The sequence below is a fragment of the Nycticebus coucang genome, chromosome X (genome assembly GCF_027406575.1).
Source record: "Nycticebus coucang isolate mNycCou1 chromosome X, mNycCou1.pri, whole genome shotgun sequence".
Taxonomy (NCBI): Eukaryota; Metazoa; Chordata; class Mammalia; order Primates; family Lorisidae; genus Nycticebus; species Nycticebus coucang.
Window position 1 is genome coordinate 183,608,995 of NC_069804.1, and position 54,529 is coordinate 183,663,523.

General features: G+C 40.8%; 1 protein-coding gene across 1 annotated transcript; it reads left to right on the top strand.

Annotated features, from left to right (window-relative positions):
* Nucleotides 1–19,427: 19,427 nt before the first annotated feature.
* On the top strand, nucleotides 19,428–20,432 carry LOC128577109 (melanoma-associated antigen 8-like). Its single transcript, XM_053579124.1, has one exon. The coding sequence runs from the start codon at nucleotides 19,428–19,430 to the stop codon at nucleotides 20,430–20,432; it is 1,005 nt and encodes a 334-aa protein (XP_053435099.1).
* Nucleotides 20,433–54,529: the final 34,097 nt, after the last annotated feature.

Sequence of the window (54,529 nt, forward strand, 5' to 3'; positions counted from 1 at the left end):
ATTAATATCTATGCACCCAACCAGAATGCACCTCAATTTATAAGAGAAACTCTAACAGACATGAGCAACTTGATTTCCTCCAGCTCCATAATAGTCGGAGATTTCAACACTCCTTTGACAGTGTTGGATCGATCCTCCAACAAGAAGCTGAGCAAAGAAATCTTAGATTTAAACCTAACCATCCAACATTTGAATTTAGCAGACATCTACAGAACATTTCATCCCAACAAAACTGAATACACATACTTCTCATCAGCCCATGGAATTTACTCCAAAATCGATCACATCTAGGTCACAAGTCTAACCTCAGTAAATTTAAAGGAATAGAAATTATTTCATGCATCTTCTTGGACCACCATGGAATAAAACTTGAGCTGAGTAACAACAGGAATCTGCATACTCATACAAAAACATGGAAGTTAAATAACCTTATGCTGAATGATAGCTGGGTCAGAGATGAGATAAAGAAAGAAATCGCCAATTTTTTGGAACTAAACAACAATGAAGACACGAACTATCAGAACCTCTGGGACACCACAAAGGCAGTTCTAAGAGGGAAATTTATAGCACTGCAAGCCTTCTTCAAGAGAACAGAAAGAGAGGAAGTTAACAACTTAATGGGACATCTCAAGCAACTGGAAAAGGAAGAACATTCCAACCCCAAACCCAGTAGAAGAAAAGAAATAACCAAAATTAGAGCAGAATTAAATGAAATTGAAAACAAAAGAATAATACAACAGAACAATAAATCAAAAAGCTGGTTTTTCGAAAAGGTCAATAAAATAGATAAGCCTTTGGCCAACCTAATCAGGAAAAAAAGAGTAAAATCTCTAATCTCATCAATCAGAAACAACAAAGATGAAATAACTACAGACTCCTCAGAAATCCAAAAAATCCTTAATGAATATTACAAGAAACTTTATTCTCAGAAATATGAAAATCTGAAGGAAATTGACCAATACTTGGAAGCACATCACCTTCCAAGACTTAGCCAGAATCAAGAGGAAATGTTGAACAGACCCATATCAAGTTCAGAAATAGCATCAAACATACAAAACCTCCCTAAAAAGAAAAGCCCGGGACCAGATGGTTTCACGTCAGAATTCTACCAAACTTTTAAAGAGGAATTAGTACCTATATTACTCAACCTGTTCCAAAAGGTAGAAAAAGAAGGAAGACTACCTAACATGTTCTATGAAGCAAACATCACCCTGATCCCCAAACCAGGAAAAGACCCAACAAGAAAAGAAAATTATAGACCGATATCACTAATGAATACAGATGCTAAAATATTCAACAAGATCCTAACAAACAGAATCCAGCAACACATCAAACAAATTACACATCATGACCAAGTCGGTTTTATCCCAGGGTCTCAAGGCTGGTTCAATATACGTAAATCTATAAATGTAATCCAGCACATAAACAAATTAAAAAACAAAGACCAAATGATTCTCTCAATCGATGCAGAAAAAGCTTTTTATACTATCAGCATCCCTTCATGATCAGAACACTTAAGAAAATTGGTATAGAAGGAACATTTCTTAAAATGATAGAGACCATCTACAGCAAACACACAGCCAATATCATATTGAATGGAGTTAAATTGGAATCATTTCCACTCAGATCAGGAACCAGACAAGGCTGCCCATTGTCTCCATTGCTCTTTAATATTGTAATGGAAGTTTTAGCTGCTGCAATGAGGGAAGAAAAGACGATCAAGGGTAACCATATAGGGTCAGAAGAGATCAAACTTTCACTCTTTGCAGATGATATGATAGTATATCTGGAAAACACTAGGGACTCTACTACAAAACTCTTAGAAGTGATCAAGGAATACAGCAGCATCTCAGGTCACAAAATCAACATTCATAAATCAGTAGCCTTTATATATACCAACAATAGTCAAGTTGAAAAAACAGTTAAGGACTCTATCCCATTCACAGTAGTGCCAAAGAAGATGAAACATTTGGGGATTTATCTAACAAAGGAAGTGAAAGATCTCTATAAAGAGAACTATGAAACTCTAAGAAAAGAAATAGCTGAAAATATTAACAAATGGAAAAACATACCATGCTCATGGCTGGGAAGAATCAACATTGTTAAAATGTCCATACTACCCAAAGCAATATATAATTTCAGTGCAATCCCTATTAAAGCTCCACTGTCATACTTTAAAGATCTTGAAAAAACAATACTTCATTTTATATGGAATCAGAAAAAACCTTGAATAGCCAAGACATTACTCAGAAATAAAAACAAAGCAGGAGGAATTACGCTACCAGACTTCAGACTATACTACAAATCGATAATGATCAAAACAGCATGGTATTGGCACAAAAACAGAGAAGTAGATATCTGGAACAGAATAGAGAACCAAGATATGAACCCAGCTACTTACCGTTATTTAATCTTTGACAAGCCAATTAAAAACATTCAGTGGGGAAAAGATTGCATATTTAAAAAATGCTGCTCGGTGAACTGGCTGTCAACCTGTAGAAGACTGAAACTGGACCCACACCTTTCACCATTAACTAAGATAGACTCTCACTGGATCAAAGATTTAAACTTAAGACATGAAACTATAAAAATACTAGAGGAGAGTGCAGGGAAAACCCTTGAAGAAATCACTCTGGGCGAGTATTTTATGAGGAGAACCCCCCGGGCAATTGAAGCAGCTTCAAAAATACACTACTGGGACTTGATCAAACTAAAAAGCTTCTGCACAGCCAAGAACACAGTAAGTAAAGCAAGCAAACAGCCCTCAGAACGGGAGAAGATATTTGCAGGTTATGTCTCTGACAAAGGGTTAATAACCAGAATCCACAGAGAACTCTAACGCAATAGCAAGAATAGAACAAGGGATCCCATTGCAGGCTGGGCAAGGGATTTGAAGAGAAACTTCTCTGAAGAAGACAGGCACGCTGCCTTCAGACATATGAAAAAATGCTCATCATCTTTAATCATCAGAGAAATGCAAATCAAAACTACTTTGAGATATCATCTAACTCCAGTGAGACTAGCCTATATCACAAAATCCCAAGACCAGAGATGTTGGCGTGGATGTGCAGAAAAGGGAACACTTTTGCACTGCTGGTGGGAATGCAAATTAATACATTCCTTTTGGAAAGAGATATGGAGAACACTTAGAGATCTAAAAATAGATCTGCCATTCAATCCTGTAATCCCCCTACTGGGCATATACCCAGAAGACCAAAAATCACACCATAACAAAGATATTTGTATCAGAGTATTTATTGCAGCCCTATTCATAATTGCTAAGTCTTGGAAAAAGCCCAAGTGCCCATCGATCCACGAATGGATCAATAAATTGTGGTATATGTACACCATGGAATATTATGCAGCCTTAAAGAAAGATGGAGACTTTACCTCTTTCATGTTTACATGGATGGAGCTGGAACATATTCTTCTTAGTAAAGTGTCTCAAGAATGGAAGAAAAAGTACCTAATGTACTCACCCTTATTATGAAACTAATGTAGGACCTTCACATGAAAGCTATATCCCAGTTATAACCTAAGAATAGGGAGAAAGGGGAAAGGGAGGGGAGGGAGGCGGAAGGTGGGTAGAGGGAAGGGGATTGGTGGGATTACACCAGCGGTGCATCTTACAAGGGTATATGTGAAACTTGGTAAAAGGTCTGTGAAGCTAGTGAATGATGCCCCATGATTATATCAATGTACACAGCTATGATTTAATAAAAATAAATAAATAAAAAATAAAAAAAATAAAATGTGGTATATGTGAACTATGGAGTACTCCTCAGCCATGAAGAAAGATAAATTAATAACTTCCACAAAAATTTGCAGAACTGGAGACCATTATCCTAAGTATCTACAGAATGGTACCTGCTATTAAGTTGGAACTAATTGATAAGCACACATGTACACAGAGGAAAGCAAAACTCAACGGAAATCAAGCAGGGAGGAGAGGGGAGGAAAGGAGGATCTACTCGGTACAACGAACACTATCTGGGTGATGGGCACACTTTAGAGCCATGACTCAAGCATTCCAAAAGTGATCCATGTAACTAAAAACATTTGTACTCCTTTAATGTTTTCAAAATTCATTTTCAAAAACAATTCATTTTTTTAACCCTAAAAATTCAAGAACCTGAGTGAATCCAGAGAGGATAAATTCAAAGAAATTTAAGTCAAGACACATCATAGGCAAACTTCCCAAAATTAAAGACAAAGAAAAAAAATCTTGAAACCAGCAAGGGAGAAATGATGAAGGAAAACAATTGGAATAACAGTGGATTTTTTTTTTTTTCAGCAGAAACCATGGAAGCTGGAAGGGAGTGGCACAATAACTTTCAAGTGCAGAAAGAAAAGAACAGTTAACATAAAACCCTACAAATAGCAAAAATATTTTTAAGAAATGAAGATGAAATCAAGATAGTCTCAGATTCTAGAACCCTAATAGAATTTGTCACCAGATCTACCCTAAAATAATGGCTAGAGGAATTTCCCTAAATAGAAAATGATAAAAGAGGTATAGGGAATTGGAAATCAGGAAGAAAGAGAAATAGTAGTAAACAAAAATGTGGATAAATGCAACAGACTTTCTTGGTCCTCTTGAATTTTCTAATTTATGTTTGAAAATTGAAGCTAAAATTATAATAGCTATCTGATAAGCTTTAAAGGTTTGTATAAGAAAGATTTAAGACAATCATATCACAAATGAGCAGAGGCAAAGGAAGGTAGGTGAGGTTTCTACATTTCTTTCTTTCTTTTTTTTGAGACAGAGTCTCACTGTGTTGCCCTCGGTAGGGTGCCGTGGTGTCACAGCTCACAGCAACCTCCAACTCTTGGGCTTAAGCGATTCTCTTGCCTGAGCCTCCCAAGTAGCTTGGGACCACAGGTGCCCACCACAACACCTGGCTATTTTATTGTTGTTGTTGCTGTTTCAGTTGTCATTGTTGTTTAGCTGGCCTGGGCCAGGTTCCAGCCCAACACCCTCAGTGTATGTGGCTGTGCTACAGGCGCTGAGCCAGGTTTCTATATTTCAAATGAAGTAACAAAATGTTAATGTATACATGAAAAAAATAAATAAATGAAGTAACAAAATGTTAACAGTAGACTCTGACAAATTGGGTATATATAGTAAGTAACCACTAAAAAGCTACACAGTTGTAAGTTGAGGCTCCCATCCTTACAAGAAGAAAATATTTGACAAACTGAAAAATCAATGATTTTTCTTTTACACATCAGAGAACTGAGGTTACAGGGCAAACCACTAACCCAAAATGTGGGAATATGGGTGCACACAAAAAAACACTGATGATATCTGCTTACCTGGAGCAGACGCTGATAGAGCCATAAACTGGGAAAAGCACTGAAGTGGTGATTTTGGTAAATTTCTGAAGTGTGGGGTAATGTGAATGATAAACTACCTGGGGCTGCAGTCTTAAAGGGCAAATTTTGTGGGCTTTACCTCCATGAATGCCACCATATTTTCACAGTGAAGATCTGAGAATTATGTCCTTGTGGATCAGCATGACATCCTCATTCCTACAGGGCCCCCTTAGCCTGTCACCCTGTGGCTCCATTTTGGGTGATCCCCACTCTCATTCAGAGACTGACTGCCAACCTGAAACCTTTCCAACTAACTCCAAATCCCATTTTGATGGTAAAAAGGTCCTCATTAAGACACTTCCCCAACACACCTCTCCAGACAGGTGGTAGTTCATGTGCTTGTGGGACAGGCCCTCCCACTGGCATCCCTGAATGCCCCTGGGTCACTTGGAATTAGCTCAAGGTCAATTCCTTGTTTCCTTTCTTCTCCGATTCAGAGTACCCCTGACCTCAGCAAGGAGACACTTGCTCTGCGCCTCTCAGAAAGTTTTATCAAAATGAATCATAGACCTAAATGTAAAGCACAAAACTACAGTAGAACCTTGACCACCCAAGGGACTGTAACAAACTGGTCAACATACAGAGATGGGAACTAGGTCTACTGTGCTGATATATTAAAGAGGTATGAGGAGGTGTGGTCAGCTATGGAGGTTCTACTATATAAAGTTTCTAAAAGGTAACATAGAAGAAAATCAAGGTGTACTACAGTATGGCAACAACTTCTTAGATACAACACCAAAAGCATGACTCATGAAAGAAAGAAATGATAAGTTAGACATTAGATTAATCTACATTAATAAAATCAAAAACTTATAAGGTGAATATTAGACCTCTTCGAATTATCCCAGAGCTCTCTGAGAGAATGCTCCATTTTTGTTCTCCACTTTTTTTTCCTCTGTGAGTGTTTGGGAGCATTCAAAAGCTTTGTCTTCAATATCGGAGATCCTTTCTTCTGCCTGCTCCATTCTGTTACTGAGGTATTCTACTGTATTTTTTAGATCTTTGAGAGCTGCAAATTCTTGCTTTAATGTGTCAAAATCTTTGGTCATTTTGTCTTTAAATTTGTTAAATTCTTGAGACATCTTTTGAATTTCTGCTTTAAATTTTAATTTCATCATTTCCTCCATTTTGTTGATCCTATTTGCTATCCAAATTCTGAACTCGACTTCTGTCATCTCAGCCATTTGTTTGGTAATAGGATCTTGTGCTGTATCTGCTTTATCGTTTCTTGGGGAAGTTGATCTACTCTGATTATTCATGTTGCCAGAGTTTTTCCACTGATTCTGCCTCATGATTGTTTTTCACTGTTGGCTAGGTGGTCTGGTAAGGTGAGATTGATTGGGGTTTCCTGGGGTTGTGGTTAACCAGCCCTTTGTTAAGGATCTGGGACTGATGACTGCAGCTTTTTCCCCTTTAGCTTTGCAAAGGACCTGTACAGTATTAAAGTTTGAGGCTGGGGAAACCTGCTTGGTGTGGTGGGGTTAGGTGGCTCGATCTTGTATTAAAGACTATACCTAAAGCAATTTACAGATTTAACACAATCCCTATTAAAGCACCTCTCTCATATTTTAAAGACTTGGAAAAAATAGTACTTCATTTTATATGGAAACAGAAAAACCTCAAATAGCCAAGACATTACTGACAAATAAAAACAAATCGGGAGGAATCACGCTTCCAGACTTCAGACTTTATTATAAATCGATAGTGATCAAAACAGCATGGTACTGGCACAAAAACAGAGAGGTAGATGTATGGAACAGAATTGAAGACCAAGAGGTGAACCCAGACACTTATCATCATTTGATTTTCAATAAGCCTATTAAAAATATAAACTGGGAGAAAGATTCCCTATTCAATAAATGATGCTGGATGAACTGGCTGGCAACTTGTAGAAGACTGAAACTGGACCCACACCTTTCTCCTCTAACAAAAATTGACTCTCACTGGTTAAAGGACTTAGACTTAAGACATGAAACTATAAATATTCTTAGAGAGAGTGCAGGGGAAACACTTGAGAAAATCGGCCTGGGAGAATACTTCATGAGGAAGATACCCCGGGCAATTGAAACAACATCAAAAATACATTACTGGGATCTGATCAAATTAAAAAGTTTCTGCACTGCCAAGAACACACTAAGTAAAGCAAATAGACAGCACTCAGAATGGGAGAGGATTTTTGCAAGTTATGTTACCGCCAAAGGTCTAATAACCAGAATCCACAGAGAACTCAAACTTATTACTAAGCAAAAAACAAGCGATCCCATTTCATTGTGGGCAAAAGACATGAACAGAAGCTTCTCTGAAGAAGACAGGCACATGGTCTACAGGCACATGAAAAAATGCTCATCATCTTTAATCATCAGAGAAATGCAAACCAAAACTACTCTGAGATACCATCTAACTCCAGTAAGAGTAGCCCACATTATAAAATCCCAAAACAACAGATGTTGGCGTGGATGTGGAGAAAAGGGAACACTTCTGAACTGCTGGTGGGAATGCAAGCTAGTACGTTCCTTCTGGAAGGAAGTTTGGAGAACACTCAGGGATCTAAATGTAGACCTGCTGTTTGATCCTGCAATTCCTCTACTAGGTGTATACCCAAAGGACCAAAAATCATTTGGCAATAAAGATATTTGCACCAGATTGTTCATTGCAGCTCAATTCATGGAAGAAGCTCAAGTGCCCTTCAACACATGAATGGATTAATAAATTGTGGTATATGTATATCATGGAATATTATGCAGCAGTAAAAAAAACGGAAACTTTACCTCCTTTATGTTTACATGGATAGAGCTGGAAAATATTCTTCTTAGCAAAGTATCTCAGGAATGGGAAAAAAAGTATCCAATGTACTCAGTACTACTTTGAAACCAATTTATAAAAACTCACACTTGCATATGAAAAATGAAGCACAACTTTAGTCTATGATGAAGGAGGGAAGGGGAGGGGAGGGGAAGTGGTGGGAGGGATAGTAGGGGATAGTAGGGGGACCACAACTATGGAGCACATTGCAAGTACAAGTTGGTTCTATCACATGTAGAACACAATGTCCTAATGCTATAATTGGGTAAATGAGATGAAAGCTATGCTGATTAGTATTATGTAAGCACTCAAATTTGTACAAATAATCAACACACTGAAATGGGCATAAGAGTGGCACCTGTGGCTCAAGGAGTAGGGTGCCGGCCCCATATACCAAAGGTGGCAGGTTCAAACCCGGCTTGAAATGGGCATAAATGTATTCATGATCTATGTACAAAAGACTTAATAAAAAAATAAAATAAAAATAAAATAAAATCAAAAACTTCTGCTCTGGGTGGTGCCTGTGGCTCAAAGGAGTAGGGCACCAGCCCCATATACTGGACGTGGTGGGTTCAAACCCAGCCCCAGCCAAAAAACTACAAAAGAAAAAAAAAACTTCTGCTCTGTGAAAGACACTGTTAGGAGAATCCTCCCCAGACTAGTAGTAGTTCCTGTCCTGGTGGGGCAGGCCCTCCCACTGATGTCTCTAGAGGACCACTTGGAATGAGTTCAGTGTCATCCCATGATACTTGTCCTCTCCACATTTAGAGTACCTCTGACCTCAGAAAAGACAGATACCCCTCCTTTGCTTCATCAAGTACTCCGAATCCCATTAGCAAGAGTCTACAGACAGGGATTTATTTATGAGAAAGAGCAATATCTGCCGGACATCTTGAAATGAGCCAAACAAATAGAGTGGCCAGAGCCACTGCGTCAGACAGAAAGGGCAGAAGGAGCTGCCATTTCCTGTCTCTTCCTTATTCCTGTCATCTCTATCCCTTCTGGTACTGACTGATGTCCCCAGCCTCTTCCAGGCCTTCCCCTCCAGCACTATCAAAGCCCTATTCGACCCATACTGCTAGACTAATTTCACTATTCGATATAATTTTATGTATTTTGAAATTTTTTATCAAAAAAATTCTAAAGTAGATCTTTAATCCCTCTACAATTGGTTATTGTACAGCTGCAGAAGAATTCTAGTTACATTTGGTTTTCTACATAGAGATCCAATTGTTTCACTGTCATTTATTCATAATTCTGTTCTTTCCCTGCTGCTCTGCAGTTACACCTTCTTCATAAATCAAGGGTCTGTATATAAGCATGTCTGTTTCAAGAGTACTCTATTTAGTTTTATTGGTTTACTTCTCAACCACTGCAGGCATACCACAAACTTAATTACTATCACATTTTAACAATTCTTACTCATCTGGTAGGGTAACTACTTTTATCTTCTATTACTTCAAGACTGTCTTGGCTATGCTTGGCCTATTGCATGTCAATTTAAACATTAGAATCATTGGGTCACATTTCACACAGACATGCACATAAATACACACATTCACCCACAAAGCCTTTGGGACATTTTATTCAGATTGCAATCAATCTGTGGGTTAAGGAGAACTGATGTGTTTACTTACACAACTGAATCTTCATATCTATGATCATATTATCCTTTACTTTTATTAAGATGTTCATTAATTTATCTAAATAGTCATTTTATATTTTTCCATAAGGTTCTTAAAATGTTCTTTGGCTAGATTTACTCTTAAATATTTGCTATTTTGGTATGATAAGTTACAAGCTACATTTTGATTACTTTCATTTTCATTTTACACTGTTTGTTGCTGCAGAAACAAAATGCACTTGTTGTATATTGATTTTATGCCCAGCAAACTTTATATTCACTTTTATTGATTACACAGCTTCACTTTAGTATTTCTGTATTTTCTTTGCACATAGTCTAATCATCTATTAATCATGGACGCTTACTTCATTTCTTATTTTAGGATTCCTATCTATTTTACTTCTGTTTTTCATTACTGCACTAAACAGTATTACTGTCAAAATATTGAATAGGAACAGTGATAGGAGGAATCCTTGTCTTATTCACAACTTCAAAGCACAAGTTTTCCATTTTTCTTCCTATACTGTGTATATGATGTTTGCTTAAGTTTTCTGTTCATATCCTTTATCTAGTGGGCTAAATTTTCTTTTTTCAATTTTTAACAAGACTTTTGTTTTAGAATAATGGCATATTTACAGAAAAATTGCAAAGATAGTAGAGAGAGTTCTCACAAGGTCCACACTCAGTTTCCTCTATAATTAACATCTCTTAATATGGTACATTTGTCACAACTAATGAACCAATAATGATAAAATGTTATTAACAAAAGTCCACACTTTTTTTAGATTTCCTTACATGATATTTAATGTTATTTTTTCTTTTCCAGGATCCCATCCAGGATTCTACACAATATTTAGCCATTAAGCCTTCTTAGACTCCTCTTAGCTGTGACAGTTTCTCAGGCATTCCTTCCTTTTGCTGACCTTGAACGTTTTGAGGAGTAGTAGTCAAGCATATTGTAGGATGCTCCTCTCTTGGAATTTTGATGATGACTTTGTCATGATCATATTGGGATTATGGGTTTGGGGAGGGGAAGACCACAGAGGTAAATTGCTATTCTCATGACATCATACCAAAGATATGTGACTTATCACTGTTGATGTTAATCTTGATTGCCTGGCAGAGTAGCGTTTTTCAGGTTTCCCTACTGTAAAGTTACTCAATTCCCCCTTTGTTACTGTACTTTGTTTGGAAGGAAGTCACTATGCCCAGCAAACAGTTAAAAAAATATAAAGTATCTACGTACATGATTTCTAAGTCTTCTGCAGAGGAGATTGGTCTCTTCTTCCTCTCTTATTTATTCAGTAATTTATTTATCAGCATGGACTCATGAATATAAATTTTATACTTTGATCATACTACTTCTTTTTATTAGGAATGTATCTCAATTTTTATTAAATACAATTTTGTATAAATTTATTGTAATGAGGAAAATGCAAATTAAACCCACAATGAGATACCATATTATTCTGATTAAAATGACCATTATTTTTTGTGTATGTGAGACAAAGTCTCACTCTGTTGTCCAAGCTACAGTGCCATGCCACAGCTTAGCTCACAGCAACCTCAAACTCCTGGGTTCAAGTGATACTCCTGCCTCAGCTTCTCACATAGCTGGGACTATAGGTGCTTGCCAACAATGACTAGGTAGTTTTTCTATTTTTAGTATAGATAGGGCCTTGCTCTTGCTCAGGCTGGTCTGGAACTCCCTAAGCTCACGTGATTCAGGCCCACCTTGACCTCCCAGAGTGCTAGGATTATAGGTATGAACAAACTACCCAGCATAGAGTAGCCATTATTAAAAGGTAAAGAAAAAAAAAATAGATGTTAGTGTGGATGTGGTGAAAAGGAAACACTTACACACTGTTAGTGGGAATGCAAATTAGCATAGCCTCTACAGAGATCAGCATGGAGATGTCTCAAAGAACAAAAAAATAGATCTGCCATTTGATCCTGCAATCCCAGTACTGGGTATCTACACAGAGGAAAAGAAATCATTATATCAAAAAAAAAAAATCTGTGGAGACTTTACATCTTTTGTATTAACCTGAATAGAGTTGGAGAACATTCTACTTAGTAAAGTATCACAAGAATGTAAAAGCAACCATCCAATGCACACAACATTAATATGAAACCAGTAGTTGAGCAAATACATGCCCACACAAGAAAAAAACAGAATTAACTCAAGTGGGGAGGATGCAGTAAATGGGGAGAAAAGGAGAGAGGGATTGGTGTGCGCTCACCTAACAGGTACATTGTAGGGGATTATGGCACACCTCCTGGGGGAGGGGTACAACTACAACTTGGACTTTACCTAACAAATGCAAACAATGAAACCTAATCATCTGTACCCTCATACTAAACTGAAACTTTTAAAAAAGATATATGTACTTGTACGTTTGTCACAACACAATTCACAATCATAAAAATATAGAATCAACCTAAGTATCCATCAACTGATGAGAGGATTAAGAAAATGTGGTATATATACAGAGGGTGCCAATAAAATGTATACACATTTTAAGAAAGGAAAAAAACTATTAAAATTGTAATACTCAACATATGTCAATAACAAAAGATGATGAATACAAGTCATATTGAACACCTCTTGTAATTGCAGACGTCAAATGTGACTTGAGTATTATTGTGGAACTATTTGCTCCCAGATCAATCTTTCATTTTCTCCTGCTCTGCTACAGTTTGACTCCTGCAGGCTACAACTCCTAGGGTCACCAACATTTTGGTTCAGGAAGATAGAGCAATTAGAGGTTTTTCTCCTTCTGCATCAGGTGGCTTCACCTTCAATGCGTACATTGTCCATGGCTGCAGCCACCATAAGATAGTCCCACTATGATTCCAGGTCCTGTTGAACCCAATAAGTAAGCTCCATTAACACGAATCTCCTCTCTCTATCCTTCCCACCTAGAGGTGAGACTGACTTCCTCATGTGGCTAATTATTGGGTTCTCCAGCTCTCCCTTGTTTGGCTTCTCCATCACTTGTGTAATCAGTACCTTTCATTTAATTCCCTCTGTATTAGATATTTACAGAGTTTCTATTTTCCTAGACAATCCTTAACCGTTACACATGGCTGGTTATATTGATTGGAACTTCTAGTATTAAACTTCTTTGCATTCCTGCAATAAACCCAACTCTCTTAACATCATTTAAATATGTTTAAGTCTCTTTTATAACTAGTAACAAAAATAAAACATAATGCTTTTGGAACCTGAAGCCTCCTCATAGTGACATACTATTTCTATCATTTTTTTAGTCTTCTCAAAAATAATTTTATACCCCCTTGATTGGAGATATACAGGGTGTCCATAATGTTCATGTGCAATTTAAAATAGAGAACTAATAGTCATACACATAACACTACTTGCATGTAGAGCCTAAGTCATTCTATATTAGAAATTTTTAAAAAAATTAAAACATCTGCATAGTTCAAGAAACTATGGAATAAATACCATATCAAACTTAACTTAGTAGAAGATAAAAAATAATACAAATAAATGCAGAAACAATGAAATAGATAACCATAGAGATAACTAACAAAATGCAATTTTTTGAAAATATTTATAAAATAGACATTTTTCCAAGAATGATAGATTACTGAAGAAAAAAAGCTTAAACAATGGAAGTTAAATAAAATTGTACAAAACATAGATACAGAAGAGATTTGAAAAAAAGGACATTACAGGGGCGGCGCCTGTGGCTCAGTGAGTAGGGCACCGGCCCCATATGCCGAGGGTGGGGAGTTCAAACCCAGCCCCGGCCAAACTGCAACAAAAAAATAGCCAGGCGTTGTGGCGGGCGCCTGGAGTCCCAGGTACTCGGGAGGCTGAGGCAAGAGAGAATCACGTAAGCCCAAGAGTTAGAGGTTGCTGTGAGCCGTGTGAAGTCATGGCACTCTACCCGAGGGCGGTACAGTAAGACTCTGTCTCTACAAAAAAAAAAAAAAAAGGACATTACATATATCATTACTCACCATTGGTCACGGATGCTAACATGTAGCCTGGGAGTTGGCATAATTTTTTAAAAGGGTTGCAGCTAGACAAATGCTCAGAGGTGGAAGGAAGAGAACATCTTTCAAGGAGCATTTCGTTAAGGAGCCAGGAGCCAAGGTGAGGGCTGTCATGAGTGAGGACTGAGGGATCCATTCGCCCCAGAGCATGAGAAACCTAAAGAATCCATCTCTGGCCTGGTGTCAACCCTGGAAGATCAAAGGCAGAGTTGCAAAGCTGACCACTATACCTGGTGGGACCCAGAGGGCAGGGCCCAAAGGCAGGACTGAGAGGCTCTGCTATATCCCCGAATGGGGCCCACAGTGCATGCTTGTCCGCTATCCTTTGCACCTTCCCAACCCCAACTTCTTAGTCAAGGGATTGTGGGTGTCAGACCCTGGTGAGAATGGTAGTGACAAAAGGCCAAAGAGGGTGAGTCCTTAAGGGAGGAGTGAGAGGCCCCTGCTACATCCCCATAGCTGACCCACAGTCCAGCCTTATTCTTGAACCCTCGCCCCCACCCCGTATCCTGTTCCCCCAACCCCGTCAGTCCTGGGAAGCCCCGTATGCGTGGGGAACTGGGGCCCGATGTGACATGTACAGACTTCCGCATAGGGGGCTGACAGAGGCGAGGGCCTTGTTCTGAGGTCCAGGCTTCAGATCTGCAGAGGGGAGAAGACCCGGTTCTGTCAGGAGCGAAGGTGAAACCCTGAGGGAGGACTAAGGAGAACCCCACTCAAGTAGAGGGACCCCAAAAATCCATGTCTGAAGCCGGGCCCCTCTCCCAAGTTTTCCTCAGGGGACTGTGGGAGTCAGAGCCTGCTGAGACCCGGAGCCATAGAGGGCCAGCTCTTAAGGGAGGACTGAGAGGTCCCACAACATCCCCATAGCTGCCCCAGAGTCCATCCTGGTCTTTGACCCTTCCCCCATTCTCCCCATCCTTTTCCCCCCTCCGTCAGCCCTGGGAAGCCCCGTATGTGGGAGCCGGTGCCGGATGTGACGTCTACCGACTTCCGCATGGAGGTCTGACAGAGGGGAGGGCCTTGTTCAGAGCTCCGCGTTTCACATCACGGAGGGGAGAGGGCCCAGCTCTGTCGCGAGTAAAGGTGGGGTGCTGAGGAAGGACTGAGGAGGCCACGCCCCAGGTAGAGGGACCCCAATAATCCCATACTTCCTTGCTGTGGGCCCCGAGCCACCCCAGGACCCACTTGAGAAACTGAGCCCCATCCCCCAAGCTTTTCCTTGGGGGACTGTGGTAGTCAGAGCCTGTTGAGACCTGGGGTGACTCGGGGTCATAGAGGGCAGGCCCTAAGGAGGAGAGAGAGAGGCCCCCCTAATCCCCATAGCATCCCCACACTCCAGCCTTATTCTTGAACCCTCGCCCTCACCCCCATCTTGTTTCTCCCACCCCATCATCCTGGGAAGCCCCGTGTATTTGTGGGGCGGGGGCCCGATGTGACATCTATAGACTTCCTGCAGGGAGCTGACGGAGGCGAAGACCTTGTTCTGAGGTCCAGGCTTCAGATCTGCAGAGGGGAGAGGACCGGGTTCTGTCAGGAGTGAAGGTGAGACCCTGAGAGAGGACTAAGGAGAAGGCCACTCAAGTAGAGGGACCCCAATAATCTATGTCTGAGGCTGGGCCCCTCCCCCAAGTTTTCCTCAGGGGACTGTGGGAGTCAGAACCTGGTGAGACCCAGGGCCACTCAGGGCCAGTTCCTAAGGGAGGACTGAGAGGCCCCACAGTCCATTCTTGTCTCTGATCCTTACGCCATTACCCCCTCCCCTCTCCCCCCATGCTGTTCCCCCACTGTCAGCCCTGGGAAGCCCCGTCAGTAGGGGGTTAGGACCGGATGTGACATCTACAGACTTCCGGTTTGGGGGCTGACAGAGGGGAGGGCCTTTTTCTGAGTTCTGGGTTTCACATAGCTGACTGGAGAGGGCCCAGCTCTGTCCTGAGTGAAGGTGGGGCGCTACAGGAGAACTGAGGAGGCTCCACTCCAGGTAGAAGGACCCCAGTAATCCAGTTCTCACCCTACTGTGGGCCCTGGGCCACCCCAGGCCCCAAGTGTGAGGCTGAGCCCCTCCCCCAAGTTTTCCTCAGGGGACTGTGGGAGTCTGAACCTGGTGAGACCCGGGGCCACTCAGGGCCATAGAGGGCCAGTTCCCAAGGGAGGAGTGAGAGGCCCCATAGTCCATTCTTGCCTCTGATCCTTCCCCCATTACCCCTCCCCTATCATGTTCCCCCACTCTGTCAGCCCTGGGAAGCCCCATAGTGGTGGGGTTAGGACCGGATATGACCTCCACAGATTTCCGCGTCGGGGGCTGACAGAGGGGAGGGACTTGTTCTGATTTCCGAGTTTCACATCTGCGGAGGGGAGAGGGCTCAGCTCTGTCACGAGTGAAGGTGGGGTGCTGAGGAAAGAATGAGGAGGCCACACCCCAGGTAGAGGGACCCCAATAATCCAGTACTCACCATGCTGTGGGCCCTGGGCTACCCTGGGACCCACGTATGAGACCGAGCCCTTCCCCCAAGCTTTTCCTTAGGGGTCTGTGGGAGTCAGTCTTTTGAGCCCTGGGGTGACTCAGGGCCAAAGAGGTTGGGCCCTAAGGGAGAAGAGCGAGAACCCTCTACGTCCCCATAGCAGCCCCACAGTTTATTCTTGTCCCGTCACCCATCCCATTCCACCCCTCTGTCAACCCTGGAAAGCCCCGTATGTGGGGGGGATTGGGCTGGATGTGACTTCCACCAACTTCTGCCTGGGGGGCTAAGAAAAGTGAGGGTCTTCTTCTGAGTTCCAGGCTTGAAATCCAGGTGTGTAAAGGGCCCAGCTCTGTCAGAAGTGAAAGTGAGACACTGAGGGAGGATGGAGGACCCCATCCCAGGTAGAGGAACCCCAATAATCCAGCTCTGGCCAGCCTGGGACACACATGTAAGGCTGAGTGCCTCCCCCAAGCTGTTCCTCAGGGGCATGAGAGTCAGAGCCTGGTGTGACCTGGGGACACTCCAGGCCATGGAGGGCAGAGCCCTAAGGGAGCAGTAAGAGGCCTAACAGTCCAGCCTTGTCTCCTACCCCTTTCCCCCTCCCCTCCCCTTCCTTCACCCACTCTTCACTCCCCTCCCTTTCTCCTCCCCTCTCCCTCCCCTACTTCCATCTCCTCCCCCACCCCTCCTCTCTCCCTCCCCTCACCTTCCCCTGCCTTCCCCCTCCTCCCCTCCCTCTCCTTCCTACTTCCCCTCACCCCTCCCCTACCTCTCCCTCACTCCACCTCCAACCCACCCCTTCCTTCCCCTCCCTTTCCTTCCCCCACCCTCCCCTCTCCCTCCCTCTCTTTCCCCTCCTCTTCCTCCCCTCCCTCCCCCATCTCCCTCCCTTCCCCCTCCCCTCTCTACTTTCCCCCTCTCCTCCCTTCACCCCTCCCTTTTCCCTCCCCTCCTCCTCCCCTCATCTTCCTCTCTCCCTTCCTTGTCTCCTCCCTTCCCCTCCCTCCTCCTCCCTTTCCCTTTCCTTTCCTCCTCCCCTACCTCCCCTCAACCTCACCCCTCCTTCTCCCCCTCACCCTTCCCACCTCCCTCCCTCTTCCCCCAACTTCTTCCTCACTGGACTCTGGCAGCCAAAGCCTATCATGACTCAGGAAGACTCAGAGCCCTAGATGGTGGGTTCAGGCTCTGCAGGATCCAATATGGGGCCCCACCATCCATCCTTTCCCTGCTGGCAACCCCAGGAAGCTCCAGGTGTGGGAGGTGAAAGTGATGTCTACTGACTTCTGCCTCACGTGTAAGAGAAGTGAGAACCTTGGTGTGTAATCACAGAGGACACTGGCTGTGCCAGGCACCAACATGAGGACACACAGATAAGGAGGGAAAGGAACCTTAGACTCCAAGATGGGCACAAACTCCACAGATTCCTGCCCCTGTCCTCAACCTTGGGATACCTTGTGCAAGGTGGCCAGGCACATGGGCCCTGACAGCCACCTACAGGTCTAAGAGAGAGTAGGAGCTTTGTACAATGAACACATCCTTGAGTGAACAGAGTGAGCTACCCAGGCCCTGCTAGTAGTCAAGAGGAGGACAGAGACCCAGGATCCTAGGACAGAGGGGCCAAATCTTGCCCCTGCTTTCAGCCCTGGAAGACCCTGGACAGGGTGGCCAAATGTGGTGCATCCACACTTCTGCTTCTGGGGCATGAGACCAACACTTTGGTCTGAGGGGAGACTGAGTGTACTCCAGTCCAGAACAGTGCAGGCCCCATAGAAACCCACCCTGTCCCCACTGTCAGCCCTGGAAGCTCCATGCAGGGTGACCAGAGGTGATGCTTTCCCACCACTGTCTTAAGGGTGTGAGGCTGGTTAGAACCTTAGACTGAGGGTTGCAGCCCCAGATCGGCATTTGAGAGACTCCCAGGCCTGCCAGGCATTAAGATGAAGACAGGGATAACTGAGGGGGCCTCCTACCCCTGATAGAGCTGGCCCACCTTGTGACCTTGTTGGCCCTGGGAGGACCCAATCACGGAGACCAGATATGCTGGCCCTAGACTTCTACCTGGGGAGGGTGTCAGGAAGGAGAGGACCTTGTTTTGAGTTGCACAGTCTCACATAAGTTGAGAGAGAAGTCCCAGGTATTTTCAGAAGTCAAGCTAAGCACCCTTAGTGAGGACTGAAAGTATTTACCCACCCCAGAAAAGAAAGGACCCCACAGAGTCTGGCTTTTCTGTAACTAGCTCCCCCCCACCCCACCCCCGTAACTAGCAGGTTGAAGCAACAGCTTATGGCAAACTCTCATTCGCACCATCCTGGAGTAAGGGGAATCCTCAGGAGTTAGAGCTTGGCCTGAGCTCAGGGATGATGTCAAGTCAGCAGGGGGTTGGTCCTGGCACTGACACAATTAAAGGTAAATAAATACCCATAGCGTGGGCTGAGGGAACTCTCACCCTGGATCAGTCTGGATCCAGGCTCTGCAGTCATCCCTGGGAGATGTGTGGCCCACACACTGCCGTCTGCTGCACATCAGGTTTGAGCCCTTGCTCTGAGAGTTTCTCAGGCCAGCAGAGGGATGGAGTGTAGGGCCCACAGGAGATAGGTGAGAGTCCTGAGTGAGCACGGAGGGGACCATCCACCCCAGGACAGTGGGGACCCCCCAGAGCCCTGCCCATCCTCCTGACCGTGCTGGGGGTCCCAGGACTCTGGGTGGATCTGCCCCCTGAGGGCCCCTCACTTCCTCTTACATGGGCTCCAGGAGCACACAGTGAGACGTTGGTCTGAGGCAGTGTCCTCGGGTCACAGAGAGGAGGCGGCCCAAGCAGTGCCCAGAGTCAAGATCAGGTGCCCTCCCTGAATGTGTGCCAAGGGCCCTGCCCTCCCCAGGACAGAGGGGACCCCACAGTGCCTGGCCCCACCCCCTCACTGTCAGCCCTGGAGCCTCACTCTCTGCTGGGTGGCTGCCCTTGAAGAGCCATCCCACTTGGTCTTGCAGGTGCTCAGGGGACAGGCCGAGTAGGAGGATGGGAGCCCCCTGAGCACCATCTAAAATCATTGACACACTCCCTCTCTCCCCAGCCTTGTGTGTCTGCATCACCTAGCTCCTGCTCATAGTCCTGCTTGCTGTCCCTGACCAGTGCTATCATGTCTCACCGCTGTCAGAGGAAACAGCGTCGCACACTTGAGGAAGTCCTGCAAGACCTGGTGGCTGCACAGGGTCGAAGGGCTCAGGAGGAGGCAGCGGCTGCCGCCGCCTCTGCTGTGATCCCGAGCATCCTGGAGGAGGTGCCATCTGCTGCAGCACCGAGTCCTCCCCAGAGTCCTCAGGGAGCTGCCTCCTTGCCCACTGGCCTGGCTTCCACTCCAGGGAGCCAGTGTGATGAGAGCTCCAGCAAGCAAGAGGGGGAGCCAAGCACTTTGCAGGAGCCGGCATACCTGCAGCCCTTGCTGCAACACGCCTTGGAAGAGAAGATATCTAATTTGGTTCATTTCCTGCTCCTCAAGTATCAAATCAAGGAGCCAATCACCAAGGATGAAATGCTGAATATTGTTATCCAAGAATATGGAGATCACTTCCCTGAGATCTTCAAGGAAGCCTCTGATTGCATGCAGCTGGTCTTTGGTGTCGACGTGAAGGAAGTGGATCCTGTCAACCACTGCTATGTCCTTGTCACTGCCCTGGGCCTTAGTTATGATGAGATGCTGAATGATTTCCATGGCCTGCCCAAGGTTGGCCTTCTGATAATCATCCTGGGCTTGATCTTCTTGGAGGGCAATCGTGCCCCAGAGGAGGTCATCTGGCAAGCGCTGAGTATGATGGGGGTGCATGATGGGTGGGAACACTTCATCTATGGGGAGCCCCGGAAGCTCATCACCCATGACTGGGTGCGGGAAGGTTACCTGGTGTACCGGCAGGTGCCCCAGAGTGATCCTGTGCACTGTGAGTTCCTGTGGGGTCCCCGGGCCCATGCTGAAACCAGCAAGATGAAAGTCTTAGAGTATGTTGCCAGGATCAATGGGAACGATCCCAGGTCCTTCCCACACCTGTATGAAGAGGCTTTAAGAGATGAGGAAAGGAGAGCATGGGCAAGAGTTGCAGCCATGGTAGCTGCGGGGGCAGGGCCAGTGTATGACCAAGGCCCTTTCTAGTAGCTTCTCCCAACCATGTGAAATTAGTCGTTTCTTTACCCTGTGTTTGAAGAGAGTGGGGGGGGGCTGAGTATGTTGGGGAAATCACCAGTGCATAACCTTCTTGTGTTTCTGTTACATTTGGGTGACTTAGAAATTGATCTTCAGAAAAAAAAAATGATCTTAATTTTCCTTCTGGAATTTTTCAAATTTTGTTTTGAGTTGGTGAATGATGTTGATCACAATGTAATTTTGCTCATCAAAAGTATGAACTTGCTCTTTTATAAAACAAATTTGGAAGGGTTTCATTTTGTGTTGTTGCTTGGAAAAGATTAGAATTGGAATTTTATTGGAACAGGAATTTTCTTGGAAATGTGAAAACTTTGCATTCAAATATATGGAGTTCTGAAATAGAGGAATAAAGTTTAAAGACAGTTATTTCTTGGCATCTTATCCCTTTTTACCTGCTTTGCAATAAAACTAACACATACTTGTTCATGTATAGTGAATTTGCTTGACTTCTTTGAGAATGTAGGAGTTTTTCTTTCTTTCTTTTTTTTTTTTTTTTTTTGAGACAGAGTCTGAACTTCGTAGAGTGCCATGGCATTGTCATAGCTCACAGCAAACTCTAACTGCAGGGCTCAAGCCATCCTCATGCCTCAGCCTCCCAAGTATCTAGGACTACAGGTGCCCACCCCAATGCCTGGCTATTTTTAGAGATGGGGTCTTGGCTTTGAACTCCTGTGATCAAGCAATCTACCTCCCAGAGTGCTGGCATTACAAGTGTAAGCTACCACAGCTGACCAATATAGGAGAAATTTAAGCTCAATAAATTTAAGACCCCCTGCTTGTTTGTTCCCCAAATATTCATCGAGCATCTGCTCTTTGGAACGCCCTGGGTTAATGGAAACACCAGGATAAGTCATGCCCACCCTCAGCCATAGAAATAGGGAGTGTAGGAGCTGCAGTCACATAACAAGGGTGGTGAGCTGTCCCCTATGTCCTAAAGGACAAGTAGGTGAAAGGCTGAGGGTGTGGGGCTTCTATTGAGAGCAATGGGGAGTGAATGCCCTGAGCCCGGGTGGTGTGGGGACTTTGGAAAACCACAGTTCCTTCTGTGGGAATTGGTTGTAAGGAGCTGGGTGGTACTGGGGCCATACTCTTGGATGATGTGACTCATGACTTAAGGCTGAGAGCAAAGTGGGGAATAGAAAACTACCCTGAGCAGTCCCATGTCGATGGTGGCTAAAGCAGAGGAATGTCCACCTGGGGCAGGTGTGGACGTCCTGAACTCTTGCCCCACTTAAGAACCAAGTGACTGATTCCCATCATCTGCAGGGATTTCCTGAGAAATAAGGATTTCTTATAAATAAGCCTGTAAACCAATGCCCGGAAGTCAGATGATTCCAATAGAGAAATGTTTCAATTAGGTTACCTTTATGTGCTTTGGACACTTCCAAGCAAGGGCTAGAGGTTTGATGGGGGTACATTGCAAGAATTGGGTGATTGATGCCCATCGTTGGCAGGGATTTCCTGAGAGATAAGGGTAAATCGCCCACCCAAGTAAGGCCCAAAGGCAAGGACAGGTGCTCATCTGCCTGGCTGGGAGAGCCAGAACTATTAAAATGACATTTTAATTAGGTTATCTCAAGTGCAGTTTGGCCATTTTTAGGGGCTTAGATTTGGTGTGGTGATGAAATGAATGAAAATACTGGTTTGGATGGAAAAGCAGCTGGGATGAAGGGAAGGCGTTGGTCCTTGACCCGAATTCCAGGAAGTCTGAGCTGTATCCAGCTGGGGAGGACTCTGCAGAGCCAAATTAAAAAATAAACCATCTAGGAGGGATGTTTTACTCAGTTTTATCAATGAAGCAACAATTGTGGCTGAATTGGTATTCCTTGTACTATTGTGGTGCATACTCGGATGTCTCCTATATAATAACATCACTAGCAACAACAAAATCCTCAGAGAAACGTATAGTAGTATCTGACGTCCAAATAGTAATACAAATAACCGCCAATCATTAAAGATCTAATATATTCCAGACACCATGTCAGGTGCTTTAAGTACATGGCACACATTCCAACAGTCCTACAAGACAGACCTTATCAAACCCATTGTGCAGATGAAGAACCTGAGGCTCACAGGGCTTGGTGATTTTTCCATAACCACATGGCTAGTAAGCAACAGGGTTAGGACTAGATCCCTGATATTATGGACAGGCTTGTGTCTGCTCTTAAAATTCATATGTTGAAGTCTTAGTCCACAGTATCTCAGACTGACTATATTTGGAGATAGGGTCTTTAAAGAGATAAGGTAAAATGAAGTCATTAGGTACTAAAAGCAGGCATCAGAATGTGTGTGCACATAAAATACACTTCTGTTGTGCTAAGCCAATTTCAGGTTTCATTTGTTGCATCAGTTAGCAGTAATTTTAGCATCTATTCGAACTATTTCTGTTGCTGGGTATATATAAGTATTTTAATTAAAAAGGTACTATTGTGCATATTCTTACTACAAAAAGTTCTAAAAGTACACATAATTCAGTTTTCCCCTTTATATAATTGCTTCATGGTTCGACTTCCTCACGAGACGTTGTCACAAGTAACAATCGGGTGAGTCTTATTTTAATGCTGACTCTAGAATTTTCATTGACAGATACACTATATAAATACATTGTTTTCATTTAATATACATGAATAGTGATGTACATGCTTATCTGCCAGTAGCCTATGTCACTTCATAAAGTGGACACAGCATCTTTCCATGACAGTGTGTATAGATCTTCCTCACTTTTGAAAGTATTTTCTGTAACTCCACAGTAGGTACATATGCACCATAATTAAAGTATTTCTTCCTAGGACACATACGTTGTTTCTCATTAGCTGTATGGTCAATCAAGTGAATCAACATCTTTAAATATAAACTCTTGGGCAAACATGAATGTTTTCTTTTTCTTTTCTTCTTCTTCTTTTTTTTTTTTTTATTTTTTAGAGACGGAGTCTCACTTTGTTGCCCTCCGTAGAGTGCTGTGGCGTGACAGCTCACAGCAACCTCCAGCTCTTGGTCTTAGGCAATTCTCTTGCCTCAGCCTCCCGAGTAGCTGGAACTACAGGCACCTGCCACAACACCTGGCTATTTTTTTGTTGCAGTTTGGCTGGGTACAGGTTCAAACCCACCACCCTCAGTATATGGGGCTGGCGCCCTACTCACTGAGCCACAGGCGCCGCCCAACATGAATGTTTCTTATAAGAACGACACTAATGTGAACATTGGGTTAAAATGAAAAGGGTGTAAATAGTTTAACGTTTTATAAATATAAATATTTCTAAAACTTTATTCCAAAAATGCTATACCAATTCACATTCTCATAAAGTCATAAATGATTAAAACCTCTGAAATGTCAACATACCTTTCCCTTTTGAGAAGGAAAGAGTTCATCAGACTGAGCAGAAGCAGGGAAGGAGAGCAGACAGGACACCTCAGTGAGTGAGGGGTGCTGGGGGGATCCAGGGGAGAGCAGTGTCCAGAGTCCGTGAGAGAGACCATGTACAAAGCCACGGCCACAGAGCCCCAGGCAGGCTGGCACTCAGAGCTCTGCCTCCAGGGATCAGCCCAGTGGGGAGGACCCGAGGGAGAGAAGGAGGGAGGAGGGAGGACAGGAGGAGGCACATGAATAGGCTTGGGAAATCTGAGGACCATCGTCCCCACCTGGAAGCTGCAGTGCCATCTGAGGGGGCGGGACTGTTGGGTGGATGCAGACACTGCAGCCCCCTTAGGACCCCCAGCTCTGTCGGGAGGAGCATAGCTGCTCCCTGCATCATTCTGGGTGAGTCCCCTGAAGTCCCTTGACCCCTCCATGGGTCCAGTGCATCCTTGCCAGGGACCCAGGCTGGAAACTGTCTTGATGCCTGGGGGAGGCACGGTTTCATCCCCTGTGTATCCTGAGGCCCCTCAAGCCCCACTGTGAGTGGGTGGGTAGGTGACTGATAGTGACGGAAGACAGCAGTGTGGCTGCATGGAGGGGAGATGGGGGGAAGGATGCTCTGGGGCTGATTGCCCCAGACTCTGCGGATGGGGGGCTGGGTGTGGATGTCTTGAAAAGTGACCCACATGGTGGGTCAGTCTGCCCCAGACTGCCTCCTGTCTGTGGTTTCTGAGTTCTTGGCACCCAAGGGAGCAGGTGTCCTGCGGCTATGACAGCCAGCCTATGTTGGCACCAGTTACTGTCGGGGCTAGAGGGTTAGCCTGAGGTGTGGACATCTGCAGGGTGGGTGGAAACCCCAGACAGGTGGCTCCCTTCCTTTTCAAACCATTGGGGATGTGGGGACCCCATCAGGCACCCCCTATCATAAGCTCCCACACTTTCCAGATGGTGTTTGGGCCTGGGGAGGACATGTCCACAATGACACTCTCAGGGACAGTTTCCACGGACAGTTTCTGTGAAGTCAGTTGAGCAGTTGTGGCACATTGGGTTTCTTCCTTGAAGGCAGAAGGCCCAGGTGGGGGGCAGGCTTCCCACTTTGAACAGCCAGTGGGTCCCTCTAGCACTTTGATCCTTTCATTTATTCATTCATTCATTCATTCATTCCAGCAAACACTTGTTGAACATCTAATGAGGAAAACAACCAAGCTGACAAAACACAAGAAATGACAAGTTAGTCAATTCAGTCTGACGGGGAAGGATGGTGAGGTGGAGACACAGGTGAGAGTTTTAGGAAGTTGGGGTCTGTGAAATCATGGGGGGAAATCTTTAATGATCTGACTTCTGTGATTGCTGTAGATAGAAGCTGCTCCGCACAGCTGAGAGTAGGGGCAGGAGGACGACTTGGTGGTGACTGGACGAGGAAGAGTGTGGAAGATGAGGTCAGTGCGGACGATGCAGAGCGGGAGGTGCTGTGGCCCGTCCAGGTGGAGGTGTCCAGGGAGTGGTAGGGAAATGGGCCTGTCTATCTGGATGGGGGCCTGGCTGGACCTGAGTTTTGGCTGCATCAATAGGGGTTATGAGAGGCTGCAGGTTTAGTTAAACTGAGTGTTGCATACATACTGGACTATGTGCTTGTATTAGTCTAAGTTGTCCATGGAAATAGAAGCAGTATGTTACAGATTACAATAGATAACCTCAATAAGAGGAGGGAGGAGGAAGCTGCTGGTGTAAGTTCTGGAGTCTGAAGGTCCAAGAACCAGGAGTTCAATGGCCTGAGAACAGGTGAAGATGTATATCCCAGCTCAGAAATTGAGAGAATTCACCTTACACTTTTTTGTTCTATTCAAGCTCTCAGTGGCTGCCCACATGGGTGAGGGCAATCTTCTTCACTCAGTCTACTGATTGAAATGCTAATCTCTTTCAAAAACACCCTCACTGGCTTCCCTTGTGGTCTAGTTGTCTGGATTCAAAAACACCTTCACAGACACATTCAGAAGTAATGTTTGACCAGGTATCTGAGCCCAGTCAAGTTGACACATAAAATTAACCATCACAACTTCAAACCCTTGTCAACTTGGCACCCATAGGCAGCTCCTTAGACCATACCCAATCTCTAAGACAATTACAAGATCATAATTCTGCCTAATACAACTATCCTGCACACAAGCAAAAACATACTAATCATTTCCCTGGAAGAGATAAAGTTCTTAAATGATGTTTTTCTTCTGCTGATATCCCATAACTTAGAAAGTATTATGTAAAACTAACAATACTTAAATGCTGATATGAAGTCAACACATCTTATGTTACATTGTAACAGAATAAAAGAGGAAAGAAAATAAAGATATTTGATATATATATACACAAACACACACGTAGTACTTATAGCACTAGCTAGGTGACACTACTTTGCAGAGCTGGAGCAAGATTCTCCAGAAAGCTATATATATTCTGAATCAGCATCACAGACAGGATCCAAAGTTCTAGGAATCAAGGGGTCAAAATGAGAGTGGCACTGCTCACCTTACCCTTACTGACCTACTAGCAAAAGTTTTACTTCCTGTTCCAACAACAACATTACACTCTGCTGGCCTAGAAAAGTCTTAGTTCCAGAGGGAGGAATGCTTCCACCAGGAGATGCAAACATGATTCCACTGGACTGGAAGTTAAGACTGCCACCTGGCTACTGGGGGGTCTTCATGCCTCTTACTCAACAGGCTAAGAATTACAGGGTTGCCTGGGATGACTGATCTGGACTATCAAGGGGAAACTGGACTACCATTCCACCATGGAACCAAAGAAGAGTATGTCTGGAATAGAGGTGATCCCTTAGGGAGTCCCTTAGTATTACCATCTCCTGTGATTAAGTTCAGTGGGAAATTACAACAACTCAATCCAGGCAGGACTATGAATGGTCTAGATCAGACAGGAGTGTCTAACCCCATTTATCCTCTGGCACACATTGGAAGAAGAGTTGTCTTGGGCCGTACTTTAAAGAAACACAAATGAAAGCTGATTAGTCAAAAAAAGAGAAAGGTCTCTGCATACTTTTCATGATACTTGACACCACAGATAAGCAAAAATGTCCTCAAATAATCAGCATGTGGCCTACGGGCTGCAAGTTGGACACCCCTGGTTGACCTTGCAAGAATGAAGTTTGGGTCACCCCACCAAGTAAAGAACCACAACCAGCTGAGGTGCTGAAGGTAAAGGGAACACAGAATGGGCAGTAGAAAGTAGTTATAAATACCAACTACCATTATGTGACCTGTTACATAACAAGAACCATAATTGTCATGAGTATTTCCTTCTTATTTTGTTATGGATACATTTATCAGCAAAATGCCTGTAAGCATGATCCAGGCTGTTGTGTATATCAACATCTTCCTTTTTACTGTGTGGATGCACTAAAGTTATCCTTCACCCATGGAAGGATAGGTGGGTTGTTTGCAGATTTGGGCAAATATAAATAGAGTTGCTATAAACATTCAGGTGTAGGTTTTTGTGTGAACATACATTTTTATTTCTTCCAGGAGTGGCATCACTGAGTCATATGGTGAATAGGTGTCCATAAGAAATTGCCCAAACATTTTCCACAGTGGCTGTAACATTTTGCATTCTCAAAATTTGTTCTTCAAACAAATTCTCAATTTGTTCTTCATTCTCATTAGCACTGGCAGTATTTTTTATTTTAATCATTTTCAGATGTGTGTAATGTTATCTCATTTTGCTTTTAATTTGCATTTCTTTACTGGCTAATGATGAGAAACAATTTTTATGTGCCTATTTGCTATTATATGCCCACTTTAGTGAAGCACTTATTGAGGTACTTTGGTCATTATTAAAGCTGACTCATGTGTTTTTCAATTTTCAAGTTTTGAGAGCCCTTTGTGTAGTCTAGATACAAATTCTTCATTGGATGTATGAGCTACAAATATTTCCTTCCAGTCCTTAGCTTGACTTTTTTTCTTTTCTTTTTTTTTTTTTTTTGAGACAGAGTCTCACTATGTCACCCTTGGTAGAGTGCTGTGGCGTCACAGCTCACAGCAACATCAAACTCCTTGACTCAAACAATTCTCTTGCCTCACCCTCTCAAGTAGCTAGGACTAGAGGCACCCACCACAATACCAGGCTATTTTTTTGTTGTTGTTGAAGTTGTCATTGTTGTTTGGCAGGCCTGGGCTGGGCTCAAACCCACCAGCTCTGGTGCATGTGGCTGGCACCCCAGCCGCTGAGCTACAGGTGCCAAGCCTTTAGCTTGACTTTTTTACTTTCATTCCACGTTTCTCAGAGTAAAAGTTTTTAATTTTGAGGAAGCCTAATTTAATTTCTTCCTTTATGAATTGTGCTTTTGGTGTTATGTTCAAGATCTCTTTGCCTGACCTCCCATTTGATCCTGCAATCCCATTTACTAGGCATCTATCCAGAAGAAAAAAATCATTTTATCATAAGGACATTTGCACTAGACTGTTAACTGCAGCTCAATTTACAGTCACCAAAATGTGGAAGCAACTCAAATGCCCACCAACCCAGGAATGAATTAACAAGCTGTGGTATATGTATACCAAGGAATACTACTAAGCCATTAAAAAGATGGAGACTTGACATCCTTTGTATTAACCTGCATGGAGATGGAACACATTGTTCTTAGTAAAGCATCACGAGAATGGAGAAGCATGAATCTAATGTGCTCAATTCCAATATGAAGGCAGTAGATGATTTAATACAAGGTGGGGAGTAGGGGAATGAGGGATTGGGGAGAAGAGAGAAGTGGAGGAATAGGAGGTCATGGTGTATGGCATACACCTTAGGGATGGGACACAATTCTAAGAGGGACTTTACCTAACAAATGCAATCAGTGTAACCTAATTCTTTGTACCCTCAATGAATCCCAAACAATTTTAAAAAATAAATAAAATATATTGTGGAAAAAAAGAAAAAGATCTCTTTGCCTATGCCAGGTCATGAGATTTTATCCTCTGCTTTCTTTATGAGTGTTACTGTTTTTCATTTAACATTTAAGTCTACAATGTATATTTTACAAGTGGGTATCTAATTGTTATAATACTATTTATTGAAAAGAAAAATATTTCTCAATTTACTTGTCTTAGGTCTTTGTAAACTCTATAGGCCATACTTCTGTAGGTCTATTTCTGGATTCTCTAATGAATTTCATTGATCTATGTGTCTATCCCTTAGCATTTGTCACAGTGTCTTGATTACCATTGCCTTATCTTCAAATCAGATTGTGTAATTGCACGTGTACCTCATGCATAGATACACATAAAAATAAACTGGAAAAAAGATTTTTAAAAGATCAGGTAGGATAATTTTTATAATTTTATTCTACTTTAAAAATTTTTTTCTTGATAAATAAAAATTGTATATATTTAAAGAATACAACCTGATATTTTAATATGTGAAGTGATTACCATAATTAACATATTCATCAACTCATATAGTTACTATATTGTATGTGAAGCAAGAACACTTAAGATTTACTCTCTTAAAAAATTTCAAGTATACTTTCAGACCAATCTCACTCATGAATATAGACACAAAAATTCTCAACAAAATCCTAGCCAATAGATTACAGCTTATCATCAAAAAAGTCATTCATCATGATCAAGTAGGCTTCATCCCAGGGATGCACGGCTGGTTTAACATACGCAAGTCTATAAACGCTATCCACCATATTAACAGAGGCAAAAATAAAGATCACATGATCCTCTCAATAGATGCAGAAAAAGCATTTGATAAAATCCAGCATCCTTTTCTAATTAGAACACTGAAGAGTATAGGCATAGGTGGCACATTTCTAAAACTGATTAAAGCGATCTATGACAAACCCACAGCCAATATTTTACTGAATGGAGTAAAACTGAAAGCTTTTCCTCTTAGAACTGGAACCAGACAAGGTTGTCCTCTGTCACCTTTACTATTCAACGTAGTGCTGGAAGTTCTAGCCAATACAATTAGGCAAGACAAGGAAATAAAGGGAATCCCAATGGGAGCAGAGGAGGTCAAACTCTCCCTCTTTGCTGACGACATGATCTTATACTTAGAGAACCCTAAAGACTCAACCACAAGACTCCTAGAAGTCATCAAAAAATACAGTAATGTTTCAGGATATAAAATCAATGTCCACAAGTCAGTAGCCTTTGTGTACACCAATAACAGTCAAGATGAGAACCTAATTAAGGACACAACTCCCTTCACCATAGTTTCAAAGAAAATGAAATGCCTAGGAGTATAACTAACGAAGGAGGTGAAGGACCTCTATAAAGAAAACTATGAACTCCTCAGAAAGGAAATAGCAGAGGATATTAACAAATGGAAGAACATACCATGCTCATGGATGGGAAGAATCAACATTGTTAAAATGTCTATACTTCCCAAAGCAATCTACCTGTTCAATGCCATTCCTATCAAAATACCAACATCATACTTTCAAGATTTGGAAAAAATGATTCTGCGTTTTGTATGGAACCAGAAAAAACCCCGTATAGCTAAGGCAGTTCTCTGTAACAAAAATAAAGCTGGGGGCATCAGCATACCAGATTTTAGTCTGTACTACAAAGCCATAGTGCTCAAGAAAGCATGGTACTGGCACAAAAACAGAGACATAGACACTTGGAATCGAATTGAACACCAAGAAATGAAACTAACATCTTACAACCACCTAATCTTTGATGAACCAAACAAGAACATACCTTGGGGGAAAGACTCCCTATTCAATAAATGGTGTTGGGAGAACTGGATGTCTACATGTAAAAGACTGAAACTGGACCCACACCTTTCCCCACTCACAAAAATTGATTCAAGATGGATAAAGGACTTAAATTTAAGGCATGAAACAATAAAAATCCTCCAAGAAAGCATAGGAAAAACACTGGAAGATATTGGCCTGGGGAAAGACTGCATGAAAAAGACTGCCATGGCAATTGCAACAACAACAAAAATAAACAAATGGGACTTCATTAAACTGAAAAGCTTCTGTACAGCTAAGGAGACAATAACCAAAGCAAAGAGACAACCTACACAATGGGAAAGTATATTTGCATATTTTCAATCAGACAAAAGCTTGATAACTAGGATCTATAGAGAACTCAAATTAATCCACATGAAAAAGGCCAACAATCCCTTATATCAATGGGCAAGAGACATGAATAGAACTTTCTCTAAAGACGACAGATGAATGGCTAACAAACACATGAAAAAATGTTCATCATCTCTATATATTAGAGAAATGCAAATCAAAACAACCCTGAGATATCATCTAACCCCAGTGAGAACGGCCCACATCACAAAATCTCAAGACTGCAGATGCTGGCGTGGATGTGGAGAGAAGGGAACACTTTTACACTGCTGGTGGGACTGCAAACTAGTACAACCTTTCTGGAAGGAAGTATGGAGAAACCTCAAAGCACTCAAGCTAGACCTCCCATTTGATCCTGCAATCCCATTACTGGGCATCTACCCAGAAGGAAAGAAATCCTTTTATCATAAGGACACTTGTACTAGACTGTTTATTGCAGCTCAATTTACAATCACCAAAATGTGGAAACAGCCTAAATGCCCACCAACCCAGGAATGGATTAACAAGGTGTGGTATATGTATACCATGGAATACTATTCAGCCATTAAAAAAAATGGAGACTTTACATCCTTCGTATTAACCTGGATGGACATGGAAGACATTATTCTTAGTAAAGCATCACAAGAATGGAGAAGCATGAATCCTATGTACTCAATTTTGATATGAGGACAATTAATGACAATTATGGTTATGGGGGGGAAACAGACAGAGGGAAGGAGGGAGGTGGGTGGGGCCTTAGTGTGTGTCACACTTTATGGGGGCAAGACATGATTGCAAGAGGGACTTTACCTAACAATTGCAATCAGTGTAACCTGGCTTATTGTACCCTCAATGAATCCCCAACAATAAAAAAAAAAAAAAATTTCAAGTATACAACACATTACCATTAACTATAGTCATGATGTTGTACATTAGATCTCCAGGATTTCTTCATCTTGTAGCTGAAATTTATTGACCAAAATTCCCCCATTTCTCCTAACCCCAGACCCAGGCAACCAACTTTCTACTCTCTTTCTATGAATTTGACTTCTTTCAACTCCAAATATAAATAAGATCATACAGTATTTATATTTCTGTGCCTGGCTTATTTCACTTAGCATAATGTCCTCCAGGTTCATCTATGTTGAGTATAAGCCTCCTGTGAGATATATGGCTTGCAAGTATCTTCTCCCATTCTGTAGGCTGCCCTTCCATTTCATTGGTTTTTCTTTTGCTGTACAGAACCTTTAGTTTGACATAACTCCACTTAACTTGTTTTTGCTTTTGTTGCCTGTGCTTTTTGGAGCCATAGTCATAAAGTCATTGCAAAGACTAAATGTCAAGGAGTATTTCCCCTATGTTTTTTTTTCTTTTTTCTTTTTTGTTGGACAATTTCAATTCATTTCTTTTTTCTACTTTTATTAAGTCATACACATAGATCATGAATACATTTATGCATTTGTGGGGTACAATGTGTTGTTTTTTATACAATTTGGAATGCTTACATCAAACTAATTAATATGGCTTTCACCTCATTTACTTGTGTTAAGACATTTATGTTCTATAGTTGATAGATTTGACTTGTACCCTTGCAATATGCTTCATATGTTTTTTCTTTCTTCTAGGATTTTTAAAATTTCAGGCCTTACATTGAAATTTTAATTCATTTTGAGTTTTTTTGTGTAACTTAAGGTAAGTGTCCAATTTCATTCTTTTGCATGTGGATATCCAGTTTTTCCAACACCATTTATTGAAGAGAGTATCCTTTCCTCATTGTGTATTCCTGGCACTTTTGTCAAATATGAGTCAAATATGTGTGGGTTTACTTCTGGGTTCTATTGGCCTATGTGTCTGTTTTTATGTCAGTATCATTCTGTTTTCATTACAACAACTTTATAACAGACTTTGAAGTCACGTACTGTGATACCTCCATTTTTGCTTTTTATGTGCAAGATTTCTTTGGCTACGCAGGGTCTTTTTTTGGTTTCATATGAATTTTAGGATTATTTTTTCTATTTCTGTGAAAAATGTTATTAGAATTTTGAAAGAAATTGCATTGAATTTGTAGATTGTTTTGAGTAGTATGAAGATTTTAACAATATTAATTCTTCCAATCCATGAACATTCAATATCTTTCCATTTATTTGTTTCTTCTTCAGTTTCATTCATTAATGCTTTGTAATTTTCAATGTATACATCTTTCACCTCCTTGATTAAAATTGTTCCTAAATATTTTCTTTCTTTTGATGTTATGGTAAATGGGATTTTTAGAAATATGTTTTCAGATAATTTGTTGTTAGTGTATACAAATACAACTAAATTTTGCATATTGATATTGTGTCCTGCAGCCTTAATGAATTTTTTTATTAGTTGTAACAGGGTTTTCTTGCTGGAAACTTTTAGGACTTTCTATATACAACATCATCTGTGAACAGACACGATTTTACTTCTTCCTTTCCAATTTGGATGCATTTTTCTTTTAATTTTCTTGACTAATTTATCTGCCTAGGACTTCCAGTACAATATGGAATAGAAATAGTAAGAGAGAGCATCCTTGTCTTGTTCCTGATCTTATAACTTTCAGATTTTCATTGTTGTGTATGAAAGGCCGTCTCATATATGGCCTTTATTATGTTGAAGCACATTTCTTGTGCACTGAATTTTTGAAGAGTGTAGAGGAATGGACACCATGCTTGCAAAGGACAGTTACTGATTCTTTTAACATTAAAAGGAAACACGGAGAACAGGACAGTCTCCTGGCAAGCCTAGAGACGTTTTGTGACTTGAGGACAATCCCCCAAGTAACTCAGTGTTCCCGAATGAGATACAATTGGTCACTCACTAGTAAGCATGTGTTAAACATTAATGCTTAGTAGTTCTTCTTAGTAGTTGTGGGGAAAGAACATGTGGCAATCCTTACATATACAGCCTTCATAAGTAATGACCTTAACTCTCCACACCTGTTGTGTATAACCTTAATAAATAGCCATTGTGGAGGGGGCTCGGGGCTACCCTGCAACTAAGGTTAGCCCGCCTCTCGCAAGCTTGTACTTCTAATCCATGTCACGACTGCCTGGTTCCTTCCTGCGGCAACTGCGCCATAGGGGTCACGACAGAAGAGCTTTTCTAATAAGAGTGTCAAATTTTGTCAAATTCTTTTTCTGCATGTACTGAGATGATCGTGTGATTTTTGTCCTTCATTCTGTTAATGAAGTGTATCACATTTATTGATTTGCCAATATTTAACCATTCTTTCATTCCAGGAATGACCATAGTATATTATTTTTTAATAAATATACTATATTTATTACTATACTATATTCTACTTGATCATAGTGTATTATTTTTAAAATATGATGTTGAATTCAGTTTTCTAGTATTGTTTTGAGGTTGTATGAATCTATAAAAGTGATTCATACAACCAAAAATATGTGTACCCCTGTAATACTTTGAAAAAAAAAAACAAAACTATTTAGCTTATTTCATTTTAGTCTTATTTCACTTCTTTCATCATCATTTTGTTTTAGGCCTACAGACCCTATGAACGTTTTATTGGATTTATACCTAAGTATAACATTTTGGAGTTATTTCTAATTTTTTTTAAATTTTTTAGTGCTATAATTACATCACATAGGATAAGTTGTGAACATTTCTCAAATAGAAAAGTCACATGGGCGGCGCCTGTGGCTCAAGGAGTAGGGCACCGGTCCCATATGCGGGAGGTGGCGGGTTCCAACCTAGCCCTGGACAAAAACCACAAAAAAAAAAAAAAAGAAAAGAAAAGAAAAGTCACAGTGAGTTAGAAAATTCCTCTCAAATTTGAATATATACAGCCATGAACTGGAGATCTTGTTAAAATATGGCTTCTGATTCATAAGGTCGAGCATGGGGCCTTAGTTTCTATGTTCCTAGAAAACTTGCCATGGATACCAATGCTTCAGGTCTGAGCAGAATATTTTGCCAAACATCCAGTAGGTGGGAAAGCCTGTGTTAATCCAACTTTACCTGACCAGTAAACAAAATCAATAACCTTCATTTTACAAAGCAAGCTATAAGAAAACAGAATCTAACAAGAAAAAAGGAGCTTCCAGATTAAATGTTATAGTTTATGTATATCAGTTGGTAAATCTCTCCAAGTTGCTCATTAATAATAAAAAGAAAAGTAATTAACTCTACAGTGGAAAAATCTGTCAAAGAACACATTAAGTAAGTGAATGAAATGAATATCAACCATAATAGAAAATTTGTATGTCAAGTGCTGGTGCACCCAGGTAGACACAACATCACTGCTATGGTAGTATTGGCCAACAAAAAAGTAAATTATAATCTGAATTTAAGCAGGAACATTAGTTCTATGGAAAATTCAAACACAGATATCTCCCAGGTTCTGTAATCTCTAATAGTGTATTTGAATAGTCTTTCTTTTGATTCACTTTTTAAAAAAAACATTTTTTATTTTGAAATATTTAGGGGGTACAACTATTTTTTGTTACATGGATAAATTATACAGTGTTGAAATCAGGAATTATAGTGTACTCATTGCTCAAATAGTGTACATTATGCCCAATGGGTAGTTTCTGATCCTTCACCTTCTCCCACCCACCTCTCTTTTTAGTTTCCAATGTTCATTATTCCACTTAGTGTGACCTTTTATAGCCTTTGTTTAGTTCCCACTTATGAGAACATGTAAAGTTTTTTTTCCATTCCTGAAATACTTCACTTAGGATAATGGTCTCCAGTTCCATCCAAGTTGCTGCAAAAGACATTATTTCATTTCATTTTATGGCTGAGTAGTACTCCACAGTATGTGTATATATGTACGAGGCCTGATAATTTAAGTTCATAAACTCATCCTAGGAAAAAGTGCTGCAGACCACATTGCTGAATATCACTATGAAGTATTCCCCTTGGAAATATATACATTAATGTCAGTGCCTAGTCCACCTTTCAAAGCAAGTTAGGAACTCTTTTTCTGGAATGGTCATGAAAGCTGTTGTCATATTACACTTGATGTTCTGATGTCATCAAAATGTCTTCCTTTCAATATTTCCTTAATTTGGGGGGGGGAAGTCACTGGAGGCCAGGTTGGGTGAGTAGAGAGGATGCTCCAATATAATTATTTGTTTACTGGCTAAAAACTCCCTCATGGACAGTGCTGTGTGAGCTGGTGCATTGTTGTGATGCAAGAGCCATGAGTTGTTGGTGAAAGGTTCAGGTCGTTTTTGTCTTTTTCAAGCACCTTTTTCAGTACTTTCAAATAGTAAAACATGGTTAACAATTTGTGCAGTTGGTACAAATTCATAACGAACAATCCCTCTGATATCAGAAAATGGTAGCAACATTGTTTTGACTCTGGATTTGGACTGACAAAACACTTTTTGTCATGGATTGTACTGGTACACCCATTTTTCATCACCAGTAATAAAAAGGCCCAAAACATTGGCTTGCATCTCCCAAATGGCTTGGCAAACTTCAACTCTCCTTGCTTTTGTTCATCAGTGAGCTCCTTCAGAACCATTTTAGCATACACCATTCTCATGCCAAGATTTTCAGTTAAAATTTTCCTAATCATTTCTCTATTGATGTTTACTAAGTCTGCTATGCTTTTCACAGTCAGCCAATGATTTTGACACACAATTTGACAAATTTTTATAAAGTTTTCATCAGTTCTGCTCCTTACTGGCTGCCTTGACCTCACTTCATCAGTGACACTTTCTCTCCCCTCAGAAAAATGTTTAATCCATTTATACATTGCCTTTTTCTTCATGGCATTATCCTCAAAAACTTGGACTAAAATGTCCCTGATTTCACTTCCACTCTTGCCAATGTTAACAAGAAATTTAATGTTTTTTCATTGCTCAGATTCAAGATCTGATATTCTTGTGATGGCACATAAAAAAATGCAACAAAAGGCTCAGTGCCTGTAGCTCAAGTGGCTAAGGCACCAGCCACATACACCAGAGCTGGTGGGTTCAAATTCAGCCTAGGCCTGCCAAACAACAATGACAACTACAACAGAAAAATAGCCAGGCGTTGTGGAGGGTGCCTGTAGTCCCAGCTACTTGGAAAGCTGAGGCAAGAGAATCACTTAAGCCAGGAGTTTGAGGTTGCTGTGAGCTGTGATGCCACGGAACTCTACCCAGGGCAACAGCTTGAGGCTCTGTCTCAAACAAACAAAAAAAAAAAGCAGCAAAAAAATGAATGCAACTCAGCAAGACACCACCACACATCAACATGAATACAGATGTGAGACACTGATATACCAAAGCTATGAATTCTTACAGAGTTGTTTGTGCAGTGCTGGCCATATAAGTGCATGGTGGCAAGTTTGCAAACCTAGTTGTCAGAGCTGTGTGTACGTGTGTGTGTGTGTATATATAAATATAAATATATATATATATATATATATATATATATATATATATATATATATATATATATATATATATATATATATATAGGCCTGACAATTAAATTTGTAAACTCATCCTAGAAAAAAGTGCTACATGCCTCATTGCTGAATATCACTATGGTCACCTTCAAAATACTCCCGTGGGGAAGTTATGCACCTATACCAGAGCCTAGTCCACCCTTCAAAGTAATTTTGGAACTCTGTTTCTGGAATGGCCATCAGAGAGGTCATCATACAATTTCTGACAATTAAGTTCGCAAACTTTGCCACCATGTACTTACATTGGCATCACTGTACATACAACTTAGTAAGGTTTCATAACCTTGGTATATCAGTGTCTCACAGCTGTGTCCATGTTGATGTATGGCAGTGTCTTTGTGAGTGGCATTCATTATTGCTGCTGAGTGTCTTTATATGCTGTATAATGACAGCTTTGAGGTCAGAAAGAGAGTTTCAGAATTGTTCTGAAGGTTAAACTAGGTGCTGGCATCAGTGCATAGGTTCCCAAAGGGAATATTCCAAAGATGTCCATGGTAATATTCAACAATAAGGTATGTAGCACTATTCCTAGGATGAGTTCTTGAACTTAATTGTCAGACTTTGTGTGTGTGTGTGTGTGCATGCGCACACGCGCACGCATATGTGTCTCACATTGTCTTAATCCACTCTTCAACTAATGGGTACTTAGGTTGATTCCATATCTTTGCAACTGTGAATTGCGCTGTGACAAACGTTCAAGTGCAGGTGTATTTTTGATATAATGATTTCTGTCCTTTGGGTAGAATACCCAGTAGTAGGATTGCTGTATCAAATGGTAGATCTGCTTTTAGTTCTTTCAGGAATCTCCATGCTGTTCTCCATGTAGGTTGTATTAATTTGCATTCCCACCAATAGTGTCTAAGCATCCCCTTTTCACTGCATCCATATCAATATTTGTTTTTGGCTTTTTCTTATTGTTTTTCTTTTTTTATTAAATCATAGCTGTGTACACTAATGCAATCAGGGGGTACAATGTGCTGGGTTTATATACAATTTGAAATACTTTCATCAAACTGGTTAACATAGCCTTCATGGCACTTTCTTTGTTTTAGTAATGGCAATTGTGACCAGGTAAGGTTTTATCTCATTGTGGTTGTTTTTTTGTTTTTTTTTTTTTTTTTTTTTTGGCCGGGGCTGGGTTTGAACCTGCCACCTCCAGCATATGGGACTGGCGCCCTACTCCTTGAGCCACAGGCGCCGCCCATCTCATTGTGGTTTTAATAGGTATTTCCCTGATAATTTAGTAATGTTGAGTATTTTTTTTCATGTGTTTGTTTGCTATTAGCACATCTTATTTTCAAAAAATCTGTTCATGCCTTTTGCACACTTTTTAACGGGATTATTTTTCTGTTGTTGTTTTGTTTTATTTACTTGTATATTCTGGATATCTGTCCTTTGTCAAATGCACAGTTTGCAAAGATCTTCTCCCACTTTGTAGGTTGTCTATTTATTCTACAGATTATTTCCCTGGATGTGAAGAAACTTTTTCGTTAAGTCCTGTTTATTTATTTTCGTTGCTGTTGTATTTGTTTTTTTGGGTCTCTTCGCCTAGGCCAATGTCTAGAGGAGTTTTTCCTATGTTTCCTTTTAGAAAATTTAAGGTTATGAATTTTACATTTAAGTCATTAATCCAGCTGGAGTTAATTTTTAATATGGTGAGTGATAAAGATCCAGTTTTATTCATCCGTACAATGGGAAGTTTTTCCGTTTGTGTAATTTTTTATTTCTTTCATCAGTGTTTTATAGTTTTCCTTGTAGATATCTTTCACCTCCTTTGTTAAATACATTTCAAAGTGTTTTATTTTCATTGTAAATTATATTGCATCCTTGATTTGACTCTCAGCTTGTTAAGAGTGTATAATGCTACTGATTTGTGTACATTAAATTTGTAAACTGAGACTACTGAATTGCTTATCAACTCATTTCATTGGCCAACAGGAATAGTTTGAGCTCATGTTTTCTGATTCTGGCCTTTATTTCTGTCTCTCTCCTGATTGCTCTGGCTAGAACTTCTAGTACTATGTATAATAAAAGTGGTGACAGTTGGCTTGGTGCCTGTAGCTCAGTGGTTATGGTGCCAGCCACAAGTACTGGGGCTGGTGGGTTCAAACCCGGCCAAGACTTGCTAAACAACAATGACAAAAATAACAAAAAAATAGCCAGCCATTGTGGTGGGCGCGCATAGTCCCAGCTACCTGGAGGCTGAGGCAAGAGAATCACTTGAACCCAGGAGTTTGAGGTTGCTGTGAGCTGTGACACCCAGGCACTCTACTAAGGGTGACATAACAAGACTTTGTCTCAAAAAAAAAAAAAGTGGTGACAGTGGGCACCCTTGTCTTGTTCTAGTTCTTAAGGAGAATGCATACAGCTTATTCCCATTCAATAATATGCTTTCTGTGTGTTTGCCATATATTGTCATATATGGCTTTTATTATTTTGAGTATGTTCCTTCTATGCCTAGTTCATTGAGGGTTCTAATCGTGAAGGGGTGCTGGATTTTAGTTAATGTTTTTTCTGCACCTATTGAGATGATTTGTTTTTGTTTTTTTCTAATACCATTTATGTGGTGAATCACATTTATTGATTTACATGTATTGGACCATCCTTGCATCTTTGGGATGAAACCCACTTGATCCTGGTGAGTTATCTTTTTGATGTGCTGTTGGATTTGGTTTGATAGTATTTTGTTTAGGGTTTTGGCATTTGTGTTCATGAGAGATATTGATCTGTACTTTTCTTTTTTGTTGTTTCCTTTCATAGTTTTGGTATCAAGGCAATAGTGGCTTCATAGAATGAGTAGGAAGTGTTCCATCCTTCTTAATGTTATGGAACATTTTCAGTAGGATAGGTGCCAGTTCTTCTTTGTAGGTCTGGTAAAATTTGGCTGCGAATCTTTGTAATCCTGGGCTGTTTGTTGTTGGAAGATTTCGTATTACTGTTTCAATCTTGCTACTTGCTATTGGTCAGTTAAGGATTTCTGTTTCTTCCTGATTCAAGTCTGGGAGGTTGTGTGTTTCCCAAAATTCATCAGTTTCTTCTAAATTTTCTAGTTTTGTCTCAGATGATATTTTGTATTTCTGTGTTGTAATATATTCTTTTTATTTGTGATAGAGCTTATTTCAATTCTTTCTGTTGTCTCCTGGTTAGTCTAGCTAGTGACATATTGATTTTGTTTATCTTTTCAAAGAACCAAGCTTTCGTTTCATTGAGCCTCTGTAATTGTTTTTTATTTCAATTTTGTTTAGTTCGGATCTGATCTTTACTCCTTTTCTTCTGCTTGCTTTGGATTTGGTTTGTTCTTTTTGTAGTTACTTAGTTGTGACATTGGGTTGTTAATTTGTGATCTTTCTGTCTTTTTCATGTAAGTATTTAGTGCTTTTAGCACTGTCTTTCCTATATCCTAGAGATTTTGATAGCTTGTGTTGTTTTTGTCATTCAATTAGAAAAACTTTCTCATTTCCATCTTGATTTCATCATTAACCCAAGAATCCTTCAGCAGCCGGTTTTTATTTATTTTTTATTTATTTATCTTTTTTTTTTTTTTTTTTGAGACAGAACCTCAAGCTGTCACCCCTGGGTAGAGTGCTGTGGCACCACAGCTCACAGCAACCTCCAACTCCTGGGCTCAAGCGATTCTCCTGCCTCCGCTTCCCAAGTAGCTGGGACTACAGGCACCTGCCACAATGCCCAGCTATTTTTTGGTTGTAGTTGTCATTGTTGTTTTTTGACAGGCCCAGGCTGGTTTCGAACCCACCAGCTCTGGTGTATATGGTTGGTGCCTTAGCCACTTGGGCTACAGGCACCGAGCCAGCAGCCGGTTTTTAAATTGACATGCATTAGTGTAGCTTTGAGAGTTCCTCTTGGAATTCATTTCCAATTTCATTTCACTGTGGTCTGAGAAGATACATAGTCTTATCTTTTTTTTTTTTTAATTTGCCAAGAGTTATTTTTTGGTCTAACATACGATTGGAAAATGTTTCATATGCTGATGATAAGAATGTATAGTCTGTAGTTTGGAGGTTGAGTATTATGTAAATGTCTTAGGTTCATTCATTCTAGAGTCTCATTTTAGTTCAGTGTTTATTAATTTTCTGTCTCAACGATCTGCCTAGTTATGCCATAGAGTGTTGATGTCCCTGGATATCATGATGTTGCTGTTTGTTTCTTAAGTCTAGTAGTATTTGTTTTATGACTCGAGCTACTGTTTTAGATACATATATTTGTAGAATTGTTATACCTTCTTATTGAACCAATACCTTTATCATTATATCATGACCTTTTCTTCTCTTTTTTCACTGTTGTTGATTTAAAGTCCACTTCATATTATATAAGAATAGCTACTCCTGCTTGCTTTTGGCTTCCCTATACAAGGAATGTTTTTTTCTAAAAAACATTTTAGAAAGGAAAAAAGGAAAATTTTTTTTTCCTTTTTTTTTTTTCTTTAGCAGGCCCAGGCCAGGTTCAAACTGGCCACCGCCAGTACACAGGGCTGGTATTTTAACCATAGAGCTATGGACACCCAGACAAATGATTTTCTTGAAAACAGTATATATTTGGGTTGCTTTTTAAGTCCATTTTGCAAATCTATATCTTTTAAGTGGGGTATTTAGACCATTTCATTCAATGCTAATATTGGTATGTTAGATACTGTACCAGTCATTGTGTTATGTGTAGCTACCTAGTTGCTTTGTTTTCTCCCTTGTGTTACTATTTTGTAAGAGCTGTGAATTTTTACTTTTGGTTGTTTTTACATTGGTGGGTATCAATTTTTCTTTTCAGTGTTTCAAGCACTTTCAAGGATTTCTTATAGGGCAGCTCTAGTGTGACAAATTCCATTAGTGTTGATTTCTAATTTTTTATTATAGCTATATATAAGTAAAATTAATTTTTGTATGTTGGCCTTATATCCTATAACCTTGCTGAACTTGTAGTTTCTTTAGGGTTTTCCCTTGCTCCCTACCAGGCTGCTAAATATGAAAAGGCCTACAGGTGCCAAGTCAGCAAGTGACCCATGCCTTCCCAAGTCTGTACCTCACACAGAGGTTCTTTCAGGTACCAAGTGCCTCACCTATTGAAAAGGCCATGAGTTGGCCATCCAGGGTCACCCAACTCAACCTGAGACCTTAGTCCCCAGGAGGTATATATTAGAATCTTTCCAGGTTCTCTGCACCAGAGAACCTAGAAGACAGACATTTGTGCCCAGTGCCTACTGTGTGCTGGACTCTGACTAGTGTTCAAGAAAGCTGGTAATGATGGAGGGAGGCAGGGTCACTGGAGTATTCCTCTCCCATCCATCATGAATCCACTAAAGCCATATCCTTCACTCTGGTCAGCCTCCAGGTGAAATAGTAGGGTAAAAAATGTAGGAAGAGAAGAGAAGAGTAGACCAGATCTCTAGGCTGTCTATCAAGACCACATAAAGAGATCAGCTATATAGAAGCACTGGAGAAAGAAAAGAAAGAAAGAGAGAGAGAGAGAGAGAAGGAAGGAAGGAAGGAAGGAAGGAAGGAAGGAAGGAAGGAAGGAAGGAAGGAAGGAAGGAAGGAAGGAAGGAAGGAAGGAAGGAAGGAAGGAAGGAAGGAAGGAAGGAAGGAAGGAAGGAAGGAAGGAAGGAAGGAAGAAAGAAAGAAAGAAAGAAAGAAAGAAAGAAAGAAAGAAGGAAGGAAAGACGGAGAAGGAATCCCTTTGTGGGAGAGACTTCCTGGAATTGTTAAACTCTGCTGTGATTTTGTTTCAAATACAGGAATATGATTTGATAGTGTTCTGGAGGTGCTTTGAAAGGAAAAGTGAGGATCTCAGTTAAGCAGAGAGACAGGAGGAAACTCAAAACTAGACATCCAGCGGGCAGCACCTGTGGCTTAGTGAGTAGGGCGCTGGCCCCATATACAGAGGGTGGTGGGTTCAAACCCAGCCCAGGCCAACTGCAACACACAAGTAGCCAGGCATTGTGATGGTCCCAGCTACTCGGGAGGCTGAGGCACGAGAATCCTAAGCCCAGGAGCTAGAGGTTACTGTGAGGTATGACACCATGACACTCTACCCAGGGTGATAGATTGAGACTCTGTCTCTACAAAAAAAGAAAAATAGACATCCAGCCCAATCTGCTTCCCTGAAGAGGCCACACACACCTCAAGCTGCAGAAAATGCTATTTGGGAGACAATATCATCCTGCAGAGCACCCATCCCTACCTAAGTTCTCACTTACTTCCCTGGTACTCACATTGTTTGCTCCAGAAGGCCTCTTCTCTCCTTTATTCCAAAATCTAGACATGAGTCACTCTCTCAATAATCAGAAAAAAAGGGGTCCAAAGTATCGTCTCCAGACTATTAAGGAAAAAAAAAATGGTCCTTGGTCTAAGCACCAGACAGCTTGACTTAAATACATACTTCCCATTTTGAATATAAAGATATTCAGCAGCACTGAGGAGAGAAAAAAAGGAGAAGATTAAAAAAGCAAAACACTTAGCTGCAAGATGCACAGCCAGGGCTTCAGACCTAAATAGAATGGCAATTACCCACTCCCATCCACATTCCTGTGTGACAGCCTTCCTCCATAGTCTCACAGATCTGCATTCCCCAAGGATGAAGCCAATACCTTGAGGAATAATAGTGGATTGAATGGAAAATATGACCCAGATTGCAACTGGTTATAGAAAACCAGCTTGACGCCATTGTCTGAGAAAATGGTAGCCCCCTTTTTTGAAAAAAGAAGAAAAGAAGGAAAGGAGGGAAGGAGGAAAAGAAGAGAATTTTTCTTTTAAGAAAAGAACCATGAAGTAAATAAGTGAGAAGAAAGGGCCTGAGAGTTGTACAATTTTCTTTTCTTTTCTTTATTTCTTTGGGGTTTTTTTTGTTGTTTGTTTGTTGTTGTTGTTGTTGTTGTTGCAGTTGTCATTGTTGTTTTTATTAGCAGGCCCTGGGCCAGGATCGAATACCCTCCATCCTCGGTGTATGTGCCTGGCACTCTACCCACTGAGCTATGCGCACCACCCAAGTTGTACAATTTTCATATACTCTAGAAAGCACTGTCATAAAATATATAATTTACAAATATCATAATTTTTCAAGGTAATATTTTTTTCTTCTACCCAATACAAAGTCCATGATGGGCAAACTTCCTTGCTGTACCATTTATATGATACTGCAGTAAGTTTCCAAGCAGGTGATCTTTTATTAGACCTCCTATTGCTCTCCCATTAGACTTGGGAAGGTTGTAGACTTCATTTCTTGTACTCTGTCCTACATGTAAGCATCAGAATGGAAGCTCAGTTCTTCCAAGATTTTCCAGAAACCCCAAGGATGGAAGATGAATTTTATACTCTCTCACCTCCCAGGATTCCCATTATTATTTCATTCATGGCTCCTATGAATTCCAATATTTTTAATGCCAAGGAGTGATGCATTTTTTAAAAAATTGACTTATTTATCAGCACTTTAGTTGTTTTCATAATGAAAATCATTCAGAGTAACTTTTTAAAGATAAGTTATTTCATGTTTCAAAAGTTTGCTCATTTTTATTGCATACCACAGGATGTCTAACCATTCACTTATTGAAAGACATATTGGTTGTTTCCAATTTTTGACCATTAAAAATAAAGGTGCTATGAGCATTCATGTTTACTTTCAATATACTTATATTATTGTATTTGAAGTGAGTTTCATACAAGACACCATATAGTTGGGTCATTTTTAAAAATCTACTCTTCCACTGTTTTTGAATTGGTCTATTTAGACCATTTTCTGTGCTTGAAATATCTTGTGACACTCTTCTGACCTCTGTGTTTTCTGATAAGCATTCCCCCTTTCATTTGAATTGTTATTCCCTTATAGGGAATTGTCATTTCCCTTTCACTGATTTCACAACTTTCTCTTTGTCTTTCGTTTTCTGCCATTCTGATAATGACACATCTTTGTAAGGATTTCTCTGGGTTTATCCTGTTTGGGATTCACTATAGGTTTATGTCTTTTGCCAATTTGGGAGCATTTTAGGATTTTATTTTAATGAATTTTCAATCCTGGTCTCTTTCTCCTCTCCTCCTGGGATTCTTATAACAGAAATATCACATCTTTTTTTCTACTTTTTCTTTATTAAATCATAACTGTGTACATTAATGCATTTATGGGGTGCAATGTGCTGATTTGATACAATGTGGAATGCTTACATCTAACTGATTAACATAACCATCACCTCACTTACTTGTTTATTGTGGTAAGACATTTATACTCTATTCTTACTAGTTTTGAAATGTACCAATGCATTATGCAAAATAGGTGAGGCCCCACCAAATACCCTCCCTCCTCCTGGCCTCCCCTCTCCCCTCCCCTTCCCTCCTTCTTTCTGGACTATAGTTATGTTTTGCCATTCGCCCGGTTTTCCCTCAGACTTTGTTTATTTTTTTCCTTCTTTTTTGTTTCTCTGCCATTCCGATCAGAACATTGCTGTTGCTCTATCTTCAGTTCACTGATTCCGTCCTCTGTTCTCTCTGTTCTCTCCATTCTGCTGTTAAGCACATGAATTAAAGTTTTTATTTCAGTTATTGTATTTTTCAGTTCTAAACTTTCCATTTAGTTCTTTTTTATATCCTGTTTCTTTGGTGAGACTTACATGTTTTCATCTGCTTTGAATGTGTTTATAATTCCTCGTTGAAGCATTCTCGTGATGGTTTATTTCTAATCCTTGTAGATAATACTGTCTTCTATGTTCTCTTGGTCTTAGTCTCTCTGGATTGTTCTCATTCATGTTGAGATTTTCCTGGACATTTTAGTACTGTACTATGAGATTGAATCTTATTCAAACCATCTGTTTTAACTAACTTTCTCTGACATTGCTTTAGTAGGAGAAGGGGCACACTGCTTCATCACTGCTAGATGGGAGTGGAAGACCAACTTCCTTACTTGGCCTCTATCAATACCCAGCAGGATTCTCTTTGTTACTGCTGGAAATTAATGATAGTTTCAACTCCTCACTAGGCCTCCACCAAATATCTCCTTGGCTGGGAGGGTTAGGAGTGCCTCATTACTGCTCCAATGTGGAGCCTCATGGTCTTTGCTGGCTGGATGGGATGGAGCCACAGTTTCTTCTGTTGTTTGGCTAGAGTAGAGCAGTTATTGTTTAAAAGTTTTTTGCCTTACAGAAAAGATTGCCCCTTTTTTGGTCCTTTGGCTACAAACAGCAGGCTTGTGTTGGGGCTTTTTTGTCTGTCCCTTTTGGCATTTCCACATTGCTGCTTCTTTACCTCTAGGTTTGGGATATCTGAGGAAAAAGAAAACCCAGGAAGGGGGCGGGACACAATTATAAGAGGGACTTTACCTAACAAACACAAACATTGTAACCTAATTCTTTGTACCCTCAATTAACCTGAAACAATAAAAAATAATAAAGTAATCCAGATCAGTAAAAAAAGAAAGAAAGAAAAAAGAAAATCCAGGGAACTCACTTTACGGCATTCCTTGTGTCCCAAGGTTGCAAGACTGTTTGCTTTCTTCTTTCCATTATTCAGAGTCTTCTCATGCTTATTTTATGTACAGTGTTCAGGCTGTTTAGTTGTACTTAGCAGGAGGAAAGAGGAAAATACATCTACTCCATCTTCCTGGAGGCAAAAATGGAATTCTTCCAGAGAATTTTTGAACAATAATAAACCAAATCTTAAAAGTTTTTATTTTTATTAACACCTTACTCCAACATTTCTAAATAATTCCAGTGATTAAATATTCTTCCCTTCCAAGTATTTTATCTTTATTCTCTTTAAAAATTGAGGGTTTGTTCCTAAAGAAAACATAATAAAAACAGCTTTATTAAAGTATATTTGACATATAGCAACCTGAATAATGTGTAAATTTGATAATCTTTGACATAGGTATAGACCCAGGAAACCATCACCATAATAAAGATAGTGAACAGAGAGGAGGCAGAGCAAGATGGCAGCCGAGTAACAGCTTCCTTGCATCTGGGCACCGTGAGTCTGGGGATATAGGACTCCAGGCATCTCTGGCTGGTGGGATCTGCCTATCATCACCCCTGAGAGGATACAGGGAGTCAGCGAGAGACTTCTGGACCCCAAGAGGAGGACTAAAACAGTGGAAAACCGGCCAGTGGTCGCGTGTGTTCAATCCGTCTAAACCCGCCCGCAACTGTAAGTTCAGTAGCAGCGAGACTGCAAACCAGAAAGGCCTGACCTGTGAACTGTTTTGATGTCTTTGGACTTGGCACTCAGCTGCACTGCCTTGGGGAGAGCCTGAGCGGGAGTGCGGAGAACTTTGGCATTTGTCTAGGGCCCCAGTCTGAGCCGCTGAGCCAGACGGAGCTAACAGTGTTTGGCTCTGGGTCACAGGCAGACATTGTGAGCGATCTGCCCCGGCAAACTCCGCCCTCAGGGTGGCAGAGCTGGAACTGGGTGGGAGCTGGTAACCCAGTGACCAAGTAGCCTAAGGGCGGGGTCTGAGCCGCCTTGCAGCCCTAACCCTCGGGGGCAGAGGGAGACCAGTTTTCACACACAGGGTAAGTGGATAGCCACTTCAGCAGTGATTCCAGCGACAAGCAGTTCCCTGAGAAAGCTTCTGCTCAGTAAGTGAACAAGTTCAAAGTGCCTTTTAAGTGGGCTGAAGAGAGATTTAGGGTGTCTACCTGCTGGGGTTTAAGAAACTAGCAGCCTCCAGTCGTATCAGAACTGTGATTAACATCTCATACCCCAGAAGACCACGTGTTGCCCAGACAATATTCAATAACATACACATATTGTTTTGTTTTTGGTTGTGTTTTTTTGTTTTGTTTTGTTTTTTTCGGTTTGGTTGTTTTTTTTTGTTTATTTTGATGTTGTTGATGGTTGTTTTGTTTTTTAAGTTCAACCTTTTCCATACAGATCCTTTTTCTTTCTCAATTTTTCTAGTTTAATTATAATTTCCCATTGCTGCCTATTTCAATAATTAGAACTTCATTTTCGTTAGTGTTTCTACCGCTATTATTTGGTTTTTCCAGCCAATTTTATCCCGTAAAGTTTTCTGTTTGCTTGTTTTGGTTTGATTTATAGCATTTTTGTCTTTCCTCTCTACTTGGTGGAGGTGGGGTACTGTGTCTGATCAGGTTAGCAAAGACCTGCTGACCTCAAGGGAACCACCCAACTGGGCACCCCCAGAAGGTGGTTTTTTATTTTTTTAAGGTTGTATCAAAGTACCCTACTGTACACCTATATTGCTCTGTCTCCCACTTTCTGTGCCCCTCTTCTTTTTGTCAATATTCCTTTTACCCACCCCCTCTTTCTCTATTTTTCTTTTTTTTTTCTTATCAATCAGTCCTCCTTTCTTTCACCCTTTTTTGCTCTTAAACCTTCTCACACTTCTAGTCCTGTAACCCTTAGTCCACAGGCATGAGAACTTAAAGAGCAAGAGGAAGTGAAAGGAAAATTAGGGCAAGGAAACAGATAAAAGAAATCATTCATGAGGAAGAATCAGCAGAAAACTCCAGGCAACATGAAGAACTAGTTCAGAACAACCCCGCCAAGGGACCATGAGGTAGCTACTGCAGAGGATTCCACCTATACAGAAATGTTAGGAATGACAGAAAGGGAATTTAGAAAACACATGTTGAAAACAATGAAAGAAATGATGGAAACAATGAAGGAAACTGCTCATAAAGTGGAAAATAACCAAAAGGAAATTCAAAAACAGAATCAAATAAGAGATGAATGATATGAACAATATAAAAAGGATACAGCAGAGCTGAAGGAAATGAAACAGTCAATCAGGGAACGTAAAGATGCAATGGAAAGTATCAGCAACTGGTTAGACCATGCAGAAGAAAGAATTTCAGAGGTAGAAGACAAAGTTTTTGAGATAACACAGATAGTAAAAGAGGCAGAAAAGAAGAGAGAGAAAGCAGAACGGTCACTGTCAGAATTATGGGACTTTATGAAGTGTTCCAACATACGAGTTATAGGAATTCCAGAAGGGGAAGAAGAATGCCCCAGAGGAATGGAAGCCATACTAGAGAATATTATAAAAGAAAATTTCCCAAATATCACCAAAGATTCTGACACACTGCTTTCAGAGGGCTATCGGACCCCAGGTCGCCTCAACTCTAACCGAGCTTCTCCAAGACACATTGTGATGAACCTGTCCAAAGTCAAGACAAAAGAAAAGATTCTGCAAGCTGCCAGGAGTAAGCGCCAGTTGACCTACAGGGGCAAATCCATCAGAGTGACCTCAGACTTTTCTAATGAAACTTTCCAGGCAAGAAGACAAGGGTCATCTACCTTTAATCTACTTAAACAGAACAATTTCCAGCACAGAATTCTGTACCCTGCTAAGCTAAGCTTCAAAATTGACGGAGAAATCAAATCATTTACGGATATACAAACATTGAGGAAATTCGCCACAACAATACCAGCTCTACAGGAAATACTTCAACCTGTTCTGCACACTGACCACCACAATGGATCAGCAGCAAAGTAAGAACTCAGAAATTAAAGGACAGAACCTAACCTCCACACTGATGCAAAAGATAAAACTAAGCAATGGACTCTCACAAAATAAGACGAATAGAATACTACCATACTTATCAATTATCTCAATAAATGTTAAATGGCTTGAATTCCCCACTGAAGAGACATAGATTGGTTGACTGGATTAAAAAACACAAGCCATCCATTTGCTGTCTGCAACAAACACACCTGGCTTCAAAAGACAAATTAAAGCTCCGAGTCAAGGGTTGGAAGACAATTTTTCAGGCAAATGGAATTCAGAAGAAAAGAGGAGTTGCAATCTTATTTTCAGATACATGTGGATTTAAAGCAACTAAAGTCAAAAAAGACAAAGATGGTCACTTTATATTGGTCAAGGGAAAAATACAACAAGAAGACATTTCAATTCTAAATATCTATGCACCCAATTTCAATGCTCCCAGATTCTTGAAACAGACCGTACTCAGTCTGAGCAATATGATATCTGATAATACCAGAATAACAGGGGACCTTAACACTCATCTTACAGAGCTGGACAGATCCTCTAAAAAGAAATTAAACAAGGATATAAGAGACTTAAATGAGACCCTAGAACAACTGTGCTTGATAGACGCATATAGAACACTCCATCCCAAAGATAAAGAATATACATTCTTCTCATCACCCCATGGAACATTCTCCAAAATTGATCACATCCTGGGACACAAAACAAATATCAACAGAATCAAAAGAATTGAAATGTTACCTTGTATCTTCTCAGACCATAAGGCACTAAAGGTGGAACTCAACTCTAACAAAAATGCTCGACCCCACCCAAAGGCATGGAAACTAAACAATCTTCTGTTGAATAACAGATGGGTGAAGGAAGAAATAAAACAGGAAATCATTAACTTCCTTCAGCATAACAACAATGAAGACACAAGCTACCAAAACCTGTGGGATACTGCAAAAGAAGTTTTGAGAGGAAAATTCATCGCTTTAGATGCCTACATTCGAAAAACAGAAAGAGAGCACATCAACAATCTCACAAGAGATCTTATGGAATTGGAAAAAGAAGAACAATCTAAGCTTAAACTCAGTAGAAGAAAAGAAATATCCAAAATCAAATCAGAGATCAATGAAATTGAAAACAAAAGAATCATTCAGAAAATTAATGAAACAAGGAGTTGGTTTTTTGAAAAAATAAATAAAATAGATAAACCATTGGCCAGACTAACGAGGAATAGAAAAGTAAAATCTCTAGTAACCTCAATCAGAAATGATAAAGGGGAAATAACAACTGATCCCACAGAGATACAAGAGATCATCTCTGAACACTACCAGAAACTCTATGCCCAGAAATTTGACAATGTGAAAGCAATGGATCAATATTTGGAATCACACCCTCTCCCTAGACTCAGCCAGGAAGAAATAGAGCTCCTGAACAGACCAATTTCAAGCACTGAGATGAAAGAAACAATACAAAATCTTCCAACCAAAAAATGCCCTGGTCCAGATGGCTTCACTCCAGAATTCTATCAAACCTTCAAGGAAGAGCTTATTCCTGTATTGCAGAAATTATTCCAAAAAATTGAGGAAGAAGGAATCTTCCCCAACACATTCTATGAAGCAAACATCACCCTGATACCAAAACCAGGAAAAGACCCAAACAAAAAGGAGAATTTCAGACCAATCTCGCTCATGAACATAGACGCAAAAATTCTCAACAAAATCCTAGCCAATAGATTACAGCTTATCATCAAAAAAGTCATTCATCATGATCAAGTAGGCTTCATCCCAGGGATGCATGGCTGGTTTAACATACACAAGTCTATAAACGTTATCCACCATATTAACAGAGGCAAAAATAAAGATCACATGATCCTCTCAATAGATGCAGAAAAAGCATTTGATAAAATCCAGCATCCTTTTCTAATTAGAACACTGAAGAGTATAGGCATAGGTGGCACATTTCTAAAACTGATTGAAGCTATCTATGACAAACCCACAGCCAATATTTTACTGAATGGAGTAAAAGTGAAAGCTTTTCCTCTTAGAACTGGAACCAGACAAGGTTGTCCTCTGTCACCTTTACTATTCAACATAGTGCTGGAAGTTCTAGCCAATACAATTAGGCAAGACAAGGAAATAAAGGGAATCCAAATGGGAGCAGAGGAGGTCAAACTCTCCCTCTTTGCTGACGACATGATCTTATACTTAGAGAACCCCAAAGACTCAACCACAAGACTCCTAGAAGTCATCAAAAAATACAGTAATGTTTCAGGATATAAAATCAATGTCCACAAGTCAGTAGCCTTTGTGTACACCAATAACAGTCAAGATGAGAACCTAATTAAGGACACAACTCCCTTCACCATAGTCTCAAAGAAAATGAAATACCTAGGAATATACCTAACGAAGGAGGTGAAGGACCTCTATAAAGAAAACTATGAAATCCTCAGAAAGGAAATAGCAGAGGATATTAACAAATGGAAGAACATACCATGCTCATGGATGGGAAGAATCAACATTGTTAAAATGTCTATACTTCCCAAAGCAATCTACCTATTCAATGCCATTCCTATCAAAGTACCTACATCGTACTTTCAAGATTTGGAAAGAATGATTCTGCATTTTGTATGGAACCGGAAAAAACCCCGTATAGCTAAGGCAGTTCTCTGTAACAAAAATAAAGCTGGGGGCATCAGCATACCAGATTTTAGTCTGTACTACAAAGCCATAGTGCTCAAGAAAGCATGGTACTGGCACAAAAACAGAGACATAGACACTTGGAATCGAATTGAAAACCAAGAAATGAAACTAACATTTTACAACCACCTAATCTTTGATGAACCAAACAAGAACATACCTTGGGGGAAAGACTCCCTATTCAATAAATGGTGTTGGGAGAACTGGATGTCTACATGTAAAAGACTGAAACTGGACCCACACCTTTCCCCACTCACAAAAATTGATTCAAGATGGATAAAGGACTTAAACTTAAGGCATGAAACAATAAAAATCCTCCAAGAAAGCATAGGAAAAACACTGGAAGATATTGGCCTGGGGAAAGACTGCATGAAGAAGACTGCCATGGCAATTGCAACAACAACAAAAATAAACAAATGGGACTTCATTAAACTGAAAAGCTTCTGTACAGCTAAGGAGACAATAACCAAAGCAAAGAGACAACCTACACAATGGGAAAGTATATTTGCATATTTTCAATCAGACAAAAGCTTGATAACTAGGATCTATAGAGAACTCAAATTAATCCACATGAAAAAGGCCAACAATCCCTTATATCAATGGGCAAGAGACATGAATAGAACTTTCTCTAAAGACGACAGATGAATGGCTAACAAACACATGAAAAAATGTTCATCATCTCTATATATTAGAGAAATGCAAATCAAAACAACCCTGAGATATCATCTAACCCCAGTGAGAACGGCCCACATCACAAAATCTCAAGACTGCAGATGCTGGCGTGGATGTGGAGAGAAGGGAACACTTTTACACTGCTGGTGGGACTGCAAACTAGTACAACCTTTCTGGAAGGAAGTATGGAGAAACCTCAAAGCACTCAAGCTAGACCTCCCATTTGATCCTGCAATCCCATTACTGGGCATCTACCCAGAAGGAAAGAAATCCTTTTATCATAAGGACACTTGTACTAGACTTTATTGCAGCTCAATTTACGATCACCAAAATGTGGAAACAGCCTAAATGCCCACCAACCCAGGAATGGATTAACAAGGTGTGGTATATGTATACCATGGAATACTATTCAGCCATTAAAAAAAATGGAGACTTTACATCCTTCGTATTAACCTGGATGGACGTGGAAGACATTATTCTTAGTAAAGCATCACAAGAATGGAGAAGCATGAATCCTATGTACTCAATTTTGATATGAGGACAATTAATGACAATTATGGTTATGGGGGGGGACAGAAAGAGGGAAGGAGGGAGGTGGGTGGGGCCCTGGTGTGTGTCACACTTTATGGGGGCAAGACATGATTGCAAGAGGGACTTTACCTAACAATTGCAATCAGTGTAACCTGGCTTATTGTACCCTCAATGAATCCCCAACAATAAAAAAAAAAAAGATAGTGAACAGATCATTCATACCCAAAAGTTGTCTCTTATCTTTCATAATTCCTCCCCTTTGCCACTCCCTGAATCTCCATCCCCAACCAACCACAGATCTGCCATCTGTCATAATAGAATTTTTGCATTTTGAAGATTTTTATATGATTCCCTAGAAGTGGTATACTTGTATCACATGATAGGTGCATGTTTAACATTTTAAGAAGCTGCTAAACTGTTTTGAAAAATGGTGTTGACATTTTCCACTGTCATAAGGTACATGTGAGAGTTCCAGTGCTCCCAAACCTCACCAACATCACTACTGTTTTCAATATTCTTTCTTTCTTGAGTCGCCCTGGGTAGAGTGCCGTGGCATCATAGCCCACAGCAATCTCAAACTCTTGGGCTCAAGTGATTCTCTTGCCTCAGCCTCCCAAGTAGCTGGGACTACCTGCATGCGACACAGTGCCCGGCTATATATATTTATTTATTTATTGTCTCACTTTGTCGCCTTTGGTAGAGTGCTGTGGCATCATAGCTCACAACAACCTCAAACCCTCGGGCTCAAACAATTCTCTTGCCACAGCCTCCCAAGTGGCTGGGACTACAGGCACCTGCCACAAGGCCCAGCTATTT

Coding starts and splice junctions, on each gene's coding strand:
- LOC128577109 (XM_053579124.1), top strand. CDS start 19,428: ATGTCTCACCGCTGTCAGAGGAAACAGCGTCGCACACTTGAGGAAGTC.